The 71,877-nt window shown below is 47.6% G+C and overlaps 2 protein-coding genes across 2 annotated transcripts; both read right to left on the reverse strand.

The window, feature by feature from the left end:
• Positions 1 to 2,245: 2,245 nt before the first annotated feature.
• LOC144094810 (uncharacterized) lies at positions 2,246 to 4,444 on the reverse strand. The gene is made up of 2 exons (XM_077628702.1): positions 4,361 to 4,444; positions 2,246 to 3,445 (listed from the first exon to the last, which is right to left on the reverse strand). Exons 1-2 carry the CDS (start codon positions 4,431 to 4,433, stop codon positions 2,496 to 2,498), a joined length of 1,023 nt encoding a protein of 340 aa, XP_077484828.1. The 5' UTR covers positions 4,434 to 4,444; the 3' UTR covers positions 2,246 to 2,495.
• Positions 4,445 to 26,760: 22,316 nt separating this feature from the next.
• Positions 26,761 to 44,943, reverse strand: LOC144093800 (aldo-keto reductase family 1 member B1-like). The gene is made up of 10 exons (XM_077627504.1): positions 44,646 to 44,943; positions 41,007 to 41,174; positions 34,570 to 34,686; positions 34,412 to 34,489; positions 34,126 to 34,242; positions 29,183 to 29,289; positions 28,543 to 28,624; positions 28,350 to 28,433; positions 26,966 to 27,048; positions 26,761 to 26,875 (listed from the first exon to the last, which is right to left on the reverse strand). Exons 1-10 carry the CDS (start codon positions 44,715 to 44,717, stop codon positions 26,833 to 26,835), a joined length of 951 nt encoding a protein of 316 aa, XP_077483630.1. The 5' UTR covers positions 44,718 to 44,943; the 3' UTR covers positions 26,761 to 26,832.
• Positions 44,944 to 71,877: the final 26,934 nt, after the last annotated feature.

Raw genomic sequence — 71,877 nt, forward strand, 5'->3', positions numbered from 1 at the left:
TTCAAAAACGCAAGCACAGGAAAGGATGAAGGGTAAAACCGTACTTATGTCTGATTTGTTACAGAAACGAGAATGGGGATGAAGGGAAAAAATAAGGAAAAGAAAAAACAAAGTAGGGATCCAGCGTGCAGACAAACGTGCACATGCACCGAAAAACTATAAAAGAAAGTACGCGCAATTTTTGCTAGGAGAGCTAGCTACAACGGACAGTTGGGACGAATCTATTCTTTGTTTAATTAGAGTTCGCTTTGCGTACACCGTCACAAATCCGGCCTTATTTTTTAATAGTTCCCTCCCTCCCGATTCGCAGTCTGGGCAGAAAAAGAGAACAAAAAAGGGAACGACTATTTTGCCTATAGGTATCAAGGAAAGCAACGTCGACCAAGTTGAAAATATAGAAAAGAAAGAATCGATCAGGCCGGTAACGTGACACAATGAGGGCCAGCGCATACGCACGGCTAATTACATCAAAGCCAAGCGCACATCATTTCGCGGCGGGCTAGTATAGACACATCTATGCTTGCCCTGTGGCACGAAGGCCTTCCGCTGACCAGCTGTCGCCGGGGCCCTGCCAGTAGATCGTCGCCTATCGGGCCGGAAAAGGGTCCGAGCGGAGGAGATAAGGGAAAAAGGGCCAGCTGCAAGCCCGATTCGGCGAACGCCCTTCCGTTCATCGAATCGCCACTTTCTTTTTTTTTTTGTCTCTCTCGCTCTGCTTCGTGCTGATGACTGCGGTAACCAGGTGGCAACTCCCCGGAGGAAAGCCGCCGAAAGAACGGGGCGCAGAGGCCCGGGCCAGACAGGAATTGTGTCTTTGTGGCCGCGTGCATCGATCTTGAAGCTCACACGCATCTCCCTCCTCTCTGGTGATCGATAATTGCCGCTCTTCCCTTTTTTTCGGCTGTATGTACAGTGTGCCCCTATGAGACCTCAGTAGCGCTACTTACTTACTGTTGTTTTTTTTATCAGCGAGCATTCATTTTTATCTGCACTGTGCTTCCGATATATAAAGCCCAGCTACTGGAAACTAGGAAGTATGGTTGCTGTCCAGCTTGTCGCACTGATGCGTAGTTGGTGTTCCTGGCTGCAGCCATCTTGGCTTTGCAAGAGAAGCGGAGATTGGGTGTGGACACGCACAGCCTGAGCAAAAAATTGCGTTAGACAGTCAGCATTGACTATCGGCTGAAAATTTTGTAATGCGGAAATGCCATGAGGGGGAAAAAAGGGGAGGGGGGTACGAATCGCTCGTCTGCACTTTCTTGGACGGGACAACAGGACAGGACAAGCCCGAAACCCCATACGTATCATGAGGGTCCCTGATCACATGCATTTATTATACGCAGGCTCTCGTTTACATAAGCACATTTTAGCTTTGGGGAAGAGGTGGGAAGCTGTTAGTTGACTCTTGCTTCTTTCGCGCCTCGTCCGCCGAACAATACTTCCCACCTTGACTATATCGTCCCCTTCTGACGGTGGACTAAAGGACCACAGGACGAGCTTCCATAATCGGGGATGAGGGAGATAGGGACTTTTTTTCAAATACAAATAAACAGAGAAGTAACAGCGGCAGTCGTATTACACGTGCACCCTATTAGAGTACCCACCCCCATACATGCACGTGGTCAACGACGCACTTAGATGACATTGCTATGCGACGTACAATTTAGCGTCGACTCCGCAGCCAACTGAGATGATACTCTCATCAGACCGCAAATGAAGGCGGCTGTTTTTGACGTCTACGGCGCTTACTCTATAAAAATTCCTATATACGAACGTTTCTGCAAGAAAAAAGAACGAGGAACTAGAAGTCATCTATGAGGTGATTAGAAATCAAACCGCAGAATGATCTATGAAATTAAACAACGTTGGCTTTCGCCTGTTTTGTCCTGCTCGCATTATAGCGAACGTTGAGTTACCTTTTAGCTGCCTTTGAACTGGGTGCTACGCCGCAGTAGGTGTACTATGGGCGCTTCACTTCGGAACGACGCTGAATTGTAACATTTTAAACTTCGGTGCAAGGAGGGCCCTTAAATTCGTTACTTACTCCGCTTAACACAAAGTCATTCATAGTGTTCAACATCGAACTCAAGACTTAATTTATGCGGCTTAGGACCGAAAAAATCATATATAATTCAAGTGCCGGATCTCGCATTTATCGCCAGGTAACAAATGTGCACTACAGCCATTGTTACGGGATACAAACAAAAAGGAAGGGATGCAAATGTCTTTTACCATGCGAAACGAGGCAATGCGAACAATGGGCTTTTATTGAAACCTTGGTTTCCAAAAAGAGACAGGACATTCAGTGACATCTTCGCAACCCTGACTCTGACGTAAAGCCTCCCGGTTTACATGTAGCCGCGGCTGGACGTTCTTCATGCCTCGCAACAGCCCTTGCGACTCTTGCGGCTAGTTACTCGTTCCGCAACGGATAAACTAGGACCGCAGCGGCAGACGCCGATTCCCTGCCTTTCGAAGGTGAGGCGAATGACCGTCTACCAAATCCTCGGTGTGTCAGTGCAGCAGATGGTTTCTCGACTGCACGTGGTGGTCCTGAGGAGGAGGCGGGCAGGTCTCTTGCAAAGGCCCGTGAGTTGAGCGGGGAGACAAGCTCCGGGACAAGGCGGAACCTCGGGCTTCGGCGTGGTCGGGGCTGGTGCGCAGCAAGTGGTGCCCTCAGGGCACTTGTACTCCGACCGTAAATTGTAGCAAAACCAGGAAACGAAGCTCTGCACGCAGGTCCCTGGACACGGCAAGCCCGAACCCTCCGTAGAGCTGGCGGCTTCGTCTGTTGTCGGCGACGTTGAGGAGTTTTGGGCGGTCTCATTCGCCGAGCCCCTTGTCGGGCTTCGCGAAGAGGAGCTGTTTCTGGAAGACAGAGCTCCTTCAGCTGGCTTAGAAGGCGTGGAATTTATGCCATCGCTGGAATCTGGCACGTAAGGTTCGGTGCTAGCGTTACTGTCGATGTCGTAAGGAGTGAGCAACTCGGGGGCGCCGTTGTTTGAAACCGAACTTGCAGTGGAACTTTGGCTTGGACTTTCTGAAGACGAGCGTGAAGTCTCCGGAGAAGTCGTGACGCGGTCTGGAGTTGGATCGGTCTGCCTCGTGGCGTTGAACGACGCGGCTTTTTCGTTGATAGATTCATATTCCGACGCGATAGCCGCCCTGAGAGCTTCGGACACGACCACACCCAGGATGTCGAGGTATACGTTTCGGTACTGCCGCCCGCTCTCTTCGAGCTGACCGGAGCTGCCCCACGACGCTGCTTCAACTTTGGGGGATAGTGGACCGCCAGGTTCAGTACTCAGGTCGGGTACGCTGAATTTGAGGCAGCACAACTGACCTTCCTCCTGACATCGAGAGGTTGTGGAGATGACTTCACAGAGCTCTGTTGGCTGAGAAGTCGCGAGGCAGAGCCCATTGCAAGGATTCTCCTGGGTCTGATCTGTAAGAATGAAGAGATTGTGAGAACTACATGCAAACGCCACTGAATTCGGAGCTCAGAACATCTGTTTACTGGCATACTTGCACACCCCGGATTGTATTTTCCAGCAAATCCTTTGACTTTTCTTTTGCCTCTCACCTTTGAGACCTGCTGTCTGCAACGTGCGCCGAAAGCTAGGAAACAATGACAGCACCCTCTAATAACGAATTTGGGGCTCATAGATGTCACGTGAAGAGGAAAATAACAGGAAATAATTAGTTGCAAGAGTGTCTCTGATTTCTATTCGAACTAACGGCGCACTATGTAGCGTTCTCAAAACGTCATCAGCTGTAGCAACGGCCTTGATGCGAGCCGTACACACCATCAACATTTGTTTATGAGCAGCTGCTGTCTTCTCGTGACAAATAGCTGGGAAATGCGCGTTTCCGAAGCCGATAGAATTATCCAGCTGGTACTGGTTGGCGCTGTAAAGCGTCGTCATAGCAACTCCTGTGTCCTGACAGTTTGGGATGTTCGTGTTCATTAACCCTCGCCGTATAGGCGCTATTTCGTACACATGGCATGCATTATTCTCTTTTCGCTCAAAGGAAATTTGTTTCACAGGGATCAGCATTACGACTGTTACAGCCGGACCGCGGTAAAGTGCCATCTCTCGAGCAGTACTTACACAAGACAAGTTGCCTCGTAGGCAATGGGCGCTAAAAAAAAACGCGGCGTGTGTGACAAAAAAAAAGTAATGGCGCACATAAAAATGTAACAGATGAAAAGTGGCACGACACATCCGACAGAAAGAATCCCATGACAACATCGCTATCCGTACCGGCTGCAGGGGAAAAAACACAAACAAAACACCATTTCTGTGGAACCTCTGCATTTATGCGAAGGGCATATTAGATGTCGCCCAAATGTACTCACTTCCTAATGCACTCCCCGTCCAGCAAACAGCGACCAGCGAACAGAACAAGAAGCAGCTCCGCCGGAGAAGCATGTTTACGATTCGTCGTCCGCGCTTGCACTGCGCTGCAGCCTGACGAGCAAGAAATCTAGACTGCCTCCCTCTTTTTTCGAGGCGCCCTATAAGCGCCGCGAAAGGAACGAGCGGCGGCGACGACCCCCTTTTTCCTCGCTTATCTTTTGTTGTTAATGAAAAGATATCGCTATCTCTAATGGAAGACGGCTCGTGTCCGGGGGAAAAAATGGGAGGCAGCGTTGCCCCTTTCTATGTGTTGCTTCCGGAGAGAGCAATGGCGCGGTACAGCGGGCAGCCAGCAAAAGGCCCTGTCTGTCCTTGCTGCGTATGTACTCTGTACAGAGAAGCGACTGAGGCGGTCCCGGATGGCGTATCCGATTGCCCGCACCCGCTGCCGGCGGCGGTATAGGTCTGCATCCATCTCGCTCGCTGTATTTTCCCTGGCGCCGCCTGTGTTGTTCCTCGGGCGCTGGCCAAGACTGCCGCGTTGGCGCGGATGATTCGGTGAACCTCGCCGAAGGCTTCCTGTCTCGCTTTGCTGTACGTTTGCCCTTCGACGCGTGTATGTGCGGCCTAGGGACGCGTATCCCAATTCACCTCTCTGGTATGAAGATGGCGGCTAGGCTTATTTTCCCAGCGCCTCCAGTGATGACCTTGATGTCAGCGCACGCCAAACGTTGTTTCGGGCGACCTCGCCTGCATATGGCGCGTTGCCCCTCGAAAAGCAATGGCGCCTCCACACGGAATGACTGCGAGCCGTTGTTTATGCATGACTGTACCGTTGCTGATACTGCTTGCGTACGCAGTGCTGAAGGCAGGGCGGATATAGGGTCGAAAGGGAAAGGAGGCAACAACAGCAATTGCAGTCAAGTTGAAGGCAACACTCGACGGAATAAGACAGGAAGCCTTAAAGCTGACTGCTCGCGATGTTTGCAGATGCATGTCTCTCAAGATAGATTACTTATCCACGGCCCGTGCGCCCTTTTTGGTATGTTATATTGCTCCGATAACTGTCGCTCGGACATGACGCGGGCGGGTCCTAATCAAAAGTTCCGCGATATCGCGGAGCGTCAGTGTAGTGTACGAGAGTACTGTAGTTTTCTTTCATTTGCGACCATTCCATCGGCTGCGAGTAAAAAAAAATGTAGTCGTATCAATTGGTTCGAATCTAATCCCGGGATCTTGTCATGTTCGTCCGGTCCAGATGTGACAAGTTCTTCTCGGAGCTTCATTGAGACTCCAGCGAGGAAGTGTGTTCATCGTGTTAACGCAACTCCCCGAGTGGCCCCAACACAATTAGGACCATCCGTTGTCGCCCCTAACTGAGTAAGAGAGACGGGAGGAAGTAACAAAAGCTCCCAAGAGGGTCTTATACGTAGTACGCAAAGCGACTTCTTCCGAGCGCGGAGAGATTTAGGCTACCCGTTCCAGTTCATTTGCAGTGAAGGGGTGATTGGCTAAGCGCCTGCAGCTTGTAGTCCGGACTTTCTTCGTTTACGAGCGAGTCTTACTTCACCCAGCATCCGCAGCAGGCAAAGAATAAAGAATGAACTATGACATGCCGTTTCCTCGATTTCCCTAAAGAGGGGAAGGAAAGTTAATGGTAGGAAAGCTTCATCTTGAGTTTCCGGTTATGTAACGTGTCGATTCCAGCCAGGCTGCGCAAGAGTTAGGGAACAGGCGCTTGTAAGGAGAAACGGCTGTGCATGTAGTACATTAAGCACGGGCAATGGGGCTGATTATTGCGACACACTTATTCGACTATACATTCACGACGCCACGAAAAGAAATAAAAAGGGATGATTTGAGCACAGTCACAGCAAAGAACAGCAAAAGATGCGGGTGAAGGGAAAAAAGAAGGTCGCCAAGTGCAGATGCAAGCGTGGAATGTTTGCACCCTAAAGCTTCTCTTCAGAGTCTATTGTATGATGTAACGATATGGCCTAGAGAGAAAAGAGGCAATACTCTCTGCGCGGGTTTCTTTAATGACGTTTCAGCCATTATAAGAATATTGGGAATTGTGATCTCTTAATGGAACTGTAGACTAGTTAGCGGAAAACGCGGGCTCCATGGGCGGCGTACTTAGAGTGGGGCTGCGATGAAGGTTTATTACATGTCCCGAGCAATATTAATTAAAATTAAAAGAAAAAGGTACTGCTATAGTCGCAGAGCATCTAAACTATTCTGCTGGTTTCAGAATTTCAAGGAGGCGAGTCTGTGTTTCTCCCGTAGGCGAATTAAGTTTGTTTAACGCGCACATTTGTCAGTTCCTAATTATATAGCATGCATGCACTAAGCGTTTGGTACCAGGCGTCTTTCGGGGAAAAAATGAATAAAACTGCGCTTTTTGAAAGTTTGCCACAAGGAAAAACCTCATTTCTGCAGACGAATCCGTGCTGGTGATGGGTGGGGGATGAAAGATCGCAGCACGAGTTTCCTCTTAAACGACTGTCTAAAACTGGCTACTTTGTATGTCATGAAAATGATTGCCCCCTGGATCTTAAGTCACAGCTCTGGGACAGTGTGCCGCTGCTGAAAGCAATGCTGATCCTGTTTCAGCCATCGTGCGTATTTTTTTGCAAGCCGCCGTTTTGACGCCACCATTGGGTGTTATCTTTCTTATAGCGAAACTTCAAGGAGCCTGGAAGATGGAGAGCTTTAAGTTACAAATGTCGCGGTGAATTTCCATCAATTTAACTCCTAGAAGCCCGCGAGCCACCGATTCTAAGCATACGCGTGCATGATTCATGACATGCAGTGAAGAACACAGATGGCACATACCCACACTGAGGGATCGGCCAAGAATCGGGAGACATAAATGTCTATTCAGCTGTACACTGACGTGGCCAAAAAAAAAAAAGAAGAAAGGTGGGGATAAGTGCGGTACTCGCACATTTTAGAAACAAAATACCGAAAGCTGAGTTGCGTTCACTGGTTGTGTTGGCGGCTAGAATTTGCAACAAGAAAGAAATTAAAGCAGCCTCGTTTTTATTATCCATTTTCACCCAATATACGCATGTTAGAAGCCTTCCATGACCTTTTCCGGGAGTTGAGTCAATTATCTTTCTTGGAAAAAGTACGCGTCGGCATGAAAAACTTTGCAAGGCCGCGTAATCACGCACTCTAGTATGGGCAGAAGTTGTGACAATCACTCCTGAATCGGTCTTGTCCTCGATTTGTGCGTATTTTAGAAGGCGTTTGCCCAGTTTTGTTTTTCAGTCTAAGCGACGTGTTAGGCCACTTTGGCCCCATTCGCGTTCGGCACCAAAGACCTGCTGTTGCCGATCATCAGAGCGCTTCTCTGCTCTGGCATCAAACGTAGCCGCTATGCGATCTCCCTAGGTTGCGCCATCTATGATCAGTGCATCCTGTTAGTCTCTCGAGGGTGGCATGGCCATTTCCAGAACCCTTGCCGTAAACACTTGAGCGTATCACTGTAGAGAATTACCAGCCTGATTAGTGATTAGGCTAGTCGACTGCTGTCTGCGTGCAGGCGTTGTTTCAAATTTAGTTGAAATCAAAAGTTGCGTACAAATACATTTCTAACGCAAATTTCGGTGCTTTGTCCGCCGTCAGATACATAGGGAAAAAAAGCACGTTACTCTTTTACCTGCGGTTCCAGAGAGATCAGTCTGCTCAGTAAGAGCACCAAGATCTGACAACACAGAGCAGGACTAGGGCAGCAGTTTGCAACGTTATGTGAAACTGTACCTTTAAGACGCGCTGGAAACGCAGAATGAAAGGCCTGTAGCGTATTTACTGCGATGCATTAAGTGGCAGTACAGCATCATGGCAGTTACATATCTGAAATTACGAGAAAAAAAAAAGCAAAGACGGCCTTGCAGCGGGGAACGCAAGTTCCGTTGCTCCAAGCGAATAAGGCCGGGAACGGAAGCGCCCGAGACGCAGCAATTACAAAATTAGCGAGCGCAAACTATACAGCCCTCGCAAACGGAAGCGAGTGTGCAGAACAAGAAAGAAGTAGCTGTCAGGACTTGGAACGCTGTCCAGATTCTTCTGAGCGCAATTTCCTGCAGTGAACCAGACACATAGCGAGGCAACGCTTTCGCCAGTTCTCGTGTTATAAATTACTTGCGATGAAAGAACGTGAATCGCACTCAAATTAAGCAGAAAAAAAACTCTGAGTGCCTCGCGTCGGCACGTAAACTCAACTAGTGTTCTGTCGGAACAAAAAGCTTGACATTAGAGTCGCCTTTTTCTTTTGTTTTTGTTGACATCATTCCGCTGTTTCAGGAAAGAGACAAATGAAGAAAACCGGCTCAAGGCCGACGAGATGAGTTCGCTTTCAAGATTTTGAATTTTATCTTTCATTTGTTTAGCGCCGTTGCGTTATCGTTTGGGCGTTAACGGTCCCCGTCGGCCCTGTAAAAGAAAAATAAAACAAAGCACAGAGAAGAGAATATAACGCAGAGAAGACAGTGAGCGCCGACGCTGGTAATGCGCTTTGCTTAACGGAGAAAATCTTAAAAGAAGAAGCATCGGCCTTTGTGTACGCGCCTAATGTTTGCTCATTTCAGAATTAGCCGTTACCCATTACACGCCGAGAGTCTGATTGAAAGAAACGACGAAGTCGGAACGGCTGTTTAACGAATTACAACAGTGCGTGACAACCTTTGCGAAAGTCGAGCTGCGGAACAGAGAACACTTAGCAGTATTCGACATTGCTTAGGAAGGGCTCGGTAACGACCTTCATGCCATACGGCTGCAGAAAGAGAAGGAAAAAAAGAGAGGAACAAACGAGTTATTGTCACTTTTGAAGTGAAAGCAAGAGAGAGATAGAGAGAGAAAGAAGGAAAGAAAGATAAAGAGCTGACAGAGAGAAGCCCTTTAATGAAAAAAAACAGAGAGTTTAGCCAGCGTTTGAAAATCGCTGGCATGCTACTCTGCGTGGAGAGGGGAATTTGGGAAATAAAGGAGGAAAGAGAGCGGTGCGGAAAAGGTAAAATAAAACAAATAAAAAGGGGAGAAAATAAAATGCGGCCATTAAATGCGTACAAAGGTGCATCGGCGAGTAATGATGTTACATAGGAGTTGATGAAGTGCATAGTCCGAGAAATGGGCTTACAAAGTTCACTGCGCGAAGAATGTATGAGGATAACATGCAAGGTTAAATTAGAGCTTGTCAAGATGTCCAATGTACCTTTTTAAATATGCAAATAATCTCATTGCATGTCTCTGTTGCCTAAGGCGGGCTAAGACACCTAAGACACTGTCCATTGTTAGAGGCACTAGGGAGAGCTTCTTCATGCAATGTGCATTGTACGCATGCTCGTCAGCATACGCAGGGCACTCAAGCAGGATATGATCCACTGTTTCTATCGAGCCACAGTTGTCACAAAGCGGACTGTTCATTTGACCGAAACGATATCGCGAGCGAGGCGAAGTCGGTGATAAAGTGTTTCCAGATAAGGAGGAATTCTGGGTAGGAGTCTTGATCTGAGATATGGGTCGAATGAGTACAGAAATTGGTAGTGATATGTCTGCAAGCTCCAGAGCCGATACGTTTCTTCAGAAGCAAATCTTTTAGCCATTTGGGGCGCATCAGATTTCGTGACGAAAGTCCGAATGTATATCCGATGTTGGTAGCCTTTACGGTTCATTTCGTCTGCTTTTTCATTGGCCATAATGTCACAGTGTGCTGGTATCTAATGAAATGTTATGCAGCGGCCTGCGACAATAGCCAAATGATGTAGCTGCCCGGTGTCGAGAAAAATGGGCTGATTATTGGTGTTCTTCAGCGGGTTGGAAAGGATCTGCAGAGATGCTTTGGAGTTGGTAAAGGTAACCCGTCGGCCGGGAGTTCAGCGCAGGATATAGGAAACAGTTCTTTAAAACTTTGGGTGTCGTAGAGGATGTCTTCCGCGCTGCAGCTGGTAAGAAAGGACATGGCTTGTTGAGGGCACATAAAGGCCACAAAAAGAGATTTCTTGAGTAGTTGAACCGTTGGTGAAGATGTGGGCATGCTGCGTATATTTTTCGGTAAGTAGGCTAGAGTAGTTTGCAGAAGTGTTGCCTGTGGTATGCGGCTTTTTGGAATATACTTGGAATACACCTGGAATATACTTCTTCACCTTTAGGTGCGAGCGTTGAGTGGGGAAATGACAGAGGTAGTGGTTTATGTGGCTGACTAATAGTGGAGAGGACCAGGAGCTTCACAGCTTTCCAAAGACAGAGTTGCAGAGAGCTAGGTGGACACAGTGTAGGAAGTGCTTCTTCCGTTGGAGGACTTGGCGGAGATGGGTACGCATAGTTTCCCAGGCGGCAATCACATCTATCAGGAAACAGCCTGCTTCCGCTACTGTTCTTGATGCAGAGGAACCCTTTGGGAGGCCAAGGCATATCCGCCAGCAGTTGTTCCGCGCGGCCTAGAGAATAGTCTTGCTTGTTGGAGATAATTTTCGAAGCACCGGTAAACAATAGCACAAGGTTCCTTGAACGTAGGCTTTTTCAAGCAGAACCATTGAACGGCAGTTGCTGCGCCACCGTGTTCCCGCCATAAATATGAAAATTTGTGATGCTGCACTTATCCTCTCGCGACGTTTTTTTTTTATCTGAGGTGACCACGAGAGATTATTGTCTATCACAACACCAAGGAATCGCTGTGATCGTTCATCAGTTAGTGACCGTCCATCTAGGAGGAGCGGATATCGAGTCATCGTTTTTCTTGTAAAAGCCATGACAAGGCTCTTTTCTGGCGAGAGACGAAGACCTCGGGGGGCCAGGTACATCGAGATGTGCAGCAACGCTCTCCCAAGACGTTACAGCAGGTGGAGCTTAAGTTGGATCTTATTGGCTCCTGATAACCACAGTTAATAAAAGTTTTCGCGGAAATATAACGCTATTAACAAGCGGTAAATATTGCTTACGTGCACTCCGTCACCTTGCCTGCGGCCGAGAAAAACTGGTCCTTCATCCAATCGTTGATGGACATTTGCTATGTCATCAATAGAATATTGATAGATTAGTCGATCGTGTTACTTTCCCTTGCCACAAAGGAGCTTTAGCTTAGCTTACTACAAAGCGTCAAGGCCTTGTGCAAGGCAGCCCGCGGTTTTTGTCAAAAGACAAAAGTGCTCGGCTTTTGTCTTTGTAGATGTGCTTCTCACAATGGTCACCGCTTCAATCTTGTCCAGCTTAGGCTGCATGCAAAATTTAGAACCACTCTCCAAAGTCATGTGACATTGCCTGGCCATCGACGAGGCTCCTAAACGGTAAAAATTGTGAAATAAAAACCGTGTCTGATGTTTTTTAGGTAGCGAAGTGAGCATAGTGCACCAGAAAGACTCGGCCCTTTGAGGTGTTGCACGCCAAACGATATATTCCGTGCTGCTTGGCACTCAGCTCCCTTGAAAAAAAAATTTTTTTGATAGTCTATAGACTGTTCATAGACGTTTGTCTATGAAGTCTGTAGGTTTTCTGTAGGCAATTTATAGATTTATGACCATGCAATTTAGCAGAATTTTATCTATAGACATTTTGCTGTAGATATTCTATAGATTATGAATAGACAAAAGGAAATACCTGGAAGGAAACGGAGTCTATGAAAAGTCTATAGAAAGTATATAGGCCATTTTTATAAGGAAGGAGAGTCCTTGGCGCGATTCAATTCCAAAGAGGAATGAAGAAACCGAACTTGGTTCAATGCCTCCGTCGTCAGGATGAGACATCTTGTTGCAGCGGCCTGGTGAAGGCGAGATAAAACCGGTGAGGGCTACTACTTTGGAGGAGAAATTAAGAAGTTGTATATAGCTTAGGCGAAGACGTGTGACAGATGCCTTATGCCGGCACTCGATGCGCAAGTATTCATTCCGGCGTCCGGACCGGAATAAGCGCTCATGGGGACGTTGTGCTATAGTTTTGACCAACTCAATAACGAAGCGGCAGATATCTCTCAAAGGAGGCCCTTGAGCCAATGGCGTTCACCGATTTTCATAACGCTGCGGTTAATCCGATTAAGCCCTGGTTACTCCCCTTGCCACCCCCTGCGAAGTCAGGCTATAGCAGGTCCAAGGGGCTTAGCCACGGCATCCGGAATCGGTCGACGCCATAGGCTGGAGGGCCTCCGCTGAAGGAGATCTGCCTCTTAGTTCTTTAGTTGATCCGACTATATATACACAGTCTAGCTAATTAGCAGAACTCTGCTGCCATGTACAGGAGTACGGAGTGTTCAAAGTCACGTTCTACGAAAGACGAGCAAGTGACGCAAACATTCATTTCCGTTTCTTTAATCCGCTTTGTGTCTAGACAGCGCAGTATAATCTGCTCACAAAGTACGTTGTCCCCTTTGTCTGATAGCTAACGTCTCCGACTATCCAACACTGGCAGGTTTATCACGCATGCTCGACAGCTAAAGATCTGCTTCAAGCATCTAATCTGGCATTTTTTCGACATCCATGCTGTGGTGTGTGAAAGCCGCTGCCAAGAATTTAAATCATCAGCCACTGCCACTTGTCAAAGAAAATGTGCGCTAGTTGGCATGAGCTATATTGATTTCGGTGTAGTTGAAAAGGTAAAAGTGCATGCGTTCAGCTTTAGCCACAGTGTTCACTGGCGCAATTTCAATGCGCTCGATAAAGCCCTATAGCGTAGAAGCACTCTCGCCTAAGCATCCCTTTACCACAGCGTCCACGGGCTCATTACACGAACGTTTCGAGCTATAGGCTGGAGCGTGAGGAAAAATCGAACACAAGCACGGGAAGTATGTCAACTTGAAGGCCTCCCCAGTGAAAGTGGGCGGTCTGCATGGCTCTGCGCCTATAGATAAACAGGCTCCGCTTTTATCTCCACTCTGCGGGAGCACGCGCACACCTCCTTGACCTTTGCGGTCGCGCACCGTGCTCCCTCCTCTTCCGGGCTGTTTCAGCCGTTCGCTTTTGAGGAAAGCGCAGCTAATTAAATCTGCAACCTCGCGCTATCGCGGGGCGTCTCTCGAACTTCGTTGCGACGTGGGGGCAAGCGCAGCACAAAGCTCCCCGTGTGCGCGCGCTTAATTAATGAACTGATATCCATCGCGGCGCACCGAGCGTAGGCGCGCGTTCCCTCTCCTATCACCGCCTCTTTTCCTCCCCCTTCAAACTCCAGCCTCCTCCCCTTGAGCCTCTTCTCAACCAACTATTCCCGCCATGCCTTGCTTCCTAGTTTCGCTGAGCGCCAGGGCCCAGGCTCTGTAGCCTCGGCGTCGCGAAGCCGCGAGCGTCGCACACTGAAGAACCGCTTATGCAGCACGCGCGCGGAGGAAAGGAAAAGAGCGGAGTAGAAAGGAAGCGTGCGCAAGTGCGCTGCGCTAGCCGCACCCGATTCAATTCAACGGACGCTAACTAAGCTTTCCGGCCAGCTGGCGACAGCCTGGTAACCTTGCTCTAGCTGGCACCGGAGACAAAGAGCGGGAGTTAGGGAGATAGGGAAGGAAAGAGCTAGAACGACGGGATAGCGAGGCAGGCCGTTAGGGACGTAGGGAAGAGTGTGGGGAAATGGGGAGGGGGTAGCGCTCGAGGCGGCGCGATGGCTGCTGTGTTGATAAAGGAGAAAGAAGGGGGAAAAAAGCCAGGCCAGCAGCATCGGCCGGGCAGACGGGCCATCGCCACGCGTTGCAGGCAAGCACGCCCGCTGCAGACGCGGGCTCTGTAGAGAGGCGCTTTTAATGGCCTGTTCTCGGCTGCTGCACGGGGCTCCCGAGACGGAAAGTATGCGAGCCCCGGGTCCGGGCACAAAAGGCGCGCCTTTCGTCGTCTCGTCGCCCTCTCAACTCCTCATTTCTCCTCCTCTCGTTGACTCTTCCCCATTGCTTTCCCTTCGCCCTCTTTTTTTCAGAGCGGAAACTTGTTTAATTTCGGAGACCGCTCTACGGAGAATTTACGGCTGGCGAGGCAATAAAGGGAGCCGCGCACGGCGGCGGTGGTTTCGGTCGCGGGCGGCGAACATGGCTTTGCCAAGTGAGCGCGAGCGCGTTCGCGGGTTCTCTCGCGCCATCGCTCGCCATGCCTGCTGGTGCTGCTGGTCTGCGGTCGTCCGAAGAATCGGGTCTTGATTTATGCGATAATACGAGGCCAGCGAATTCCGCGGTGTCCTCCGCTATATAGGAAGCAGCAGCAGCGGCGGAACCTTCTCTCTCTTTCTCTCTCTCTCACTCGCTCATTCTCAGGCGTTTTGTCGGCACTGGCCAGACCTGCCGCTGTGTCTGGCCGGCGGGGCTATTATTTACTATTTTTTTAAACGATCCCGTCCTTTGCGCTTGCGCCCGTTTGCGTTTGCAAAGAAAGCGCGCCCCGCACCGCCTTTATGTGCGATCAAAACTCTCACGCCTTAATTTCGACGGGGCTCGTCGTTTTCAGAGTTCGCGGTTCTGCCTGGTCGTTGGGCTTTCACCGCTTCCGGATCTTTTTGTGTAGAAATGAAGACGCGGTTAGTATACAAAAGTTGGCTGTAGTTCATAGGTATGAAAAGTGCTTCAAGAAAAATGGGAATACAAATGATTTTTTTAGTAGATGCAAACAGTACGTGGGAATATATTAAGAATTCTCGGATGGAAGCAAAGGTCCCTTTTTGTCGAAGAAGTGCAAGGAATTATGCGAACACGCGTAACTCTCCTGCTTGAGAGGAACTTGTTGGTGACCTAGTTTGTATTTACTTTTAGACATATATTGCATACCTTGCCTGTCCCTCATCTACACTGCTTAGTATTGATGTCACCGCCGGTGTTACGATGTTCTTTTCTATGCGTTGGTGCTTATCGTAAAATATGCCTATAATGTGAGATTCTCTCCGGATTATGACACTTACGCTTCTTATGTCTGCAGTTTACTTTTTCTGGAAAGCCATGCAGGACAGATCAGAGTATACGCTTACTAAGGAAGTGCTCTACCCGAATTGTGCTGCCAGAATCGTGCATGTCGACGACTTTAAATCGAACTATTTGCGTTTAGCAGATCCGAGAAGACTGCGAATAGTTACCTTAGTTCATAAAAAAAATTTCAAATGACTTGTCGCAGAATATTCAAATGTCTTCCCAGCTTTGCGATCTTTTGGTTATTAGTGCTTTTGAGAAAATATCGTTCATGTCAGAAAAACCAAACAAACAGGTAATCTAAATATTATAGCCAGATGAAATAGACAGTCTGCGTCAGGACTGCTACGGACGCGGAATACGTTTTTGGAGTATCTTAAACAAGTTTGGCTCTGAAACAAAACGGCCTTGTTAAAAAAAAACTGCCCATATCTGTTAAATCAACGTAATGGTAGACAGAACAGAATAAGGTATACAGGCATAATTAGGTGCATGTTCCTCAACAGGATTTACTAACCTGGCTATCGTGTCAGTGCATAGAGAGAGTAGTGTGGAAATTGGACGAGAGCCGAGTAACTCTTGCTTGGGCTGGTTGGTTCATGCTTGAAGATGTCATGAAAACGACGCAACGAACGAGGATAAAAGTAGGACACACAGGACACGACTAGCGCTACCGAAGTTGGTCGACACGCGACTCTCTGCAACGCTCAACATTCGCCAAAAGTTTGGTTATGGAACGGATTGGTTTAGTTGTGGCAAATTGCATTTGATTGACACGCACACGTAGAACTACTTGTATATAATTTTATAAGTTCGATGCGTTGAATAGCACTGCGCAGTGAACTCGATCAAGACTGTTGCATAACTAGAAGCTTTCTAAGCTGTTTACTCGACTGTTACAAGCTCGGTGCTTTCACATTCTCCGTAGCCCTGCACTCACAAAACAAGCCTCTCGTTGGATACTACTTTAAGTATACGACTCTTAACATGCCCGACAAGTAAGTAGTTCAGAAATCTGCCTTCCTCGTAAAGAGCGCGTCTTTATTGGATGTAACGTGGGCCGCAAAAGACACGACAAACCGTGTTACGCAACTCAAAACGCCAGCCTGCTGTTGGGAAATAAAAGAAAATGACTTATGAACGGCGCAGAAAAAGCTTGCATGCCGTTCAGCATAGTCCCCTCCAAATTGCGAAAACAAGATCGCTCCTTTTTCCCTACCGACCTGTCCATTAAAGGGAACGCAACCGTTCTGTTCCGGACTCTTTCCCCGCTTAGCGCTAACCGGATACATACATACGCCCCTCTTGCCACAATCGACGCTCGCTTCGGCGCGCTTTGGCTCGCAAACGCTCTTTTACGGGCTAAGCACCAATGGAGCTGCAGCATGCAGCGCCGGTACGTGCTGTCAGAGTAAAGCCGAAGAAATAAGTCTTGCATGCTGCACGGGCCGCCGCGAGCTGCTGCTGCAAGCATCTGCCCGTCACTTGTGCAGTGGATATCGCAAATGTTTCGCAACGACGTGACCCTTTTTCAGGGAATGTATCGCATAATATGTTTGTATGGCGAAACCTGAAAGAAATGAGAGGTTTCATACAGCAGGCTAACTTGATACAGGGAAATTACGAAACAGCGTGTGCCGTTGCGACAGTAACGTTCAAAATTACTGCTGTATATATGGGGAAATTCCGAATACCCGCCAGGGCTCTGAGCTGGCGGATTAAGCAGAGTGACGAGAATATCGTAGTCGTTGCAGAGGCCCTTCTGGAACGTGAGGCTTCGGCAACGAAGCAAGCGGCTTTCAGTGCGATTTATTACTATGAAACAAAACGAAAAGCAAAGAAGTAAAGAAAGTATGATATACCTGCCATTTAGCTGGTAAAAAACTAAACTGTGCGAAATAAGGCTTTGTGAGAATGTAGTATGTTAAAGCCACCGAGAAGCAAAGTGTTTAAGCAGATCTGACAATTTTTTTAGGTTTGTTTATAAATTTTGCTCCTATTCAAGTGTTGCTTCGTGTGCGTTGCCCCATACGCTACTGTTAAGGTACTACCAAGCAGGGACCGCGTTTTGGGCAGGAAAAAACAAAACAAAGCTGGGTGGAGAAGGCGCAATAGCATTTATAACTGAGCACGTGCGTCAGTATTAAACATGAAGTAAACATTGGCAATAAATGATTATATACTCAGTCGGAAGGCTAAAAACATTAGACAGTGTTTAAGCTATGGTGCGTACAGCGAACTCAGTGGGACCTGTGTAGTAGCAGCAGCCTGTTTCTGACGCTTTCGCTTGCGACGTCATCGTTGTTGTGCCGCCAGCCGCACATAATCTACCTCTGCAGCCAGGAGCATTGGATAAATGCGAGCCCTGCGCATGGCCTCCCTGATCTGAGCGCGCTGGGGCCGCCGCGACCGTGAGACCCACCTGAATTCGTGCATGCCGCTAGGCGAAGGACTGAGGCTGCAAACTGCCTTCTTCTCGCAGCTTCCACATCTCCATACCCTCTCTCGAACAGAGGCTGTCCCGGGCACCCCCCCCCGCGAGAGTTGTGCGTGGAGGAACCCGTGCACGTTACCCCGACTAGTGGAAATTATTCCGGAGCTCTCTACTACGGGGCCTTCACTCCCTGTTTCATTCCTTCATCTTGCGGCGCGGTTGAGGGGTCCACGGGTAAGTGCGACAGTTATTGCGTCTTTATTTTCACAAAAACAATTTTCATTTTTGTTACGCAGCGCGTGTGCCGACTCCGCTCCGCCGTGGTAGTGTTCCTCTATATGCTCACGCAGGGAGCAGAGTTGCGTGAAGGTCCGCCATTTTGTTCCAAGCTGTGCGGGAAAGCAGCTCCTCGAGCGCACAGGCGCTGGGATCATGACGGGGCTGGCGTTGTAGAGCAGTTCGCTTTTTTTTTTTGAAAAGCTTACAAACGGCGCTGGATTGCGTGCATCCTTTTTTCCTTTTACTGTCTCAGTGCTCACGGGTCGATGCTAAGCCCATCATACTTCGTCGAAAAAAAACGCCGAAAAATAATCTGATTTTCCGAAAATATCATACAGCATGACAGAAAGATCGCGGAATGGCAGCGATAGCTCGCAGTACGGACATTAATGGCGCAGAAATTCTTGGAAATGAAAAACCTGCGTGAGTTTTGCGATGAAGAGTAGTGCGGTAATGCATCTCTCTGCAGAACCACACTGAAATTCATTATTCTATAGTGTTGCGACCGCCGATGTTTCACGAAGGTTGTGAAACCACGCTGCATACGATGTGAATGCGGGCAGTCTAAAGGAATGCATTTTGAACGCCAGTAAATCTAACCAACCAAAGGCACAGATATCGCAAACTCGCGCGCTTATCTTTCACAAAATATACATATCATTTGTTGCTCTGACTTCTAGCCGTCCATTGCATTTTTCCTATGCCATGGTCATCTTTTCAAGCCAAACGCACCACGTGCCGTACTTCTTTAATAGTTTCCAAGGATCTCGAAAAGTGATGCGTATCTCTTTCTGGTGCTCTTATTTGCTCGTTTTTCCCTAAGCACTATTGCGTTTTCTCTTGACCTACTTGAAATATATGTACCTTCACTGCGTTCTGGAATATCTTTGTTTTGGACTGCTCCATGCTTTTACTCAAGGAAAAATAATTATCTGAATATCCAGTTTTGCTTTCAAGTATTTCATGCTATTTTTGTTCCCCTCTCCTCCAATGTTAACATCCTTGTCAGTGAAACCTTAAAGGGTATTCTTAACAAATAAAATAGTTAAATAGCCTAGGCAAAGCTTGTTCTCATGCAGATAGACTGGCCTCCCACTTCTGTGTAGTAGACTGGGACTAGAACAAAGTTTCACATACAGTTTGCTTGTCAAACATTCTTTATTTCACAAAACAAACCACTTCTGCAAAATGCTGGAGGTGGCAGCAGAATAAGCAGACAGGCTGGCAGCGGCTGCACATGAGAAATGCTCTGTCACGTACAGTTTGGTTAGGAACAAAACCTTTGTTCACATTTTCATTTGGAACTTGTACCATTGCAGGAAAAATGAAGATAATTTGTTGATGGCAAACATGAGTCGCCGCATGGATTTTGAGCGTGGCTGCTGAACAATTTATAATTTATATTGAACTGTAATTTTTATCAGACTAGGCTGCCGTCACTGCACACTATCAAAATATATACAACTGGAGCGCACGGAAAAGGCGGGAACACACCGCAGCCGACTGCACCGGACGCGTCCGATCACGATGGCAGCCGAGAGGGTACTGGGGCTGGCGAGGAACCGGCGTTGCGCCTGGAAAGTCGGCTCCTCCACTTCATAATGTAACAAACGTCGTCAGCGGAATCACGTGACGGCCGCTCGGCGAATGGCTTCAAGAGCGGCGCGAGGAAAACAGTCGCGCAACTACGCCGCGGGAGCAACCAGCGCCATCCATCGGGCGCGCCACGAAGCTGCACTTCTCGCCCACCAGGGGCACCGCGAGTTTATTGGGGCTTCGCGTGTATACCTGGAGGATGCCCTGCTAGAAACAGCTTCTGCTGTAACAAGCAGCAAACCATTTGTGAAGCCAGAACTTGACATCATGGTGCCGGCGACGCCACCCTGGTGTAACACCTGGCCGGGTATAGTATTAATAATAATAATAATTGTTTTTTGGGGGGAAAGGAAATGGCGCAGTATCTGTCTCATATATCGTTGGACACGTGAACCGCGCCGTAAGGGAAATGATAAAGGAGGGAGTGAAAGAAGAAAGGAAGAAGAGGTGCCGTAGTGGAGGGCTCCGGAATAATTTCGACCACCTGGGGAACTTTAACGTGCACTGACATCGCACAGCACACGGGCGCCTTAGCGTTTTTCCTCCATAAAAACGCAGCCGCCGCGGTCGGGTTCGAACCCGGGGCATAGTATTAAGATTCCATTTTTCAGGCCAACCTCTCTGCCTTTTCCTATCAATAAACCCTCTCTCTCTCTCCATTTCGACCCTATTCCACCCTTTTACTTCTTGCTCTCTGTGACTGGCTCAAACGATGTCATTCCTTGCGTTCAGTCCTAGTAATAAGCTGAAGCTCACTGGTGCTACGCCGCGACGAGTAGGATGGCAGCAGCGGTGGGCGTTGAAGGTGTCGGGCGCGAGCCCGCCTGGAGCCGCCGCTGGTGCAGATCTTGGCGGTAGTAGCAAATGTATGCACAAGTGAGAACCGTGAGGACTGAAGTAGAGAAGGGTTCCATGTGAACAGCAGTTGAACGTGGGTCAGTCGGTCCAACGTCCTAATACCCATGCCACGTGCGCACAAAAAATAGCAGTACATGCTTAATGCCTTAAGTTTTTTAATGACATTGTTTTCAGAGCAGGTGCTACTAGTTCACATTTAATTTCATTATACGAAAGTCACGATGAGGCTAACGCTTCCTAGGCAGTCAAAAAGCTTACCTCAATATAAACAGTGGTAATGAGCACAATATGTGGGAATGTTGTTCAAATGTAATATAAAAACTATTTTTCAGCACATATTACTGTTCTTGCTTGACAAGTCAAAAAGTAGTCAAACTCGCGTGTCAGCCCACAAGCGGAGAGCATTTGTCAAAAGTGCTGATAAAAATGGCGCTGTTCGCATCCAAAATGCAATAGAGGTGCATCATCAGACAGAGAGTTACGGTGAACCATTTGCAAATGGTTAGAAGACTGTTACTAACAAAGTTGCATGCTTTTCTTCGTGTTGAATGGGGACGAGTACGCATTGCTCCGGGCGAATGAGTTGTGACGAACTCCGTAGGTCGCGAATGGCAGTGAGGCTAATGCTATTAAATTTATGCGTGTGGCGCACCACGCAAATGGCATTAAACTTGAGGCAGTAAGGACTTAATGGCATTAAATTTTCCCACGTGGCACGGCATAGCCCTGAGCTTGAACAGTCGCAGTTCTGGGTCGCAGTTCTGGGGCCAAGAACTGCGCAAGTTTCGAACTGAAGTTGTCCGTGTGTTCCTGCTAATTTAATCGAAGTGTCCGCAGTCGGTACGAGCGCTGCATAATCCATTTTCAGTGAGGCCCTCTGCCGTCAGATCCGCAAGGAGACCACGCTGCTTTCTGATTTTTCGCTCCGCACTGACTCATCACAGCACATTCGTACCTTAGACGCGTGTACGGCCCGTGTCCTCATCCAATACGTTATGTACAGCATCATGTTTTAATGCGAAATCATTACTAGTCCCGTTACAAGAAAAGCCGTCGGACTGTGTGTGTGCACTTGCAGATGGCAGAGAAAACCCAGCGATAGCAAGAAAAAATAGGGTGACGTCATCAAGCGGCCGTATGACGCACACAACAAACCCAGCACCGACACTTCATGCCATCCTATACATGTCGTACGTGTATACATATATATAAATACATGTCGGCGTCCCTCATAGCGAAGTCGGTTTGGGACACATATACACAAAAATAACAGCGCGACAGACGGGACAATAAGGATGAGACGCAAACACGAGCGCAACTGAAAGAAATTTTAATACAGCGAAGCAATTTATACCCCAGGGTCAAGCCCACAGCATAAAAACATAAAAACTTAAAAACATTTAAAAAACAAACAGCAAGAATTCCCGCGTTCTTAGCAATCGAGGAAACTAATCTCTTTTCTTCTCAAAGTGACAGAAGGTGTGCTCACGCACTTCACTCCTCTTTTATGACGTTAAACCTTATGTCGTTTAGGACGTTAAACCCCATAAAAACCAAATAAATGACGTTGATGTGTGCATGTACGAACATTACACGTAAACAATGCACCAACGGACAGTAACGCTTTCGCATTCCCATACGTAAGCAAACATGTGTCTCTGTCGAATTTATTGTTCTGACTCACTGCTACACATCGTCATCCTGGAATGAGGCCTTTTCTACTTATCGCACCGTGATTACTATGCCCGCGAGGAAATTGTCATGCCATCCCTGTGTGACGCCTCCTTGTGTGGCGTGCCTGCCCAGTCTGCCAAATTTCTTTTCACGACTGATACCGACAATCCTCAGTTTCCTGGTGCCCTCGTACTATTGCCACGTGACAGCGTCACTGATTCTGCTGTTTTTTTCTCACCTTCCGAAGCCGCTTCCCGTCATTGTTGCCTCTTGTCGCCTTTTACTGTGCAGTTTACGTCTGGAACCCATTTGACTGTCTATCGGCTTTGCACCGCTTTGAATGCCGCTGTCGTATTCAGGAACTTTATTATTTTCGTACGTACCCTGTCCTTCGATGGTGCCTCTTCCTTTCAAGTCCATGCCATCAGGTCGTGCGCTGTTGCGGACACCCCTCGACGTTTCCCATCGTGCCACTGACGCCAGTCTCCCGCCCGCTCATCGTGGTCAACATGTCGCCCTACTTCAGAGCTTCAGTTCTTCCTTCGACCTTCTTCGGGCTGTCTTGGGCCGCGCATCCATCGTCGCGCACACCATCGTCTGCGGTACGCACTCCCCTTTGCGCCTGCACCCGTATCGCGTGTCGGCCTCTGAGCATGTCGTCATTAATGATCACGTAGACGACATGCTTTGTCGCGGCGTCGTACAGCCCTCCCACAACCCATGGGCGTCTCCGGTTGCTTTGGTGAAAAAGGACAGTTTCATCCGGTTCTGTGTCGATTAGCGCCGACTCAACAAGGTCACGGGCAAGGACATCCATCCCTGCCACGCATCTACGGCGCCCTGGCGTGCTTGCAGGGAGTACAGTTTGTTTCCTCGTTGGATTTGCTCTCCGACTATTGGTAGGCGACGATGGATGGCGCTGATCGCTCAACTACTGCCTTCCTAACTCTCGACAGCTTATATGCTTTGAAAATCATGCCGTACGGCCTCTGCAGCGCCCTGGTAACATTCCAACGAACGATGGACACGAGTGGCACGAGTGACACGAGTGGACGAACGAGTGGCAGGACTACCTTTCCGTTATTTAAATTGTATCTTTTCAACGGACTTTCGTTCTCATTTGCTCCGCATGAAGCACACCCTCACTCTACTGAAGTTGGCCTCGAACTTTAAAAAGAAGACCACTTTGTGCCTGAAAGCGCACATTAGGCCGTGGCGTTTTTAAGGATGGCATTCTTCCCGGCTCCTCGAAACTCCATCATCATCATCATCATCATCAGCCTGACTACACCCACTTCAGGGCAAAGGCCTCTCCCATGTCTCTCCAATTAACCCTGTCCTTTGTCAGCCGCGCCTACCCTATGCCTGCAAACTTCCTAATCTCATCCGCCCACCTAACCTTCTGCCGCCCCCCGCTCTTCTGGTCTTTTAACGTTACACCTATCATTTTCCTTTCCATGGCTCGCTCTGTTGTCCTTAACTTAAGCTGAACCCTTTTCGTTAGCCTCCACGTTTCTGCCCCGTAGGTGAGTACCGTTGTACAGCTGTTGTACAGCTGTTGTACACTTTTCTCATGAGGGATACTGGTAACCTGCTATTCATGATCTCAGAGAACCTGCCGTATGCGCTCCACCCCATTCTTATCCTTCTAATTATTTCCCTCTCATGATCCGGATCAGCTGTCACTCCCTGCCCTAAGTAAACGAATTCCTTTTACCACTTCCAGCACCTCACTGCCAATTGTGAACTGCTGTTTCCTTGCTAGACTGTTGAACATTACATTGGTTTTCTGCGTGTTAATATTTAGACCCACCGTACTGCTCTGTCCGACTAACTCATTGATCATGATTTGCAGTTCATCTCCTGAGTGACTTAGCAAGACAATGCCATCAGCGAATCGCAGATTATTTAGGTATTTTGCATTAACTCTTATCCCCAAATGTTCCCAATTCAGGCCTCGGAATACCTCCTGTAAACAGGCAGTGAAAAGCATTGGCAAGATCGCGTCCCCTTGCCTGACGCCTACGCCTTTACTTATTGGAATTTTATTGCTGACTTTATGGAGGACTACGGTAGCTGTACAGTTCCTATATATATATTCCAGTATTTTGACATAAGGCTCATCTGCACCCTGATCCCGCAATGCCTGTATGACTGCTGAGGTTTTCACTGAGTGAAATGCTTTCTCATTATCAATGAAGGCTATATATAGGGGTTGGTTATATTCTGCGCATTCCTCTATCATCTGATTGATAGTGTGATTATGATCCATTGTGGAATATGCTTTACGAAAGCCTGCCTGATAATTTGGTTGATTAAAATCTAAGGTTTCCCTGACTCTATTAGCGATTACCTTACTAAATACCTTGTAGGCAACAGACAGTAAGCTGATCGGTCTAATTTTTCAAGTCTTTGGCGTCTCCTTTCTTATGAATTAAGATTATATTTGCGTTCTTCCAAGCTTCTTGTACGGTCGAGGTCACAAGGCATTGCGTATACAGGGTGGCAAGTTTTTCTAGCACAATCTCCCCACTGTTTTTGAACAGACCTGCTGTTACCTGATGCTCACCAGCTGCCTTTTCTGTTTTCGTTGCTCCTAAGGCTTTATTTCCTCTTTCGTTAAAGGCGGGATGACGCATTGCTGTGCGCTACACTCTATATCATTAACGTTCTGACTGCATTGGTTACTATATAGATTTGTGTAGAACACTTCGGCTGCTTTACCTATCTTATCCATATTGCTAATGACATTGCTTTCCTTGTCTCTTAACGCATACATCTGGTTTTTACCTATGCCTAGTTTCTCTTCACCGCTTTTAGGCTACCTCTATTCTTTAGAGCATGCTCGATTCTCTCCATATTATACTTCCTTATGTCGGCTATCCTGCGCTTTATTAACTTTGATAGCTCTGTTAGTTCTATTCTTTCTGTAGGGTTAGACGCTTTCATGCTTTTGACATTTCTTAATCAGATCTTTCATCTCCTGAGATAGCTTGCCGGTATCCTGTCGAACCGTCCTACTGCCTACTTCTACTGCGCACTCCGTAATGATAGCTGTCAGATTATCGTTCATTGTATCAACATTAAGATCCCCTTCCTCAGTTAAAGCTGAATATCTGTTCTGCAGTGATATCCTGAACTCCTCTATTTTCCCTCTTACCGCTAGCTCGTTAATGGACTTCCTCTTCACCAGCTTCTTCCTTCCCCTCTTAAGTCTAAGCTAATTCGACGCCTTACCATTCTGTGGTCGCTACAACGCACCTTTCAGAGGACCTCCACATCCTGCACGATACCAGGGTGAGCGCATAGATTGAAGTCAATTTCATTTTTAGCCTCACCATTAGGGCTCTTCCAGGTCCATTTCCTGTTCTTTCGTTTGCGGCAGAAGGTATTCATGATGCGTAAATTATTTCTATCTCCGAACTCTATGAATAGCTTTCCCTTGCTATTCCTAGAACCTATCCCATAGTCGCCTACCACCTGGTCGCCAGCCTGCTTCTTGCCCACTTTCGCATTGATGCTGCCCATCAGTACAGTGTTCATAGAAGCTTTCAACAGTATGTTCCTCATAACTAGATGTAGGCGCATAGGCATGCACCACATTCAGCCTGTACCTCTTATCTAGCCTCATTACGCAAGCTGCTACCCTTTCGTTAATACTATAGAACTCCTCTACGTTGCCAGCTATATCCTGATTAATGAGGAATCCCACACCTACAGATCTTGTCTATCCGCTAATCCACGATAGCACAGTATGTGTCCGTCCTTTAGTACTGTATACGCATCACCTGTCCTCCTAACTTTACTAAGCCCTATGACATCCCATTTAATGCCCGCTAGTTCCCCGAACAGCACTGCTAGGCTAGCCTCACTAGCCCATGCAATTGCCTATATACCGAGGGCAAACAAACTCCGCGGCTATATCGGCCTCTGCTCCTTCCTCCTCCAGCAGCTCTGAATCCTCCGCTTGGGCGCTCACTTGAGATGACACCTTCCGCACATCACGCCGCCTCTTGGTCTCGCCTCCCATCCTGTGCCACTGACTACACAGCGCCTACTGACATTCGAATACACTGAAGCCAGCTGTATTGGACTAGGTGCAGTTCTTGCCCAACGAAAACCTGGTTCCGAGCATTGATCTTCAGAATATTCAGGTGCCTGCCAAATGCACTCCTTTATCGCTACTTTCAGAAATTAGGTTAGGTTTACTTCTTTTCTTGCAGCGTTCTGCACTGCAGTCATTCGCTCATTATTCCTGAGCAGCTATTGCACCGAAATGGTAGTGAATTGGCCAGCAGGAATCCTATCTAAGTGGAGCAGAGTTCTTCCTATAGCATTGATAGCTATGACAAGCTAGCGTGCACTTACAAGAGAGGTTCACTGACACTTGGTCGTCTTACACTGCTCTTACGTTCTTACGCTGAGAGCTTCCACTCCTAGCTTCCTTCCATGGCTTCTAGGGCCACACTTGGTGATGCACACTGTTATCCTGGGAAGCCAAGCCACCACAGGCATCACCAGCAATATCCATGACCCAAGCGTTTACCGTCCCGTACTAGGATTGGGTTTCGGATAAAAATGATCTCTCAACGTCGGTTATCACGATCGATGCTGCCGATTGTCCACATTCTCGCCCCATACGGACAACCTCGGTGTGAAGGTCGGCGAGGCGATTTTGAAAGGAAGCAGAGACAGTTCAATAAGTTCTGAAAAAGGAAACCTTTGAAAGCTTTAATGCAACCCAACAAACGGACAGACCTTTCGCCACATCCTTAGTAGGCAATCTTGAAGGGGTAATACTTGCTCCCTACATCTCTGTGAAAAAGAGGCACGAAAAAAAAAAGCGAACAACACGGTTTGTTACGTAAAGATCAGTTGAAAATTCTGTAACAATACGATACTTACGCCTCCAGCACGCAAACCCTGAAGTTCCTGTCAAGACCGTTCAAGGCATCCACGTCCTCGGGATCAAGCGAAAAGCTCAAAACCTGGAAACGGAAAAGGTGGAAAAAGTAATGCTGCGGGCTCTGCTCTCCCGAAAAACGATTTCGCTTCGTTTTCGTTACATGACGCAACTGGGCACGTCACGGAAAATTCGTAATAGCGAGGCAAAGACGCGACTATAAATAGAACGAGCGCTACAAAAACGAGACCGCGAAAGAACCTGACGCTTAAAAACGGGAAGCTACGTGTTTCGCAACACGACGTATCTGGGAGTTTCTTGAAATCTCCCCTTTTCGATTTTCCCCGAAAGGACATTTTTCATTTCGTGCGCAAACACGTAGGCTGGTGCACTTTTACCTGCGAAGCATGAATGACTGTTATTGCTCAGGCGCAAAGATTGCAGCACTTCCATATGACGTTAGCAGGCCCCGACCAAACTTTAAAAAGGGCTAACCAAAAGCCATTTTCTAACTTGCCGCTAACAGATCACCTTACGCGCATTGATGTCGTGAATAAGGCAGTTGGGCGAGCGCGGTTGAGCTGGTTTCTTTTGTAGCTTTTCATTCTTGTCTAGAAAGCCAGAATTTAGACGTCCCTAAAAGCTTACCAGGCTAATATTTCATTATTCCTGCCAGAAATTTGCTTGTAAGGAAGCTTATACATAAAATACAACGTAGAGCCGACGACAGTCTAACCATGTTGTCATCGGCTCTCGTTCTTTTATGAATAAAGCTAAACAAAAATACCTTTATAAAAAAGAGGCTTTCATATTGACTGATGCAACGCTAAACACGCACTATGCTAAAGCTGCTCTTTATGGGTAGCCAATATACTTCAGACGACGCAGATTTAAAATTAATTCTGATCAAACCAGGACAGTACATCATTCAAACTCGAAAGTAAAAAGGCAAGACTCTCGTATGCTATCTCTGCGTTAAATTCCAGCGCGAAGAAGCGCGCGGTTTAATCAAGAGAATCATTTTACTGCGCGCATTTAGCCTTGTAACAATCTATGTAACATAGTATATAATACCTTTATATGCGCAGGCCACTCCAGATGAATTTCAACTACCTTTAGCGCCGAGAGAAAAAGAAAAGTATTTGAGCATTTTTACTGGACTTTCGGCACGACACAATCGCCGTGGCTCGAATCGAACCCGCGACTTGACGCTCACTATCAGAATGACACAGCCTCTAAGCCACTGCGGCGGGTTCCGGGAATTAATGCGCTTCCAGCGAGCATGTCACTAATACAAATTAAACCAAGAGAGAGTACACTATGATTAAACCATACCCCATGAGAAAAGCTGCGCGTTCTTCTATAGTATAAGTCCTCAAGACAAACCTTGAAGTTCTCTTCAATTCGAGTCCTGTTCGTGCTTTTGGGGATGGTGATGAGTCCGCGGTCCAACGGATAACGGATAAGAACCTGGAAGATGATGCACAGAGACATTATCCATAATCCTGCGTAGCCTGAGTGTCCAACATGAAAGAATAATCTTTCTCCGCCCGGAAAAAAATACTAGGCGTCGACAGACCTGAGCGGCAGTCACTCCATGCTTTTTGGCAATCGCATTCACGGTCTCGTCTTCCATCAGCGTCTTCTCGCCTTTAGGAGCCCTGGAAGAATCAGCCCATATGTTGCCACTCTACTCGTATTAGGGACTACATTAACTAATAATGAAACCGCAAGCATAGTGGGAAAACCCACGGGAATACAGCGGAAAGTATAAGATCGCCCGAGTTTGTCAGGCAGCACACAATGAAAGCGATTAAATAAAAGGTCAAATTCTTAGTTAAATCACAATTTTTGTAAGTGTTGCGAACCTCTACGACGAGCATCTATGCATGGCCTTAATCCACACCAGTGGCCTTAGTTACACGCGGACCAGACGAGCTCCGCGAACACATTACGCCACGCATTGATTGCATGACTGTCACTGCCTAGATGCGCAGTGAAAGCAGTAAATGTTTACAAAGGATATATTTGGAAACTAAATAAACTGTCAAGACTAACAGCCGAAGCCAACACAACCTGGTCACGAAAAGAAAAAAAAAGCAGCAATAACGAAGCAAATCGAGGCTATGGACTGAGAGCAAATGCACTAAGCCATGCAACCGCTTAGCATGGATGAGTAATCCCGCGCGTTAAAATGCGATCCCAGGAGACGCACTCACCACGGACGGTCAGGAGAACCGAGAGGACTGTACGCCGTAGTCTTTATCTGGAAGTCGTTGCACAGGCTAATCAGCTTCTTCTGCGGGAGGTACGGATGACACTCGATCTGCGCAGAAGCACGGGACACTCGAGAAACAATGCTGCAACAGTCGCAAATACCACAAAGCGTTGTAGCATAGCGCTATACCGTGTACCGATTTCGCATATATGGCTATGACATACTGCACCTGCGCCTGACCCATGTGCGGATCAGCCGCAAGCACATCCGGCTCCTCAGTGCCACTGCGCATGCGCTGGTGCCGCATGGCACTAGCGGCACATGCTGGCGCTACGGTATTTTTTAGAAACATTATTCGCACGCAGCAACGTATGGCGCCAAAAGTGAATCTACACACGGTGGCTCTGCACAGTACTGCGTGAAAGGCGTATAAGCCGCAATTCATCGGTTTATCACGCGGGAATCTGTTACGGCACGGAATGCTTTGCATAAAATAAGTATATGTCGCGAGCCAGCTCTAATGTTACATAAATGGTGTTATGTGGGCCCATTTAGCCTTTCAACGCTCTTGGTTGTCTATAGCCTAGCTCCTGTGAATCATTTTCCATTGTACGAGACGCACAGTGTCAAGGTGGCCTAGCTCGTGCCGTCGCACAGATCACCGTGACACTGCACGTATGTGCGAATACAATGCTTCCATCGACCGGTTTCCTCTTGCGAAAGTAGACGACTGTACATTCCCGCGCACAAGGAAAAGAGTAAGGGAGAAAAGATCCAGAACGGCTAGACGTGGATGGCCGAGCATCGCACGACACGGGATCGGATGACTGCAGATCCATGCCTTCTAGCCACGGATAGCGTGACGCAGATTCCAACGCGCTGCCGGCGAAATCTAAGACAAAGGAGCTGCGACGTGAACAAAGACTATTGTTGCAAATGGGTCGCAAGCCCCAAGGGTAGCGTTGGCCTGGCGGCCTGGGGCACAGCTGGAAACATCCGAAGGTCCTGGCAAAGGATGAGTCGACTGCCAACAGAACAACTTGTTTATTCTGGCATCGCAAAAGAGCAGCCGGTCAGGGCGACCACGTCACTCGAAGGAAGAAATCGAAGTCTCTCTTTGGCGTCCGGGGCAGCTGCTTTTATACCCTCGGAGTCGAGGGCAAGAAGGAACGGCTCGGGAGGAGGCGCACGAGACGGCGACGCACGGACATGTTGAAACGTGACGTGCCGCGTCCGCCGGGCCGGCGCCGGTCAGACCTCCTCGCCTCCCAGTTGGGGAGCTCCTCTCCCCGGCTGCTGCGCTTTGACAAGCGTGGGCACCAACATGCACACACACACACGCACACACGAAGACACGTGGCATTGAAACCTGCCTGGACGCGCTTGGCGGGAAGCGTTGCGGCAGCGATGAACGGGTCAAAATGACCGCCACTTTGAACGAAGCCCCGGCGTCCGTTGCATCCGCGCCGGTTATACCGCGCGTCGTAGGCGAAACGTAACACTATGACGCAAGGTACGTTTGAAGCACTGACGTGTGCTTGAACGCCTTGGTAATGCCTCGGTCCCTATGCGTGACAACTGAAAGACTGGTCCCTTCTTGCAGGGCTTGCGCTAGAATGCTCTGTATCAGCAGCTTTGTTAAAATATAGAAATAAAGGCCGCCGAAGGTGACTCAGTGGTTACCTATATGGCGCTCGGCTGCTGACCCGAAAGACGCGTGTTCGATCCCGGCCGCGGCGGTCGAATTTCGATGCAGGCGAAATTATAGAAATCGATCTATTGTGTTATGCCAATGCAAGTTAAATAAATCCAGGTGGTCGAAATTTCCGGAGCCCTCCACTACGGTGTTCCTCATAGCTAGAGTCGCAAAAACTAGAGCTGGAACAAAAAAAGAAATAAAAACAGTATTGGCCACTTTGCGCGCGCGCATAGCATTGCGTGTCGCCTTGAGCGAGAAGTAATTTGAAGCGCATGCTAGTTACGAGACTCAGTAGACTAGAGAACTGAGCGAGTTGGCAATACAGTCTGCGTCACCCTTGTGTGTAGAGCGCTCGAGCAGTGCGCACCTGATAACAAAAACTGAAATTACAAAGTAGTCCCTGATTTCTGGGCAAAGTGCTCGGGTTAACTTTGTTTGCAGGTCTATCTGGCACTACTTCAGCGCAAGTGTTGCCTCTGGAACTTAGCGGCTGCAACGAGATCTACATTTGTTTGCACGTAAGTGCCCCGCCCGAGCACTCTACACAAGGGTGGAGCAGACTGTAAATATTTGGAATAAAAAAAAAACAGCGGAAAGGATGCAGACAGTTACAGACACGCAGGACGACAGTCAGGGTCGCCCTGCGTTTCTCTAGCGTGTCTGCGTCTTCCTTTCCGCTGGGTTTACTCTTCCTGGTTACGAGAATTTTGCAAGCGGTTTAGACTTCCACAACCCGAAATTGTGCCCTGAAGTCTGCAAATAAAATATCATTTGCAACGGCGCCAATTAGTAACATCTTCTCGATATCATCTTTTCCTTTCTTTGAGAGATACTAAGCCGGGCGAGTGCTAAGAGACCAGGGAAAATGCGCAGCTCTGTGCCCCAGAAAACGGTGCTTCTTTAGAGGTACAGCCTTTGTTAAGAGTAAAGAGCACAAGATGCTTGCTCTTAAACCTTGAAGTGGGGCTCTGGTAGTATCCGTGGAAGTCCAGAAATTCGGAGTGGTAAGGAAAAACCCTAGTCTTACATTCATAATATTCGGAACGCCAGCGATGCAGAACAAACCACGCAGCGCGGCCCAGGAGCGAGCCCATGCACTTGTGCCCTCTACTTTCGACAATGCTCGTACGTCCCGTGAGGTGTTACGCAATAGGCGTTCAATCGCGTTGAAAGTGTACGTGAGCATTTCTTTCCGGCTGCTCCTATACAGACAAACTCGGCGTGGTGTTATGAATGACGCCGTGGCGCATCAGGCAGCCTAATCCAAAGAGACGTACTCAGTGCAGAGGAATATGACAATGCTGGCACCCGCTTTTATGCCTGGCGTGCCTTCCAGTCCAAATGAATAAAGACGCGGACTCCCCGACCAGGATTACCAGAAAACCATCGTGAAGGCTATCGAGACTTCTGAAGAGACGTGTCTGCAAAGACCGGCGCTCGCGGAACGCATGGCGGAAGCAGCGACGACAATGGCGTCTCACGTGGTGGAGCATGCCATCGGGTCGGCGAACGGAGCGTTGTTCTCATCCGTCTAGCAGGGGCTGACAAATGGTGGAGAGCTGCGCGTTCGACAGAGGTTCCGCGTTCCGGACAACTAGGCGAGAGGTGCAAGGTCTTTCAACCCCTTCTGGGAAACGGCTTGACATTCCTGTGCAACGTGGGGCCACATTCCTGTGCAACGTGGGCGCATTCCTGTGTCACGTGGGCGCATTCCTGTGCCACGTGGGCGCATTCCGGACCCACGTACGCGCCCACGTGGAACCTGTGTTGACAACAACGTGACCGCGTCTTGTACCCTTTCCATCGACGAGCTGAGAAAGCATCAGCACCACCCTGCCGTGGGCGGTACCATCAGTGTCTTCTTCACGTTTGATTGAACATCATTCTTCGAACCGTATTCCCCAGTCAGGGATCTGGGGAATATGAAGGGTATTTAACGAGCTGCTGGTTTGGTACCAGAGAGACCCCTTTTAAGAGAGACCCTTTGGTGGGAGGGACACTCGTCTCCTAAGAGGCTCCCTTTTACTGGGAGGCATTCTCAGTTGCTCATACTTGTACATTATGTACATAGTCTGTATAAAGTTTTTCTTTGCCTTTCCCTTTGTAACCACGTATCCGATCCTTCTCGTCCCTTCTCCGGCCCGTGTACGCTACCTGAGACCCAACAACTGGTGGCAGCGGTGGGATGCTGCTACCCCATTTCCAACACCGCACACTTAAAAGGAACACGCTCGTTACGTCTGCCCACAGGTCTATGCTGTATGCTGATCAGTACTTATTATTGCTAGTCATCGTTCGGTGTTCTGTGTTGTTAGATGGGATAAGTAGGTCGGGTTTATGAAGGACGGGTATCACATTCACACACTGGCTTGTAACGTGTGTTGAGAAATAGAATTAGGGGTAATAGAAGACATCCAGTTTTGAAGTCTTCGATTAGTTGTCTCGTTTCCTCTAGTGCGCGCCTGGACATTACAAACCAAAAGAAACAGACTACTGTTATGGGTCCCTAAGGCGGATTTAGAGCTAACCAGTCCGACGCAGTAATACATTTTGCGGGGCTTTTTCTTTCTCCTGAACCTGTAGTGACATCTTAGCCCATCAATGCAGTAAGCATAGATGTCGGTATTACCATACAGATGTTACAATTGGTACTCAATATTTCGTCCCTAATGCTATGTCGTGGTCACCGGCAGAAAGGATTGTTGGGGACGTCCTCTAGATGTCAAAAGCGATGCAAAGTGTGGTAGAGTGAACCGATTTCAGATCATTTCAATGTGTATCACGCACATGCTGCAACGCAGTACACATTGTAATGCATAATAAAAAGGACAAACAATGGTTCCACGCAGTGAAAGGATTATAAAAATAGTGAAACTATTAAGTTCTCCGGTCCGAACGCGTGATCAACACTGGCAGCTCTAAAAACTTCACTGGACAATCTCGTATGCGTACAGTCTATGAGACATGCAATAATGAGCAAATAAGCAGGAAGCACGAAACATATCGTCACCACGATGTAAAGGTGAAGTTTAACGTCTAATTTCGACGCTAATTGAAGTGAGTAGAAGGCAACGTTCAATTTTACGACGCAGGAAACGGCTCGCTTCACATGTGCTGGACACAACTTCATGCTGCAGTTATTCGAAATGGCGAACTTTGCATTTCTGCACGAGAGTAGGGGCTACGCTCCGTATGCAGGCAGGGTGCAAGTCACTGACAGAAATAGTTACGTTAAACAAACTTGCCTGGTTCATCACGGGCTTTATCTTGCATGACTTGACGAGGCGGTTGATCTGTTCTGAGTTGAAGTTGGACACGCCAATGGAGCGCACCAGGCCTTTTCGCTTGCACTCCTCCATTCCCTACGGGACAAAACAAAGAGGTGGGATGTCCATTGACGCGAATGCTTTCAGACGTGCAGAACTCACGCCGCATGTAGCAACGTCAGCAACAGTGCTGTATACGCGATCCGTTCTGTAAAAGCGGTAGTATGGTCACGCGTAATCTAGACCAACAGCCCATCAAGCATACCTCCCATGTCTCCAGGTAATCGATGTCGGCAAGCTGGATGTCACCATTTTCATCTTTCGGGAACAAGTCACCACCTTCCTGCGAATTGTTGAACAGGCAGTTACACAAAGGCAGCCCCTGTTTCCAATTACTTGCTTACTTCATGTTCCGTCTTTTACCTTGTACGCTTGAGGCCAGTGAACCAGGTACAGGTCGATGTATGCAATCCCCAGCGCACTTCTGCTCCGGTTGCAGCACTCCAGAACTGCCTGCTTGCTATGAAATGAGTTCCAGCACTGCGTAAAAAAAAGAACGAAATGAAAACTGCTGAATGTTTCATTTCCCTTGCAAACTGTTGGAACGAAAGTCGGAGGAACTAAAGATGCGCACCGCGGGAAGTCAGATAACCGCCGTTCAGAACGCAATGGCGGCAGTTAGCTGCTATTGGAAACCCCACTTTCAAGGCAGCTCTAACGCACTCTTTGCAAAAGGATGTTTCCAAGAGCGTGTCGCGAAGATTTTGAAGGGAACCGCCATATTTCATACTGGGCTGTGCAAGACAGCTGCCTACACCTGGTCTTTAGCAGGGTTGTTATGAAGCACCAGCATGCCCTCCTGATAGCGCAAAGGCCAGCTGGCCCAAGGATTGTGAAAGGGCATGTTGGACGGCATCCCTGCAGCCTGCCTGCCACAGACCAAAGATGAACGGCTTAGTCCCCCCCCCCCCCCCCCTCCTTCAGCAGCAAAGAACACAGAACCTCAAAGGGTAGTCTGAAGTTTGTTGTTCTGTCTCATGGTAAACGAAACGCAACTAGCTGCCATGTAATGTGTGCCAAGCGATAAACAGGTAAAAAATGCGCTGCTGCTACCAACGCCAAACGAAGCAAAAGGAGAATGCCTTCGGCTCTGCCATCAGGGTGCTTCTAGAAACCAGAAGCACAAGGGAACAAATAAAGTTAGCACCTCGCTATTGCGGAAATCGACGAGTCTGTCCGTCGCACGATCGCGGCGCGCGGAAGTTATGGCCCTCACCGCTGTCACGCTTGTTCTTTGCGATGAGCAGGATAATAAAATGTCATGAAGCACAGCTCCGCCGCGCTCTTAATACGGGAGCGCCATCCTTAATTTCACAGATCAACCGTCCTTTACCTAGGATATCAAAAATGATGAACTGGAAGATTAGTGATGGGTCATCCTGTAGACCTTTTAGGACGACCCATGCTTAACCTTTTAGTGCAACCATCCTTCATCTTTAGCGGACGTCGTTCATGCTTTTGATAAAGTTTGTTCGCGACGCCCCCTGGATACCCTCAGGAATCTACACTCCTTTATTAGCACTGGAGTGCTAACTGCAGCGAGTATCGCCATATGAGGACGAAATGCACAAAGCTATTTACCCGTTTCTGCAGTGCCTGATGGCCAGCTATATCGCTGGTTGGACTATCGCGACTGGAGGAGTCAGAGGCGCGAACCAATCACCAGGAAGCGTCTTGATAGACGTTTCAAAAGATGGTGCTCTAATTCGACGCCACCCAATTGGGATTCTTCCTCAATGCGAACTGTCTTTTTAGACAGAGTAGACAGCGCGCCACGCAGCGCCCAGCATGCGAATTCGCCTTGGTGCTTTCCCTTATAAGGCGTGATTGAAATGTGCACCTTCAGTAATAAGTATTCGTGCCATATGGCTGGCTTTTCAGCCGCCTGGTGGTGCACTAGGGAACCCTCTCAGACTTTCAATCCATGTGATGTGATCACAACCATTGTCCTGCAGCTTTCAAGAAGTGCAATAAGTGTTCCATTATACGGGCCAAAAGGTTACCGTATGGCCGGAATACTTTTCATCAAGGTTGCACATCCAGTGGGAGACAGTGACCGCTCCTTTCCTTTCTTTGTAACCTACTCCTCTTACCCTCCGCCCTATCCACCCCCCGAACGCGCAAACGCCATCAGCACGCACGGCTTGCAGCAGCTTACGAGAAAAAAAAAACACAAATGGGGAGGAATTAGGAGCATGACAAAAGACTACAGTCCACACTTCTGGATCTGAACTCGGACCACTGCTACTGGACCTACCGCTACACAATAGACCTTCCGGCATCGATTTGTACGCATACATGTATGTTTAGTTTTTTTCCATGGAGATCGACATTTTCTAAATTACGTTCACAGAAACAACACTTGAGTATACACTAGAAGTTCCTCCTGAGAAAGAGTAACTACGCCTGACGAACCCCGCTTCGGCAAAAACAAGGAACAAACAACATAGAATAACAAAGAAAGCGTTCCCGAAGTTCGGGATACTTTGTCACAGGAAGTGAAAAAAAAAAAGCGTCCGCTGCAGCGCAGGCTTTTCGTCGAAACACTGCCCGAACGAATCAAAGCCCTTCGGTCGTCAGTGCCTTCGTACAGCCGTCCGTTGTGGCCCCAATACACAGCATGCGCGCCAGTATTCCTACGGCGCGCCAGGGTCTCATTCAAACCCACGGCGCTGCGTGCCAGCAGCTGTTACCGTCGTCATGATCGAGCGATGAGAAGGAACGGGCTTTGAATTGCAGCTGGAACTGCGAATAAATGGCCGGAGAGAACGGCATGAAGAACAGCTGTGGGTAACACAAAACGAAAAGCGCGTGACATATTCAAGGCGCCGGCTATTGGTGACGAAAGTGGGTTCACTCTCAGTGCGTTCCCGATGGCACAGTGTTTCCGTACGGTTCAAGCGGCAGCGCGCAGCACGCAAGGAAACTGCAGCGAGAAACTGCACATGCTCTCGGAATAAAGGCCAACTGTGCGCATTCCGCATCTTTTCCGCACTTCCGGGAATTTTGAATGAAACACAAAAGACACGCGTAAGATAGCTCGCGTGAGTTACGCGGGGACGACCAGCCATCGAGGCGACAGAGCAAAACGCGGCTCACAATTGAAGATCTCTCGGCCCGCCTACGTCAGCTGGAGTGGTATCTTCATCGCAGCGCTTTAACGTAGCAGAACGCCAGCACCTGGCACTGAAGTCGGAATTGCGCGCCTACTAGTTTGAGTGTCGGCGAAAAAATGAACACTTATGATTAAGTATTAGTATAGAACAGCGATGTGGAGTAATAGTTGAAATTGTTTCATCTTAAACACGTTGAAAATGCACACGAAGATCCTCTCCTCCCCTCCAGCACCCCACCCTCTTTCCCAAGAAGAAAAAGAGGAATAGGGGAGTAAGACGTACAACGTATAATACGTGCCCGCAATCCATAATCAGGAATCCGGAAGTTTATTTCGGTCACTTCTGTGCACGTAAGTGAAGTGTTGTGCGTTCTATCCCTTACCTCTGCGCGTATCCTTGCTATCGTATCCTTGCAGTCAAAATAAGTTTGGCTTCGAAGGAAACGAGACAACACTGTTAATGACGGCCGACGAGAGCTGCATCTAATTGCGTCCTTTTGCTCAATGCGCCTGTCTCCAGGTCTCGCTGATGGCATGCGCAATTCCGGCAACGCAGAAAGCGTATGCGCTGCGAAAACCGCAACGTGTCCAACGTGTCACCTCCGCAGGCTAAAATTTGTGTTATGGCGCTGTGCTACCAGCGCGTTAAGTTTCGTCGCAGGTTCCCCATATTCCGTCTCTTGGCTTGTTCGCGGCGGAGTGGGTATAGACGCGTGGCGACGTCTCCCAAGCCTGTGAAAGGTTGTCTCAAGCGCGTAACAGCAGCGCACTTGTGGAAGCCGTCGCTTCGCGCGTATAGGTCCTACTCCACTGCGAACAAGTTGCGGAGGAAAGCAGCGTGTATAGACTCCGAAGCAGAAGCTTTTAGAGCATGTTGAACTCTTATCCCAGGAGACGCTCTTCGATAGCCGAAAGTTTAATGAATTTGGCCTTTTAGGACGACGGCTAAGCAAAAGCGCATGGCTGCAGTGGGACGTTTTGGGGACGTTATTGGGAGCTGTTCTGGGGACTGATTCGTACAGGCATTTTTTATTTTTGATCGTATTCGTTAGAACTCAACATGGTAATACTAAGGGTACTATAAACGCCGAGCCCCGCCTCCGACACAAGGCAGTGAAAAAGTAATTTTAGAACAAGCCTGCAGCTGGCATTGACGATGACATATGCCAGGCGCAATAAAACATGTGAGCAGAATGACTTGCGCCGCTGCTAAGCAGAGGCGCGCGAACGCTTTTGTCGTTTCTTCACCACGTGTCGTGTCGTTACATCTGCAGGAAACATAGGTGGCTCGTTAAAAAGCAGTTTAAATAAACGAGCTTCACGTGCAGCAGCTACGGAGTTATAGTATAAGCAGACTTCACTGGGCGCGTTGCCAAGCCGCCGCTGCCGCAGAGGATGCCGGTACTCGGAGCGTTTCTCGGACGCCCTATTGCACCTATGAGTGAGAGCACACATGGCAAAGGCGCAGCTGGTTCAGTGGCCAGAACAGCTCTACTTCGATGTACGAATGCATTTCCAATGAGGGTGAAAAACTGACTAACGGAAATTAACATAGCGGGCCTTTCATTTGAATGATAGCCAAAGTGAAATGTATAACAATATTTTCGTTCATTTTTTTCATGGCCAATGTACTGAAACACGTTGCACTTTGTGGTTCAGAAAGGACCACGCGTCCAGTAAAACTTGCCCGCAGAAACTACACTACAGCAAGATTTGGCAGCTCCAACCCCCCCCCCCCCCCCTTGTTTTCCAACATCATATGATATTCTTATCGTTGGTGGCTACTTTTCTATAGTATAGTCCCTCAACTTCTTTCTTAAAGATCTCTGTTGATAGTTCCGTTAGCATTAGCTCATTTGCGGTGCTCGAAATGTTCGTTCCGGTATCCCTTAGAAGAAAAGTTGCTACCCAGGAAGCCCCGCGAATGTTCCTACGCCTAGCTGGCCCACCTGCTCCCTCAATTGCGCACACGGGTTATTTTTAATGTTGGCGCTAGAGCTCTCTACGGTTGGGCTCGTAGTTCTCAAAGCTTTCCGGCACACTTTGCAAACCTAGGCTAATTCCAGAACTCCAAATACTGCATCTACACGCTTCACCTCCCAACGTCTACGGGTAGTTATCCTTGTAACAGATTCCTAGAGTCTACACTAAAGTTTTCAAATGCCCTGATCGTCTGCCAGCTTTAAACTTTAAGCCCCTAATTTCGCACTGACGACACACGCACGCCGAGAAACTGTGCTACCTTTTTACTGTCCTATAACCAACTCGACGTCTTCAAAAAAACTTGGGACCTTCTTAATCTGATCCTTAAAGAAGAAAATGCCATAGCATTTGGAGGTTGGCCCACCCCTAAATATATCAAAGGTCCTCCCAAATTTTGTTAGCAGGCCCATCCCAGAAAATGGATTAAGGTTGTTTAGTGTGGGGATTAATGCAGGTTAGTGAAAAAAAGTTGGAGGATTAGGTTGAGTTAGTGGAGATTAGTAGGTGGGTCAATTTGAACATGAGGATTAGTGGGTGAATTAAGGTGCAGAAGTGGGTCGGGTAAGTATAATCCCATATTATAGTACAATGGAAGGTACTTAACCATTCTAGTCCTCAGATTTTCAAATTTGGAGGTGCTTGTAACATCACAACCCTTTCGACCAATGGTGGAATTTTCTTACGGAGAAACCGGTTCGTTTTTGCAAGACGAGAACCTGAATGCTACCGCATTGAAAAGAAAATCCATAATTTCGTTACCGTGGCGACGTTAGCGCCTTGATGTGCCCTACCTTCAATTAGAACCCACAGTTAATATTCATTTCGGCGACTGGCGACCTTTTGTTGCCGCTAAAGAATCCACGGACTTCATGGTACCTCCTCCCAGGTTGACCTCATAGCAGAGCTCATGCTCGTTTTACTACGTCCGATTCAACGCCTGAGAGATATTCGGGAGGCGCAAGTCTCATTACAACTTCCGAACCCAGAGGTTATTGGCAGCCTGTGCTGCGCCACAAGCCTGACGGCCGCGCTGGTGAGGGGTCAGCAGCTGCTGGGGAATGAGGCCCTGGGGTTAACTGTGCAATAAATATGGCAGGTGGCAGCGTGGCTCTACACCGCAGTTACCAAGTACTGTTCTGGCGGGTAGCAACAGCGGCATTATCAAACTGCACACAACTTCAACTGTAGCCTTACGGCTGCACTTGGGTAGATGCTAATGAGTAATTACTTCCTTATTACAAATATTCTCCCCTTGGGGGATTCCCCTAAACCATTCCAACTTCGAGTTGTTGACCAATTTGCTCTTGCCCTAACATGCTAGCCGTCCCGATTAGCTCACTTGGTTGAGCCACTGCTTCGTTGAGGCGATGGTCCCGGGTTCGAACTCCAAACGAGGACAATTTTTGCTTCAACTGCGAAGTTTCTGTGAAAGCTGTACAGGTTCCCTTTGGTAGCCGTATGGCTGCGCTTGGGTTGATTTTAAGGAGCAATTACTCCATTATTACACATTATTACCTTATTACCCACAAGTCTTGTACACCTTGGGGGATTCTCCTTAACATTGGAACAACTGCGGGCGACTAAGACAGGCAATGCGTAACTCAACGTTACAATTATGTTATACAGAAGCACCCAGTCAATTATTTTGTACAAAATAAGAGAAAAAAAACAGCAGGCGAAATGGTAGGCTGTTGCACTGCACCTTGCTGGTGATGAAAAGCTCCTCCCTGGTGACGAGCCCCTCCTTGATGGCGTGCGCAATGGCCCGTCCCACTTCGACCTCGTTGAGGTAGACGAGTGCGCAGTCGATGTGCCGGTAGCCGACGCGGATTGCCTCCTTCACCGCCTCGTAGACTTGGGAAGGCGCCGACTGCGGTGGAGACAAAGCCATTGGCGCTTGCAGAACATCCAGGAGTGTCTGCATACAACCTCTAGCATCTTCAAGCACAAGCACCTCGGTGATGCTACCATGCCGCGAAACAAATTTGTATGTCATTTAAGGAGCCTCCGGAAGCAATTAGTAGTTTGCTTTTAATAATTTTCACCATCCCATGCTTTTGCGTGTTGAATGTATATGATGGCTGCTTGGGGTTTTTGAGAACATTCTTAGCAAAATGGAATATCTTTCTATTCGAATACCTTAACGATCCAAATAGTGTACGTTCAAAATTACTCGAGACGAATCGAACGTGCTCTTAAGGTCCCGATTATGTTTTGGATAATTGGCACAGAGTTCGAAGAAGGTACGCCTTTTCTTTGACGACTCTTAAAAATAGAGCCCGCTCAGACGCCGCACAGCATGCTACTACGATCGGTGTAAGAGGGATGGAGGGTTCAAGTTCAGCTTAATAATAATTATCATCAACAGCCTAAGTCCTGTCATGGTCAAATGCCCCTCCCCTATCCCTCCAATTTATCCTGTTTTGTGCCAGCTACGGCCGGCTTATCCCCTCAAACTTCCTAATCTCATGCGCCCACTAAATTCTCTGCCGACTCCTGCTACGCTTTCCTTCTCTTAGAATCCAAGCCATTACCTTAAGGGATTACCGGTAATCCTGCCTTCGCATCACATGCCCTGCCCATACTCATTTCTTCATCTTTATTTTAACTATGATATCATTACATCGCATTTGTTCCCTGCCCCACTCTGCTGTCTTCCCGATCTCTTAACGATACGCCTCTCATTTCTGTTTCTATAGTTCGCTGCTCAGTCCTCAATGTATGTTCAACCCTAATTGTTAGCCTCCACGTTTCTGCCACATAGGTGAGTGTCGGTAAGATACAGCTGTTATATACATCTGTATAGAGGTATACCGGTAATCTGCTATTGATGATCTGAGAGCACGTGTTAAATGCATTCCACCCCCATCCTAATGCTTCTAGTTATTCCATTCTCGTGGTCCGGATATGCGGTCACTACCTGCCCTAAACAGATGCATTCCCTTACCCGCATATCGTAAACTGTTGCTCCCTTCCTAGGCCGTTGAACATTAGCTTTCTGCAAATTAATCTTTAGACCAACCAGTCTGCTTTGCCTGTACAGGTCCTCGAGCATGCTTTGCGAAAGGCTCGTCCCTAAAGCTACTTATCAAAGAAATGCCATCAGCAAATCGGATATTATTATCTACGTATTAACCTTTACCCCCACCTCTCCCGATGAAGTTCTCTATATACTACCAGTAACGAACAGTGGACACATCGTGTCTGCCTGCCTGATGTCCTTTTTTGGTGGGTGTTTTATCACTTTCTTTGTGGGGGCTACGGTTAATGTGCAAGCGCATAGATATTTCCACTACCTTTACATACCCTTTACATACGCTGATTATGCTCGGTAATGCATGGCCTCCAGGATTGTGCGACGCGGTAGAGCTCGGGCAGGTTCAACAGACCCGCCGCGGTGGCTCAGTGGTTAGGGCGCTCGACTACTGATCCGGAGTTCCCGGGTTCGAACCCGACCGCGGCTGCTGCGTTTTTATGAAGGAAAAACGCTAAGGCGCCCGTGTGCTGTGCGATGTCAGTGCACGTTAAAGATCCCCAGGTGGTCGAAATTATTCCGGAGCCCTCCACTACGGCACCTCCTTCTTCCTTTCTTCTTTCACTCCCTCCCTTATCCCTTCCCTAACGGCGCGGTTCAGGTGTCCAACGATATATGAAACAGATACTGCGCCATTTCCTTTCCCCAAAAACCAATTATTAAACCGTGCCTTCATGCCCGATTCCGGAGACCACGGCTCATACTTAACTCTCGACTACCTCATTTACTGAGACGCGGCACTAGTGTATTCGCTGTCATCAGCACAAAATCATAGTTTTTCTTTCAAGTATGACAAGGCGGCCATAGACTAATCATACTGACTTAGTGCTGCGTAACCCCCAGTGGAGATCAGTTATGCTCCTATCGACAGTTTTAAATAGCCCTAATAAATTTATTCTCTATCTCTTTCTCCAGGTTATAGTACCTACCGCAGCGCGGCAGCTAGCGCTTTGCTGTTTCGCATGATAATTTGTTTTGTACGAATAGTCGTACATGTAGCGAATATTCTAAAAAATATCGATTCGTATTCGATTCGTTTGTATTTCCATTCGACTCGTATTCGATCCGATCTTTAGCTGAACTAGTCGCATTTCATTCGGTTTTGAAAAAAAAACAAGTACTATTCGAACTCCCTTAGATATACTGTCCAATCTGCTGCCCCGCATTTTCAGCTGCATGCAAGTTTTGAATTAAGTGCTCTTTTTGCGTTCACAAAAGTATTGCAGGTGTCGTTGGCGACACGGTTGCTGCGTGAACTGCAAATATAACATGGATGTCTTAGTCTCACAGAAAAATGATCGACGTAGAACTTCAAAATTGGCGCTGGGTGATTTGAAGTAAACCTGCTGCGTCAACTCACAGCAGCTTTTGCTTCCGTATTTTTTTTTACATACGGGCGTTTCTTTGCCGTTACATAATTCAGTGAGTCTTGAAATTTGGTGCATTCTGGAAAATATATGGACTCTCAAACTGTTTATGGAGTTCGCATCGGACTGACGTCACTGACATCTTGACTATGCACTCGTCATTTGTAAGGATGTGACAATTCACAAAATAAACCGTCTGCTAGAAGGCTTTTGCAACGTTTTATCATCTCACTGACGTAAAAAAATACTGCTCGTTGTTATAACTTCAAACGCAACGCAGTGCCCAGCGCAAAATCGGGAATTGCTGAATCCTTCCATTTCCTTTTCGAGTAAAACCATGAAAGAAATCTCGATCGAAACGTGCTTTGAAATTTGTATCCAAAATTCCCTCAAAACAAGTAATTTCACGCCAAGCTGCATTCAAGTCAACGTAAGAGCAACTCACTAGCACTCCCCGCGTTGCAATGCACACAACTAACAAGGTTGTTAACGCCCGGCTTTTACCCATGCGCCGGTACACGAATACGCTAGCTGAAGCTCAACAGCGGTGGCTGCAGCAGACGCATGTTGTCACTAGTCTTCACTTCGCTAGACCATCAGCGCTTTTTATGCAGCAACTGTGGCGTCTGCAGCGACGTTCTTCTAAATGCCTTAGGTTATTAAAAGTAGTTTCGCGGTGAACACAACCAACGTTCGTAATAAAGCCAGTTATTGGTGAAGAAAACGGACCGACAAAGCTTTGCCCACGAAGGAAAACGGAAGTCTCGGCGCTTTTTACACATCCCCTGCGCGCGGTGCCTTTCATAACTCGGCGCCTCTAGCAAAGAGCGAGACTGTACTGTTAAGAAGCTTCGAGAGCGAGCGTGCCCACCCGCCGGCAATCTGGCAGCCGTTCAGCGCTTCCTGGAGGGCAGAGCACAAAAAGGGACGCCGCTCTCACCTTCCATGTTCCAAGGCCGAGCGCCGGAATCTTGTTCCCGTCAGACAGCGTCACGATGGGGCACTTCGCCATGGTCAGTCAAGGCTTGTTCCACTTTCAGCGGCTTCCGCCTCGCGTTCTACGCACGGGAAAATCGAACGAACCGGTCCCTAGAAAACGACGAAGACGCGAGCCACAGCTCACCGTCTGCCGGAGCTAGCTGAAGGCACGCGGAGACGAAAATAAAGACACGAACAAAGCGCCTTTTATATGACAGTCGTGTCGAGGTGATCCCCGGCTCCGAGGGAGAACGCCAGACGCGTGGCGCCGATTCGCGCATGCGCCGTGGGGCTCTCCGACCGCGGCGCTCGAGATGACGCAGCGCACAATGACGTCACGATCGAATACGGTCGGCGCGCGCCTTTCTTTTGCTGTTCTTTTTTTCTTCTTTGTTCTAGGCGGCCCATTTGAATGCGGTTGCCGGAGCCTGACTTTCTGCTCTGCCGGAAGCTGTGGTCGTCGCCATGGTTCAGCTATTAGGTCACTTCTTAGCCATCGAGGAAGACAGAAAGCTGCGTTAGGACGCTTCGTTTATTCCATCTTTCTCAAAGTTGAGGTTTCGGAAATGCGGTTTGAAGGCGAAAGAAATTACGAGGTCCTAATTTTGCGGAGAAGCGGATATATGCACCAAACTTTCAGTTAAGCCTAGCTAAAACTTCGAATAAATTCTTTTTATAGGTTGTTGAATGTGTTCTACTATGTGCGATACTGAAAAAAAGAGTTCGTACTCGCAGTAGCGTATATTTACGAAGGAGATGACCGGTTAATTTTTCGTTTCGGATAAACTCTTTGGTACTATTCACAATGTTTTGCGTAATGTGCTGTTCTCAGGTAAAACAAGTGGACGAGCGTTTGCGTGTGATCGACTATTGAGTCGCACGATCACGAAGCCGCGAGTGACAGGAAATCGAATGTGATAAAATTTGAGGCCATTAGAAAATAAGCAAGACATTATGATCCCGAAGTAATTTCTGGCGTCGTTTTACATCTACAGTGTTAATGTGGGGACCCCTTACTGATCCACTGCAACCTAGAGAAAAATGACGACTGCCCTCTTCAATCTGTTGCCTTTGTGTAAGCCTACAGTGGCAGTACTACTGGCCACATAGCCATCTGGCGCGCTTTAGAAACTCAGCCAACTTCCAGGAGGGATCATTTTATCACAAAAGATAAGTATGCGTATACAGTAGCTGTACCACATCTCTTCAAACAGTATTTGCACCACATGCAGATTGCACCGAGTGCAAATAGAATTCGCTCGGTGCAGGTAGTATTTGCACCGAGGGTTCATTGTGACGCTTTCGCGAAGATGATACGTATAAATTACTTACATTTCCCAGAAAAAGTTGGACAAAGCCCTGCTGTTTATAACGAGTGTAAATGAACTTCTTTTAAGAGCTGTTCCAAGGTAAATCCATGTCACCAGCGTTTACGAAATAAAACTTTATGAGGAGGGGGCAGTATACGGCCAAGCGCAGACTGTCGCGAATTGCGTTCACATCGTGAGTATCATCGGAAGCAAGAAGGCCATACTTTTTGTTACTTATTTTTATGTTCTTGTTTATACAGGGCCTTGTCCGGTCGGAGTATTCGTGCGTCACACCATCTATCCTGCAGTGCACTATTGGGCCCAACTGAACAGCGAACAAGTGTGTGCCGTACTTTTCTATTTTGCTCCGGAAAAAGGCCACCGTATAACGTTATAGTATATCCCTGGACGCTGCGGTCTCGGTGGAAATGAGACCGCCGACGCTGAAGCAAGGAGCGCCTTCAGCAGTGACCTGCGCACAGCTGTGCAGTTCTGTAGACCGTACACCACTTGTCTCCTTTCGGGATCTGTGAGGAATGCGACGGCTAGGTACTGGGCCCTACCAGACACTGGACACATCCGCCTTAAACGGCTAGATCCGGCGATGACCTTTTCTGTTCCTCGCGGAATACCACGCCCTATTGCATGCATAATAGATAGGTTGCGTTTAAACGTCGCCTTCACGCGCAAGTACTTGCACTTTATTGGGCAAGCTGACTCCCCGGACTGTACCGCATGTGGCGTGCTAGAGACTGTCGAACATGTTTTAGTGGCGTGCCCAGCATATGCACGGGAAAGACTCATGCTAGCATCTGCTTTGAAGTCATTTGACACCAGGGCCCTCTCGGAGGATTTGATCCTAGGCGCTTGGCCAGTTCGAAAACTGTACAGGCAACGTGAGCGCTCTCACGCTTTTTAAGCGACACAGGCCTTGTCTCGCGTTTGTGATGTTTGAAAGAGTGCCTTGTCTTTTTTCTCTTTTTTTCATCTGTCTCCTCCCATCATCATCACCCCTCATCGTGACCCTCTCTTTTCTCCCCTTCCCGTTCTCCAGTGCAGAGCAGCAGGCCAGATATTCCGGCCAACCTCTCTGCCTTTCCAGCCAAAAAACCCTCCTTCTTTTAAGAGCGTTAGCCCTCTTTCTTTTAAGAGCGTTAGCTCTTACTCATCACGTTTCGAGATTTTTGTGGGGTCTGCTACCACCCTTCATCACAGCGCCATCTGTGGCAGCAACTACTCATCACGTTTCCAGATTTCGTGAGGTCTCCTACCACCCTGAGATAAAAGCGCCATCTGTGGCTAGAACTAAAAAACAGCGCATCTCGCATTGAGACTTCTAGCGCCATCTACAATAGCATTGTAGAAACAACCACCTGCCGCGTGTCAATGATGACATCACGGTCCAATATGATGAATAGAAGTGGAACTATGTGAGTATGACGTCAGGAGACGAAATGGCGGCAGTGTTTCGGTTTCTCGAATCCAGGATGGCGGCGTTTAAAATTTGTTGCGCCTTCTCATTCCTGCCGCAATATTTGAGATAATGGTGACCAGTATAATAGTCTTCTATCTTTCCAGGTGTCGTCTAATTTTCGCTGCACTGACTGCCACTATAGCAGAGAAGCTTTACTGTTTTATAAATACACAGTGTTTTTATTTCCGTTTCTTTTTATGATTCGTTATCATGGACGACTCGCTTTATGAACCGGTGTGCTTGGGAGCCAAAGTGTCCATATTCATGAGGCACGGCTGTATTAGCGGTTATCACGAAAGCGACGCCACACTGCGGTGGCGCTGCGAAGTAGATTAAGATGGATCGGCGCGCACGGAACCATGTAGTTCGCTCTGTTGCTAGTGCTTCGCCGGCACATTCAGGCGTTCTCGACATAATTTTACAATAAAAAATATACGTTAGGAGAGCGGTTACGTAGATATTTACGCGCTAGCGAAAAACGATAGCCGCCACGTGCAACGGCGTGATTTATATGGTGCCCACAGTACAGAAAGGGAGCATAGGAACAGGAAGCTTCCCGCTGGAGTGGCGATATAGGACCATGATAGCGCAGTTCTTATCAGGCGCTGAGCGTATATTTCTAAAAAAAAAAAAGATTTGCTTGGCTTTTGAACAGTCTCGGCAAAGAAGAGGCGCTATTTGTCAACACTGAGCACACATGACTAACGTTGCACATTTCAATTGCACAAAAGTTTGTGCCTGGCTGTCTGCAAAATGCAAGCGTTATTTCAGCATTGGCGTGCGTTGATATGATGATAAGTGCTTTGTTATCCACGGAGAGTTCTAATCCTTTTTCTTTTTGCCTTCGTTATTGCCCCATGCCGTTCCTGTGGCTTGAGTTAGTAGGTTAGATGGGCAGATGAAAGGAATCGAATGGAATCTAACGAAAATATTTGTGCCAAAAAGGCCTTACATTCACTGCACGCCTTCTATTCGCTGCACACAAACACGGTTAACTTCTCCGAAAAAGCTGAGTGCGGCGAAATCCAGCCTGATTGTTCTCGCTTTCTGACTTGTATATATGATTACAGATATATATTCATATTGAAAAATGCAGGTGGTTATTTTCAGAACGCAAGAGGCCGGACATTTAATAGTTAAATCTCAAGCGACGGTCACTGGAAATCTTCCCTAGCTGTTTGTGTGCAAGCAGCAGGCCAAGCACAGGTTCTTCCTTACGTGCAGTATCATGATAAGGGCAAAAAACTGTGTTCATATACTTTTGTCGTTCACCTGTCCAATAAGAATCTTCATTGTTGATGTGACTGTTCTTAAATTCGTTTCAAAGTAGGCGTCGCCAGTCAACAGCTTAACATTAACGCTGGCCGTTTTCAAACCCCGGGACAGCAATTTCTTCTTTGAGTCTTGTTTATTACTTGACACCCTCGAGAAACGTAATACTGGCTCACCCGAGGTTGCCAGCATCGACAAACAAGAGCGAATCCGCCGTACAACGTCGCCGTATCGGATTACTTCAGGCACTTCCTCTATAGATCGTGACAATTAAACGCCAGTATGCTTCGCCGTAACCCCCCAAAATACCCAGAAATACTGTGGCTGAAAGCATAGGGGGGTAAAATATTGTTTTTTTTATAGGCGTTGTTCGAGTTTGAATCCGGACTTATAGCACAGTATTCGTCCGCTGCAGAGCAAACTCCATAAACCAATCATCTCTACTTGTCCGGCCTTGAGCCGGCCTCAGTCACAACAGATTTCATACATTGCTTGTCGGATACAACTCAAGGAGGTATTGGAGTTAACCTTGTGGGAGGATTTCCAGCCAATGGCGTCGTGACAATAAGTCTACGGCATTGCCTGGAGGGCCACTTTTGAGTAGAATTTTCCGCTTTTTCCTTGAGTTGTATCGGACTATAAGGAATAGCTCGTGACGTGAAAGCGGTGAAGACCAATTATAAATGAAAAAGAAGAGACGGGGTGAAAAATTCTTACGAAATACGACCTTCAATACTCCACCGCTTTCGGATATATCTCCTTTCCTTCAGAATTCACTTTATATCTATCGCTGGCCGTAGTATATATCTGGCCAGCTTTCTACTCACACTGCTCATTAAATGACGTCTTTGCTCACTTGCCGTATATCAAACTGCCAACTTGCGTTGGTCTCTAATCCATACTAAGTGCTAGGAAGAAGTAGCGTGGGTCAGAGCAGTGTTATGATCGGGAACAGGACCGAGAGCTTCGCCGCAGGGCAGTGAAGTAGGCAGACGACGAAGGGCAGCCACTAGAAGATGTAGGAAACTTTAATGTTTTTTTACATTATTAAAAGCTACAGGGAGTTTGTGCGAGCACGTAAGAGACCAAGGATATCAAAAGTCTGAATGTGAAGAAGCCCCCAAACCCGTCAGTTCGCGGTATAAATACAGCTGATTGTCCCCAGGCACTTAGCTAGGGAATCCAACTGCTTGACGAGCGTTCAGTGATGCGTTAGCAACTTCATAGGGTCCACCGCAGCGCACGTAACCACACACGCACGTGAACACACACACACGCATACGCACACACGCACACGCGCGCGCGTGCGCGCAAGGAAGAATCTTTGCACCTTGGAGTCGCGAGTTGTTCTGTTTTCAGCAGCGAGGACGACCAGACCCAAACTGATGTCTACCTTCATGCGGCGAGCCCGACCGTGAGAAACAGTGGATCTGACGAGTCTCACCGGTGAATTCCTCCGCTCGGAAGGTGTCCATTACCACTGGCGTTTTACCCGCCGCTCCAGAGCACGCGGTCAGTGTCTTGCTTGCCGCCGCTGCTAGGGTTACTCATCCGCTGACTCTCTGTAGAGCACAGTCCGTGCAAAGCGCCGCATTCCACATCGCCGTAGAGCTCAGGCTTGGAGAACTCCCATGCGCGGGTCGCCGGCGGGAAGGAAGGATAGGGTAGTTTCTGCGCAGCGATCCTCCGTGCCTTGCCCGGCGTCGGCCAACTGACTCCTCCGAGCCCCAAGGGGCCCTTGTTTAAAGAGTAGGATCACAACACCAACTTATGGCACAAACGACGGTCCGTGACGCGGAGGCGAGGTCGGGCACTGTGCCGGCCAGACCATCTGCGCTGCGCAGCTGTCGTCTCCACAAACTCAATTAGTGCTGAATGAATGCAAGCAAGGGTACTGCATTTCCGGTGTCTGGCTCGGACTTGAAAACAGGGCCTATAAGGTTCGAAGCGCAAAAAATGAAAATATTTATTGTTACTTTCGCTGGGATCGTAATACAAGTAGGACAACATAATGCATTGTTGATTTACACTTACGATGGCATCATCCTTAGCCATTCTTGCATTAATATTCGGTGGTCAGCAAAAATGCACCGGATGCGCGAGAGGGGAAACGAACTTGCTGTAGTGCTTTATCACGATCGAGTCGTCTGATATTGACACAAAACGGGTGGAGAAAACAGGGATTTTGGAGGACTGAATTGCATCACTAGGCCGAAATCATTTTTTTTCCCACATCCACATCAACTAACTTTTTGCTGCCGACTGCACCACTACATCAGCTGTAATGTTGTATTGCGCCATAGGAACCATCGAAGCAATCTTCCCACCCGTCGTTATTACCCAGCAAGGAGAGGTGTCGCCAGCAACCGTGCCTTATTAAGGAACATCCTTGTACAGAAGCAAAACCTCCTTCTTTCTGACTGGACGCTGATACTACATCAGGCGACGAACAAGGTCCGCCTTCCCAAAGCGAGCACAGGGCGTACGAAGTCTGGGCTAGTTAGTTCGCATTCCAGATTTTGAAACAGCGCTGACGAAAAATAGATCAGGAAAAGGGGACAAAATCAACATCTCGTCTTCTTCTCTGGCGCACTGCGATTGCGCTGCTTCATTCCGAATTCATAGAATATATTAATTTTAATAACTGGAAATCGGCTATGCAGACGGTGTACCACAAAATCGAATTTGGGTTAGGAAAACGCGGTCAATTGCTATGCGTCTGAAAAGAACCTTAACTGTTGGTTTTCGGATGTAATTTCTGGCTAGAGGCGAGAAGGCGGCGAAATTGTATTGCACAGCGAAAACTGGACAAAGGAGATAGCGAAGGCTGGCATATTATTCTTCTCACGCATACTTTGGGCGGGCGGACGGGCGGACCGACCGACCGACCGACCGACCGACCGACCGACCGACCGACAGGCATCATCATCATCATCATCATCATCATCATCATCATCATTATTATTATTATTATTATTATTATTATTATTATTATTATTATTATTATTATTATTATTATTATTATTATTATTATTATTATTGTTGTTGTTGTTGTTGCTGCTGCTGCTGCTGCTGCTGCTGCTGCTGCTGCTGCTGCTGTTGTTGTTGTTGTTGTTGTTGTTCGAATCGGTAAACAAGCAGACCTTGAAAACATTGTTTAACCACTATGCCGAGTTGGTTCTAGAAACTACCCGATTTTACTTCATTTAAAACAGAATTTGAATACAACTTGGATCGCTAATTCACGGTTGTGAGCGTAAACATTCGAAGATTGCGTAAATATTGGGAAGAGTTTAAGTTTATAGCTGAATCTGCATCTAGCTACGTTGACGTGTTTGTAGTAACTGAAATCAATGTTTCTCAGGCGTGCATTGATACATTCACTTTGCAGGGCTTTTCTGCCCATTCTATTGCACGAAACGGACGTCTTGGCAGCGGTATTGCTGTTTTTGGGAATGACAACTGTGCTGTTTCTCCTGTTGATGCGTCTTTTGAACATGCCGAGTCCGTGATGCTCAAAATCTGCAAAGAGTCATTATCGGTGCATCTGTTATCTCTTTATCGACCGCCCTCCTCCAGCCTTCCACGATTTCTTATTGAGCTTGAAGAAACTTTGCTGCGTTGGAGTGCCGTGGATCAATTCTGTTTGACTGGTGACCTTAATATTACCATTTTATGCCCTACGAAACTATCCGTTTGTGATTACCTATCGAGGTTGTCTGCTTATGGTCTAGAATGCACAATTGGAGCTCCTACTAGAGTGAAATTAGTTAATAACCAACTAGTGCAGTCAAGCCTAGATCACATAGCGGTCAGAGCTCCTGATTGCTCATTTCGGTCGAGTACGATTTTACACAGGTTGGCGGACCACTAATTCATAGCATGCCGTCTTGCTTTACGTTTTACCCCTACACAAGTCAGGACATAAAGATAAGATTGAAAACTACCAGCAAATTTCTGTCCTACTTGTAATTGCCCAGGTCTTGGAGAAATTTCTTTTTTGCACTATGTCTTCTTTCCTTAACAAATTTTCTGTCCTGAATGATCGCCAGTTTGGCTTTGTCTCTGGGCGTGGTACTGTTTCCTTTCTTGAGGAATTTTCGGATGAACTTGTATCAGCGTTTGATCCGAATCTTTTCACGTGTGCTCTCTTATTAGATATAGCGAGAGCATTTGACTCCCTTAACCATGAAATCTTGTTAGGCAAGCTGTATTTGTCAGGATTCCGTGGGCCTTTTTACCACATTCTTGAAGACTACCTCAGCAATCATTATCAAATGGTCGCTACCGGTGATAAGGGCGTTTTCAGTTGTAAATTGCCGCTGAATGCGTGTGTACCTCGAGGGTCAATTTTATCTTTATTGTTGTTTAATATTTTTGTGCATGACTTCCCTTTGGCTATTTCCAAATGTTTAGTGTTCCAATATGCTGATGACACAGCGTTACTGGCAAAGCATCTATCCTACAAAATGGCCTCTGGTTTGTTGAAAAATGACATTTACAATGCAATGCGGTGGTTTGCTGACAATGGAATTATGTCAACGTCCGAAAAACACAGCTCGTCTGCTTTCGTTCTCTACTAAAGACAACTGCTACTTACATTCCTATTTTACTTACATATTTCGAACTGTGTTTCTTGTAAATGTTCACCTATTGAATATGTCGAATGTGTTCAGTATCTAGGAGCGTCTTTCGACAGCAGCTTAACCTGGCATCACCATTTATGTAAAGTTTGCTCTAACTTGAGGTCAGTGGCATGGTTGTCGTTTAATATCAAAAGTTTTGTGCCTTTATCTGTAAAAAAAGCTATTGTACATGTTTAGGCGTACAGTGTGTTAAGATGTGTTAAGATACGGTATTACCGTATTTGCCTTTTGTTCGGATCGTTGCGGATGCAGGATCGACAGCATTTTAAAGAATATCCTTAAAAACGTTGCTAACACACCCATTTTGTCAGCTGAAAATATCTTCCGTGAACTAGGGCTCCCAAACTTTAAATCCTTATTCATTGATGCTGTTGTCCTTAAGCACTATTGGTACAGTGAATTTAAACAGGAAACTACCCCGACTAGACAACTTAGAAAACATAACCGTTACTTTGTTCCTCGGGCAAACACGACGTATGGTGCGGCCAGGCGTTGCGCTTATGTTCCGGTTACTCTCAACAAACTGCCGGATGAAATCTTTACGGCTAGCTCTAGAGGGAAGCTGAGAGAATTATTGAAGAATGAATGATAAGGCTAGTTTTAGGATTAGTGTAGTCTGTTTCGCCTTGTTAGATTTTGCGCCTTTATGCTCTTTTCAGTTTTGTTTTGAATCGACTTACTTATTTTTAGTGTGCTCTTTTTCATCTTTATTGTTATTTGTTTTCTTTGTCTATATGCGCATGATTCATGCCTTTCAGTCACTACGTATTTTTTTTAGCACGGTCCTACAAGCCATCTAAAGGCTTAGACCGGCTTGTCACGCCTGTATTGCTATTGACGGTGACGAAATAAAATTATTATTATTATTATTATTTTCTCTAAGGCCTTAGCGAGACATGATGTATGAGAAATGAAAGGGGGGGGGGGGGGGCGTTGTCTAGGGTGATGTACTCACGTGGTTTTGGAATGAAGGTTTTTTCATGCTTCCTGGAGGCAGGGAGGGTTCCTGCTTCCCAGCATTCGTAGGCCACTAGGTGGAATATGGAGTAGTAGTCTGTGTCCCGACAAAAATAACGTCTCTCCTTTCAATACTACACTACGTCAGTTTGGCTACGTACGTAAGTTTGGCTACGAGACCGGTGAGGAGGAGGGATAGAGTGAGCAAAGCCTAGAGAGCTGAGAGTACCATGTACAGGCTCAAAGTTTTCGCCGGAATCACTACAAAACAAATATAGAACAAGAAACAAGGAGAGAAACGGCAAGATTAAATGAAGCTATCAAGCCTGTTGTCTCAAATCTCGGCGATTTTCTGGGTGTCCGTCAAATATAAAGCAACAATCTTATTGTGATAGCTTCAATAAAGCCCAGTGAGACACTCGTTTGATGCTGAAGCGACATCTTTTAAGGAGATGCTAGTATTATTGTTTCGTTGAGAACTATGAAAGCAGTAAGGTCCCATACTTTTCATGTAAGTAAAGATGACCTGCGTGGGATTAAAGCATGAAAACAGTATTGTTTGCAATTAAACCAGGCGATTCATGAAAATGAGAACGGAGTGCTAAAAGGACTGCAGAATTACACTGTACAGTTGGAGAATAAGGGATCCAAACTTAGGAGCACCTTATAGATATACTTTATATGGACTGCGCATGAAGGGCAGCCTAGCAGTTTTGTAAGTTTGAGAGCTTTAGCATAGGGGCCGAATGCATCTAGATTGCACTAGCCACTCGCAGCGCCCTTCTAGCCTAGAAGGGAAATGCTTATTTCAAGTTTGATGTTATTTACGGCTTTGCTTACTTCAGCACAAAACCAAATAGAAATAATCAATAATATGAGCAACGCATTACTGAAATTTCAACAATTTGTACCTTTTCATGCTTCAAAATCCCGCTCTCTATGGCATCCTATCTCCACGACGAACAAACACGTACTTGATAAGCCTAAGAGATGTCCAAATTCAAAAGCAATCTTAAGACCAACTACGTTTTTTCAATGGTGTTTGGTAGTGCGGACAACATGAGACAAAATGAAAGATGTCTGCACCCTTTCCTTGCACTGAACACAAGACACAGTGCAGCGCCTACGACGAACCTATGGTGAAGCGAACGGGCACCGCTTCCACGGACGTCACCCTTTTTCCTGACCCTATTCAGCGCTGGTGTGCCGCGCAGTTTCGCTTGTTTTTGGGATATCGACGGTCATAGAGCTGAGCTCTCTCTCACTCACTCACTCACTCACTCACTCACTCACTCACTCACTCACTCACTCACTCACTCACTCACTCACTCACTCACTCAATCAATCAATCAGTCACACACACACTCGCACGCTCACTCACTCACTCATTAAATCAATCAATCAATCAATTAATTAATTAATTAATCACACACACAGTCAATCACACAACACACACTGTCAATGAATCACAATCTCACTCACTCAATCAATCGATCAATCAATCACACACACAATCACACGCCCGCTTACTCACTCACTCACTCAATCAATCAATCAATCAATCAATCGAAAAATCAATTGATCGATCGATCAAACACTCACGCACGCACGCACATGCTAACTCATTCAACCAACCAATTAATCAATCACACACAGGCTCACTCAATCACTAAATCAATATATCAATCAATCAATCAATCAGTCACACACGTTCACTCCCTCACTGACTCACTGATGGTCGTTCACAGGGTGCCAATTGGTCCTATGTTCCAAAGAAAAGTCAGCGGTGCCCTTATTGCCCATAAAGCAACTTTCGTGATGACGCAGAGCGATTGCCGATCTATATGTGGCGCTAGATCTCTGTGCTCACACTGTGTGCCCAGCACAGAGGTGTCCTGGGTTTGTCTATTTTAGAAGAAAAATGGTTAGTCCAAACTACAATAAGCTGAATGCCGAAAGGAATTTTTAAACTTAGCGTATGTCTTCATGTTCCTGTAAACTTCCTTGCTCATTTAAACTTATGGCGCATGTTCGATGGGGCTGCGACTCTCTCTCACTCACAGCCTGTTGGCAGTAATGAGAGCTAACCTACAGTCTTCGGCCTTTGTGGCTGTCTTGCGAGCACGTGAAAGCGCCACTTGCAGATGCAATAAATGAATAATTTTCGAACCTCCTGCGGCTCACACGATGCCGTCTTGCTTCAAGTAAAGTTGCTTGCCAAGCAAGCTGTAAATAACAAGGTGCGTTAGCCGATGTACATGCCAGATCCGCTCTTAGTTCGCAGAGGCAATTAGAAGAAACGGAATGAGGAATTTTACAGAGGGCAGGGAAGGCCCTGTAAGAATGTACAACTTTGATGCCGGCTCAACATAAATATTACTTGTCCCTTACCAGTACGACCCTTTACGACAAGTCGATTGCGATGACTACACCCTGTCCCGCAAACACCCCCGTCACACAATCATTTCGAAGGCCATTGAATCGGTGTTCTATCGAGTGGTGTAACGGCGCATACTACAAATTTATCTAACAATAGCTGGAGTATTGCGTAAGTAAAAAAAAAAAGAGCATGTGCATTTCCATTTACTTGTGCACATTCTGCGACGGTTCATTCCCACACGTATTTGCGAGGCCAGCTACCGGTTCAGCCGCCATAAGCTCGGGTCTCGCAGTCGTCATGCTGTGACCATGTGGTGCTTCTAAGTTGAACCTCGTTATAACTGAACGGCTTATAACGGGATAATGAATATAACAAAGCAATGACGATTCCCTTTAGAAGCTCGGTGAATTCACGGGCTAAAACGAAGTAATCGCCGAACCCCTTGAACTTCGCTGTAACGAGGTTCCACTGTATTACGATTCTTCCTTTATGGAAGCTTAGTGCGTCGTATTTACTATACTACACCATTCCAGTCAACCGCGTGTCCCAGAATATGAAGTACAACTTAAGACAACTTAGTTTTTTTTTTCCTTCAAAAGTTTCTATTATATTACCGAATGTTTACTATTCTTGTTTATATTCAGTCTTCCTCTCATGACCGTTATTGTTCAGACTGTTTGGTGCACAGGCGAAATGCTTATATGCGTGTACTTAGTTGATGCTTTTGGGCCTGCAAGGAGAAAATAAATGAAGCGTAATGCAGTACGCTTCAGAGAAATTTCAAAAGTGCTCAGTAGTCCAAAGAATGCACAATCCGAAAGACGACCCAGTACTGTACGCTGCGCGACCCGTAAACACTCAGTCTGGGCTTCAGACTTTGCGAACGCTAGAACACAACGAAGGAAACCTTTTTGTGCATGCTCTGCTCAGCGGGCCGGTAATTATTTATGCGCGGTTCTTATATATGCTCCAACAGTTTCCTCCAAAGTGGCTCCAACGAACAAAACAGAGCAAAAAAAAAAAAAACAACGCGGAGGCACATCGAACGGCCATTGCTCTTTCGTTGGTTTCTCTCTCCATATTCTCTTTGTAATTGTTTTTATTCGCGGAACGCTCCCTTCAGTTGGCGTTCGTGCCGCGCGGACATTTCCGCCTACCTGCACTAGTCTGTTTCTCAGAGCAACGCGGGCGTATTATCGTTGCAATTCAGTGGCTCGGCGCAGCCAATAAAACATTCAAGACGGTTGCTTCCACTGCGTGCACGGCAGGAACGCTTTGTCTTCGGCTGCAGTTTTTTTTTCGTCTTATTTTATTATTTTTCTCCTCTCCAGGCCGTGTGTCTTCCTTTGTGTTCGACGCACGAGCTGCGCACGGCGAGCTCAGGAGCAGCAGCACCGACAGCGTCCAGATTTCGTTCTCGAAATTCAATAATGCAGATGCCGCTCGATTGACTTATCCCGGTTTCGTAGAGCGACGCCCGCTTTCGTGGCGGGACTAAGAAGGACGTGAGGCGCTTTTGAGTCACGTACGTCCGACTAGATTGCTGGCGAAAACGTCGTCCTGAGAAAAAATGAAGCCAAGAAAAATGTGAGCAACCGAGAAACTTTAGGAAAACTTTCTTGATTCATTATGAGCTCCTCTCTTTTTCGATTACATCGATATAGGCAAAGATTATTCTTGCACTGTTAGTCCTAGTCACGTGGCCGCAACGTAATATCTAAAGGCGTAGTTTCTACCAGCAAGCTGGAGTGTTGGTTAGCTTCTCATAGAACTGTCGTCTTTGTGCAACAACAATACTTCCTGAAACGTAACACGTTCCACATTTCAGTTACCTTTTCGAGCGAAAGCTTTACTGTTCCCATGCCAAACCTGCAGATCAAATGATTCTGAGATTTCACCTCTGAACTGGGGACTCGTCGCGGGTGTGGCTCTGGCGCCATATCACGTGACTCGCCACAGCTGCGCCGCTCGCTTCGCCCCGCCGCACCGACCACCTCGACGCTGCGCCGACCGCTCGCCTAGCCAGCTGCACCACGTGACAAACCAGGTGACTCACCCGTCACCTCGCAGCTGCACCGCTACTTTCGCTCAGCATCACTGAACCTCAGTGAATTTTCTCTTTGTTTCAGACATCTAACCACTAATCAGTTTAGCCTTAAATTAGCCTGAAGTATCGGTGGCACCTGACAAATTATGTGATGGCATTCGTATCGTAAGCACGTAAGTGCGTACGAAAATATTCGTTGATTAAGAGTGTAATCGCCTCAGAAGTGCATACCTTAAGGTCACAAAGCTTGCATGAGCCAAAGAGGGAAGTTGAATGCATAACTGTCCCTTTAATTCGCAAGTGTATTAAGATATGCAATAAGCGAAACAGAATCAACAAATTTGGGAAAGAGGGCCCACGTCATTTAATCTACACCTCGCCGACACTGAACGGGATCAATAATCTTTGCTTGCAGTGCACGGGCTAGTTTATGGACCGTGCGCAGAACAGTCTTGATTAGGACCATTCAACGTGATCGGTGCTATTGTTAGCGCAGCATTGCACTCAAATGCGACATAACAATAAAATAAAGAAAAAAGTTTCTTCATAGTAATTAAAGCACATCCGGCCATCGCCTCTAGTAACTCAGCCCCATCATTTCTGCTACCGGAAGTGAAGGGCAGTAAAGTCGCCGGTACAGTTAAAGCTTTAAAAAAGAGCTCGTCGCCCCTTTCCGCCTCCCGTCATAAAAATATCAGTTTGCTTTCGAAAAGTAACAAGACACGGGGACGCGATAAGAATGACAGGGCACAATAAATTGATTTTTCACGCGATGCTTTCTTCCTTGCCACTTTCATTCCCCTCTCAGAGAGCAACAATTTCTTGTCACACGCTTTCTGCGCTCAAAGCCAGCTAAAAGGCTGGACACAGCAACAACATATCAAAGAATCCGCACTAGACGAATCATAAACGGAGTTTCATGATGAGCGATGTAACTATAAGAATACGAGAAACGAGAGAAAAAAAGGGGGGGGGGGTGGAGAAGGGAAGCGGGATGCGGACGGGATAAAGGACGCGCTCCGCGATCCCTTCTCGGGATCGTCCCGGCAGACGTGAGCTACAAGCTAAGAGGCCTGGATCCTCGCTGATTGCTGTCCCTGTCGCCTTGTTTTTACTTATCGATTTCAAAGTGTAAATAACGAACATACCCAGCGCTGTGACGCGAAAAACACGAACGGCCCCGTAGAAAAAAACAATGACATCCCTTGGAAACAGTCATCAGCGCTTTGGCCCCCTTCTTTTCCCGGGCTTCTTCCCCACCTTCGCCGCCACCGCCTTATTCTTCCCTGTCTTTTCCCTACCTCCCTCTCTCCATCCCATTGTGCTCTCCCGTGTTTCCCCTCGCTTCTCGCGCACCTCCTGCTGAGCGAAAACTGCCGGTCAGCTATTTTTGACGCGACGTGAGCGCAATAAGACGCTCCGAGGGAAAAGGCGTGCTTCCTGTTTGCCGCTCGGCTGGCGGCGCCTTCGTCTTTGCCCGAGACCGCGCTTTCCGAGCGATGCTCCGCCGAGCCCCAGAACCCCCTTCTTTTCCCCTACTCCCACTACTTTGGGTTATATGGGACGGATACGGTTATTACGTTGCAACCTTGAGCTTTCTCTGGCGGCTGCTCGGTTGACAGCGTTGATGCCTTTGCTCCCCTCGCGACCTCTCCCTATACGCTCCTTTTTCTTCCCTTATATTTCATCTAAGCGTAGCCTTTTTTGGGGGGCACTCCTCCTGCGGCTGTCTCATAAAGAAAAAAATATTAGGACCGAGAGGGCGTACAAAGCAACGAAGCCGCTGGTTGGTGGCGCGCGTGCAAGCCGCCCCGAGACTTAACCGGGTTTGGCCGCCACTAACACTAGGCGCAGTGGCACCGTCGCGTCTTGCAGAGCCGCGGGCTGGAAAAAGGGTGGCGGAGAAGGTTAAACGAGGGAGAGTAGGATCATTTGATTTAAGGGCGACTGCTGCTGCTTCGCTATACTGCTGCTGGTACCCGGAGCTCGGGAGCTAGAACCGAAACGAGCTTCAAAGCTGGCACGTAGATTGGTCACGTCGTCTTATAGTCTGGGACTAACCCCGGCGGAGTTTAGCTGAGCTGAGAACGAGCGGCGGCTTTCAGGGCTGGCTCGGGACATGCCTTAGCGAGCGGCGGCGGGGCGTCTCGATCGAAGCTTCCACGGCCAGTTTATTGCTGTCCGGTTGCAACAGACACTTGCTCCTGGCGGATAAACGCGCAGCTCGCCGCTGCATTGGCAGTAACAGTGAAAGCTCATAGTAGGCCGGAATTCTCTCAGCCAGGTGCCAGTGGATGTAGAAGTAGTCAGTTCGAAAAAAGTAAGTAAAAGGACATTAGAGGGCTGGCGGACGACATCGAGAATAGCCAATAAGGGAAAAAGAAGTTGTATAATTGTTTAAGAATGTGGTAGGATTTTTGCCTAGGCGAACGCTCTACCACCCTCCCTCTCCCCGATTGCCCTCCACCCAAAGTCAAAGCTTCAAGTCACCTCTGTGCCTACTCAAGAAAAAAGTGACTATATTTCCGCGCAGTGATGTCCCTTGTCGACTATTGTACACGCTGTTTAGCGAGAGTTAACCGGAATTTCTGAACACAGGCTTTTCGATACATAGAGATGGCTTCCCGGCGTCGGAATATATATTGTGGTCTGACGGTTAGCATTCTGGCTTCTGCGGCGTGTGTAATACCAATGATGGAGGGCATCAGAGCACGGGAAAAAATCTTTACCAGTCAGCTGGTGAGCTTATTTTTAATAATTAACTTGTCGAATCTTACTGATAAGCGCCTGATTGCAACTGGAGATTTGTTGCCGGCCGTTAGTAATATCCATATCACTAAGAAACTTTCTTCGCCCTAGCCCTGGTGTCGCATGACCTATGGCACGACAACTATTCACCATTTGCACTAGAAGGTAAGACGCATTTGGGCCACTGTAACCACAGTTCATTCGTACTTACTTCGCGCAGCGTCTCAGCGGCATTGTCTTTAGGCTGCTGGGCGTGAAGTCGTGGGTCGAACAACGATCACGGCAGCCACATTTCGAGGGAGGCGAAACGCGAAAATGCCCGCGTGCTGTGAGATGTGAACGCACGGTAAAGGACCTTATAAATGACTGAAACTAACCCGTAGGCCATTTGCAGTTTCGAGGCTTTGAATTTCACAAATCACGCTAAACTAAACCAAGCCAGCTCAATCGAGCAGGGTAGACTCGAGCAGCAGCAGGAAAATTTCATAAGATATGAGATATGTCTGGTGCGAGATCGGCGTACTACATGGAATGGTCAGTTCGTGATCTTTTCATTCTTTTTATTTTCTTCTATATCTTTTCTCGTATTCTGGGTTTTGAAGAGTTAAGGCTGAGGGCCTTACCAGCTGAAACTGTCCACCCCCACGTACATCGATAGAGGATGACCCTTTTTTACGTGGTCCCTTGATACTGCTCGATTAACTTTTACATTAGAAAGCACAACAAGAGACAAACCGAGGAATAGTTAGCGTTGACGTCGATCTAAACGTTGCCATATGGGTATCAATGAAAATTTCAGAGCTTTCTATATATTCGCTATTGAAAGGAATGGTTGCCATTAATATCCACGGGGCTGTGCTCAGCCATGTGCCATTGTTAAATCCTTAAGGAAAGCTCTTTTTTTCCCCACAAAATTTCAGAAATTTTGGAGGGTGCGTTCATTACGCAGAGTAAAATATTCAGAAGAAAATGAAGCCGTGAAAACGGAACAAAAAGTGGGCTCGTGGATTAAATATTTCATTCCTCGCGACTCATCTTCAAAATGAAACAGACCTCAGTCTTCAGTCTGGTTTCCGCGCTTGAGAGCATAGACAACTTTTCTGAAGTCTGGGTGTATAGTTCGCGGAGTGGCCCATAATGTTGTTTAAAATGACAGAAACTGAAGTTCATTCCAGCGCAGATCTCAGCATTCAAAGCGAAGCCACACTACAACAAGTTTTATTTTGCACGGCCTAAGAGGCCTTGCTGTGAAAAAAAAAGCAGCAAAAAGAGGCTCCGACCAATACAACCGCCACTCATTAAACAGTACCCATTCGCATCTGCCCGCCATTGATGAACTGGGCACCACCCCTTGAGAGGCGCTTACAGGCAACACTTATACACTGAGACAACCACATAGAGGGCGCAGAAACATTCACAGAAACCACCCTTTCAGGTGGCGGTGGATTGTTCGAAACAGGGTACGTCCTCGAAGGGTATGGCAGGATCTACGAAGCCTCCCCCAAGCGTGCACCCCCTGAACAAACCGGTCTCCAGGTCGGCGGCCGCCTGTACCCATCCGGTGGGTATCCGACGGTGGGCTTCGGACCTGCCACCTCCCGCAGCCAAGGCAGACGACCAAACCACTAGGCCACGGCTGCGGAGATAGCACGCCCATGTTAGGCGGTATTTAACTGCACTTACGCGATATCTTATTGCTTGCTTATCTTGTGACGAATTTCAGTGCAATGTTTCTTTCCATCGCGATAGTACATTCCTGGACGATTTTCTTCTTTGTGTGCATATGTGTCTGTTTAGAACCTTCTATGTTTCTTGTTATACTTGTGCATGCTTACGCGCTAATAATTTGATCTTTTCTGGTTATCACTAGGCTATAATACTTTTCTTCACTATCTCTTTGTGTCTTCTGCTGCCACAGTATTGTTGGGGCCAGGGGATCCTCAAGTCGTCGTATAGAACGGCTTTTGTAGCGAGAGCTACACGGGGCTACCAGTCGAGCATTTCGCGGTGGCTGGGAGAGACCAGTTGTGCGCATGCGCCTTTGCCATGGCAACCGAAGAGGAGCAGCAAGTATGGCGTGCGCTTCGCCGTCGCCGCGGCCGCACGCTCGTTCCATCGTCGGAGCCAAGCTCTTCGTCGCCGCCTCGCCGCACGCCGCTCTACCACTCGAACCGCACGTCACATGCGCAGCATTGCCTATAAAAGGCGCAGATGTAATGGGCGGCTGTATCACAACCTTTGACGCGGATGCAGAGAAGGAGGGTCCAGCCGATGCTAAACGGTGGTATAGACGAGAGAAGAATAACTCTCCCGATCCGGAGGTTCTCGTCTGGTACTTGGCTGCTAAACACAGAGAGAAGAATGAGCGTAAGAAGGCGAAGAGAGCAGCGGAGACGCCCGAACAGAGAGAGGAACGGCTTGCCACACGGAGATGCCAGACTGCCGAGCGTAATAGCCGGCGCGTAGCCGCCGATATGGAGCCCAATGTCTCTCATTGCTAAACATACAGTGACCACTGCAAGCTCAACCAGGGAAACGTACCTCTCGCTACGTATATCCTGGCATAGCCGAGCTAAGCCACTGCCATTCTTTTTCCCCTTGGCCTCCTGTGCACCCTGTTGCATGAATAGAAAACGTGAATGAATCAATGAATGATCTTTTCGGCCGGACTGAAAAGGCACTCATTCCTGATTGTTTCTCTTGTGACCGTGAGGCGATTAAAGTAGCCCGCAGGGGAAACATTCTTGCAAACTCAGGTATCTCGACAGGAGTACTCGCTGTGTATTTCATTGTCTGTTGCAGAGCTTATGACCCTGGCGACCTCAGTGAGGACAAAGACACTTTTTTTTTTCAAGCCTTATTATTGCGAATGTCACCGAGCGTAAAACCAAAGTTTCTAAAACAGGGTGTTTTCTCCCGATATCAGGCTACTTTTCCACAATTTTGTTCTTTCTCTTGTGTTTGAAAACGTCAGCAAATCGCCTCTGCGGCCAATACCAGTGCCTAATAGTGTTCTTCTTAGTGACGTTGCAGCAGCTACGACAGAGCATATAACACAAACCTGAGATGGATAGAACCTTTTGGAGAGTTTCTTTTATTTCCACACTGCTTGCTGTCGTATCTTGAGAATCTGTTTCTCTGGAAAGGTGTCAGTGCTTGATGGTCACAAAAGTAAATCTAGAAAGAGCTATTTAATACCAGCGTAAAGTATTTTTATGAGCTTTGAGTAAAAACTTTAGCACATTAAACACAATATTAAAACATTTAAGATTGGTGACAAGAAGGTCGCAACTTGGCCCAAAAGTTATTAGCACATGTAAATATATTGAGCAAATCAACTTCACTTCAGATAAAATTCCGGTAATTAGTCTGGAATCGAGCCCCTGACTCTCGGGATGCAGTCCGACTCGCTCGCTATCCTTTGGTCTCGTTGAAGGATGGGTGGCTTCGTGGCCCTACGGGGATGGGTTCTAGGAGCTCTCACCAGTGTGTGCGAGGGCTTTTTGTCACCGGGTGTATCTGTTGCTAAACTGTCGTCGTCGTCGTTTTGGAAGAGGCGGTTGTTGGGGCGCGGGTCTTGTCTTTCAATCTTTCCTCTCACATCTCTTTCAACTCTCCTACTGTCTGCACATGGCAGCGATTGTGGTTCAGCTTGAGCCAGTGGGCAGGCCCGTGCACTTTCCTTTTCATTATACCTGCAGTCGCAACAACAACCTCTTGGTCTCGCAGGCATATTCGTACGGCTTGGTTAGCATGGAAGACCGAACAGATAAGCCCTCTGCGACCAGGCTTAATCTCTTTAAGTACCATATTCCTCACGGAACATTTTTATTAGCTGTTCTTCTGTAGGGTGCTATACAGCAGTCTGGACACTTGGCTAATTGCGCTTTATATTACTGCGTAGTTGTCCCGGCGCTCCAGAAAAGGTGCCTCCTAGCATTCACTGTCATCAGCACCAGGCTGCGCGCCAATAGATTGGGTGCATACATTACGCGAGCATAAAGGAAATTGCCCTTTTTGACAGCCAAGTTCAGGGGTGGGCTCATTATGGAAGGTCATTCATTACTCGAGTAAATACAGTAGACGTCGCTTGAATTTCAGTGTAATTTCCCATAAAAATTCAACTGGCACGAAGAGGCCTTGCGGCGGAAACGGCCGCGGTCTAAGATGACTCCTCAAGCAATGCGTTTTTCCCCGAAGAGTCAAGCCTATACTTCGTGAGAAGCTATGAAAAAAAAAAAAACGCAGTCCTTGACACCAGTCCCCTTCTTCCCCCTTTTATCTCACGTGACAGCGTGGCGCCAACGGTGCGTACAAACGACCTGCTCAACATTTTTGCCAGCATCAGCAGCCGGTTCGCAAGTGCTTCGACGTTCACCGGAGCGCTCGCGTTTCCGCCTCCGCACGGGGACAAAAATACCGGGGGAAGTGGTGGAGGAGGTCCTTCCTTCCCACGACCTGGGGAGCGATAGGATCACGCTCCCCAGCAGGTCGAGGAGAAGGCGCATTCCCGACACGCGCACGCGCCAGCGCACGAGCCATGACATCCTCCGCGCATATAAGAAGCGCGCGGCGCAGCGTTGCGCGCCGCACAACGGCACAAACGTGCGAAACGTTGAGGACGCAGTAAAGCGGTGCCGACGTGCCTCTGGCGCGCGCAACCTTTCTCTCTTTCCCTTGTGCTCATCGGCTTCTTTGTTCGGACGAAATGCGCCTTGCCTCGATTTCTTTTTTCTTTTCCCCTTGCCACCCTGTTGGACGCAAACAGAACCGAGGCAAGAAGCTCTGGGAATAAATACGGGCGCGCTTGTTTTTGCTGCTGCTGCGCGAGACCCTTCTTCTATCGCGAAGATTGCAACGGAACGATGGCGCGGGCTGTCGAGGGTAAAGCAGACGACGACGACGCTGTCCTTTGTAAGTAAAGAGCAGAGCGGGAGAGAAGGCGGGCAGTGGGGAGCAGGGGAGGGAGTCGAGAACTGTCGGCACGTGTCGGTGAACCATGAATGTGTAATTCGGTGATGCTAAGCGCGCTTACGTGAGACATTTAAACGAGGACGTGAGGCGCGTAGTGGCGGGGGTTGAGGATGAGGAACGGGGGGAAGAGAAGCGCGGGAAATGGTTTGTACGGTAATCGGCGAAGTGCCTCGTTCTTTCTTTTTCCCCTCTCTCTTTCTCTCTTCGCGCCGACTGAGTTGCTGCCTGTGTTTCATGCTTTTTCTTTTCTCGCTTCTTCCGCTCCCTTTTCACAGCCTGTTTTTCTCAGAGAGGCCGAGACAGTTTCCTTTATAGTTTCATTCGCCCTTGTTTCAGTGGCGAAACTCGCGTCTTCTTCTTACGACCGGTCGTTCGACGCCTCATGCGTGTTTCCTAAGGTGTGAAACGTTTAGAAAACTCAATAAAGCCAGGGGAAAAAAATTGGAAAGAAAGTTTTCGCAACCGGTGGCCCGTCTGTCACTGCGGAACGAAGTATAACGCGTTAAAACAACAGCCTGTTCGGTTTGGAAAGAGCAAATACTCACGAGTTTATTGTACTTGTCATTCGACAAACAGGCGACGTCCGTTGAATCTTCGCGGTGGTGTCTTGGTTTGGAACTTCGGCCCTCACAACTGTTGGAAAACGAATGTAACGGGGGAAAAAAAGCTTATAACGGCCACTCTTTTTGAGGACATACTGAAACGAATAATTTGCCGGTCTCTCGGCAACGACACAAAAGCAACCGTTTTAGTCTTTCGTCACACGCTTGGCAAACATGAAATCGCATGAATCTGGTTTCTTCCCATTCGCTGCTGAATGGGGAGGGGCATAAAGGGGCGTGGTTAGTGGGGCCGCTTCGAAGCAGCAGCAAGGACTTAGGCTCATCTCAAGTGATGGCATCCTTCCCTCCCGAAAGAAGTAAAGAAGAAAGATAGAAGGAAGTAATAATATAAAAAGAATAACGGAGGGAAGATAGAAAGAAAGAATATGTATTAAGAACAGGCGAGGGAGGCTGGACAAAAGTGGAGGCTGCAACGTCGGGGCCCGTCCCGCTTGGTGAGTGAAGCGCAGTTGGAGTGCACTGCTATACGCCTCGAAATACCGCTGGTCGAAATGGGAGCCCATTTCAACGGACCCAGACGTTGGATCGACCCTGCGGGGTATAGGCCAAATGAACCGTCGGTCTATTCTGTTTCATGGAGAGCTCTCGTTCCAAGAAGAAGTCCGCGCCGCTGGTGTTATAGCCGGAGGCTTGTCCTCGACTACGTGATGCAACCGGCGATAACCATCCGAGACATCTTTATCTTCTTATCGCTGTTTTTAACTTTTTTATACCTTTGCATCGAAACTGCTGGATACTGCCTTGTTTTCTTTTAAATTTAAAGCGTGGGGTGAAAAAGTACAGAATTGCGAATAAAGCCACCTTGCCGAATCACTTGCCCAACGGGACGCTTTTGGCCGATCTAATCAGCTTATTTTTGGCTTGTTTCAAAAACACTTATGCCGGCATCTAACTGTGACATCACAAAGCCCAGTGACACTGCGTCAAAAATATTAGCTGTTATTACATTACACAAAGTAAACTTAAGCTGATTCCTGTCGGTATAAGAAGCGTAAGAGACTTTGCCTTTTCTCTTCCCAAAATATACCTTCATACCCAAGTTTTTACTAGTAATGCACTCTGGGAGATAGTTTGGCCATGGTTTTGAAAAAAAGACGATGCCCAAGACAGACAACACGGTCTTCCTACTGTGTTGTCTGTTTTGCGCATCGTCGTTTTTAAAAACCCGGTTGTATGTTTAAAATAATGTTTCTGTGCCGACTAGGCGGGTCTTTTATTGGGTATAGTACAAGTTTTTGCATGCTAGCAAATATGCATGCAAGTTAATACAAAAGAGTGCCGAAAGAGAACTGCAAAGAGAGGCCAGCAGGAAAGGCGCCGACTTTCATATCCTCTATCCTAAGTGAGCGAGCGACACAGTCCGAATCGAAGTTTACCTAAGAACTTCTAGGCGCGCTCGCAAACAGGTATTGACTCACACGAGTGCCGCTGTGTCTGCTAAAGCGGATAAGGGCGCTGCGAGCCAGAGCGCCGCACTTCACTGAGCCGGGAGGACACGCTCCGTTATTAGCGAAGTCGATGCCGTGCTTGTTAGCGTCCAGTTGCGTAAGGGTGTCTCTGCCGTCGAAGGCGACTCTCGGGCAAAGGATATTGGCGCAGCAGCCGCTCACTGGACGTTCGGGTCACTTGGAACTGTCGCCTCTTGTAGTCGCACGAAAGCCGAGTGCTTGTCTCCGGTTCGTTCGATGATTGCAGAAGGTCCTCTGCGATATTTTAATTCCCTATTTTTTTTTTACGCAACAAAACCGCCTCTCGTTGCTCTTCGTCGACTTCGTGCAACCTGCTCAAGCGTTTCCTCACAAGTTTCCACAGTGCCAAATAGAACTTTCCACTCTCGCACACAGACAGAAACACTCGTAAACTCACATACATACCAAAATACATACATACATACATACATACATACATACATACATACATACATACATACATACATACATACATACATACATACATACATACATACATACATACATACATACATACATACATACATACATACATACATACGCGCGCACACACGCAAATACATACATACATACATACATACATACATACATACATACATAAATACATACATACATACATACATACATACATACATACATACGTACGTACGTACGTACGTACGTACGTACGTACATACATACATACATACATACATACATACATACATACATACATACATACATACATACATACATACATGAATGTATGTATGTACGTATGTATGTATGTATGTATGTATGTATGTATGTATGTATGTATGTATGTATGTATGTATGTATGTATGTATGTATGTATGTATGTATGTATGTATGTATGTATGTATGTATGCATGCATGTATGTATGTATGTATGTATGTATGTATGTATGTATGTATGTATGTATGTATGTATGTATGTATGTATGTATGTATGTATGTACGTACATACGTACGTCCGTACATACGTACGTACGTACAGTCTTGGCCAAAAATCTTTAGGCCAAAGGCTATTCATTTGAGTCACATTATGGAGCTATCACGGCACCCTTAGAGACTACAGGGCCTTGAAATTGTAAGAGATGATTGGAGATGGAGTGGAGCTTGCTGCTTGACGTGTGCTTTGAATGCTGCGCCACAGGAGAAACTAAAGGGACAGTCAATCCACTACAAGTGAACGCTGTGGCCTTAGGACTTTTGACCAGGGGTGTACATGCATGCATAGACGCGGGCGCACGCACAAACATACACATACACGCATTCACACGCACGCGCGCGCACAAACACACACACGCAAACACACATGCACACGCATGCACACGCACGCGCGCACACACACACCCAAACACACAGCCGCCGTGGTGGCTCAGTGGTTGCGGTGCTCGGCTGCTGACCCAAAATACACGGGTTCGATCCCGGCCGCGGCGGTCGAATTTCGGTGGAAGCGAAATTCTAGAGGCCCGTGTACTGTGCGATGTCAGTGCACGTTAAAGAACCCCAGGTGGTCGAAATTTCCGGAGCCCTTCACTACGACGTCCCTCATAACCTGAGTCCCTTTGGGATGTTAAACTCCCATAAATCATAAATCATAACTCACACACCCAAACACACATATACACACACATGCACACGCACGCGCGCGCACACCCACACAAACACACACACACATGCACTTGCACGCGCGCGCGGACGGGCGCGCACACACATATTGTACGTGCACGCAGACTCGCGCGCGCCTGCCAAACATACAAATAAATCTGCTCACAAGTTCTTAGGAATAATGTAATAAGAGAAATAAAAAAGAAAAGTAGTGTTGTCACGAATGGGACCGATCAGCGTGCTTTCCACCAGAAGCTGCATATTGTTAGATTCCTTTTGTCAATTCATTGTCTTTTGAACCTTGTGCCATTCGTTATTATGAGTTTGACGTCCGCGCTGCCAGCTAGCAAAGAGCGAAGCTATTTAAACTTGCTCCGCCGCCGAACATCGTTAAGTTAAAAGAAGGTCTGGGGAATACAATCGCTCTAAACTAATGCACCCGAATTTGAGTCGCGCTTCACGACAATATTGACGCCAGTGTATACAGCACCGCTTAGTTTGCACATGCACGGATTTTTTTCTCCATAGATTAACTGCATGTCTTTATTCTGAGAAGTGCTTTTGTGCAGATACATGAAGAAATTCAGCGAATAATTCTTGATGAATTTTTCGCAAAATTCTCAGGAATATTGTTTCACGATCCAAATCCCAAAATAATACGCGCGGTGAAATTCTTTGTTGTGATCATATTCTAGACATTCAAGGAGAGCGACTGTGCTTGCTTCAAAAGCTATAGTTCTGGGAAGCTTTTCTTAACGTTTTTGAACATGCAATGTCCTCTGTTGATGTATCTTTCCAAGATAACGCAGGCTGATGTGGTGCAAAAAGCAGTAAAAAAGCAATAAAAGCAATAAAGCACTTAAGCAATAATTTAATCTCTTCCTAAGCAAGTGTCATGCGTGAAACACTCGTGTTCTTGTCACTCAAATTGTAATTATGCCTGCTTAGGACGTCGTGCTATAGGAGGTATTCACATGTCGTCATCCGCAAGGGGCGCTAGCGGCCGGCGCGGCATTGGCCATGTTGGTGGTTGCGCGTCTCGTCCCAGATAATTTCTGTCCAGCCCGTAAAACAGTGTGGCTGAGTGGATACGCTGTGAACTGAGCGAAACAGAAAAGAACGGACACGCTGAAAAGGTTCCACTTTGTTGAAACGTCTACTCTTAGGAATGTGGAGGCGCCGACGTGGTGTGTGACGTACAGGACTGCTGCCGGACGTTGATGTCACCGATATGGAGGCCCGCCTTTTGCGCGGCTTAAATTTGCCGACAGGCCAAGAAGTTAAAGCGTACGAATCTGTGAGAGGGTGCAAGTGCTTGACAAGCGGGCGAGCCCGAGGGCCATGCTGAGGGTGCCGACGGCCGAAGTGCCGTTTTTGGAGAGGTGAGTAATCCGACGTGTCTGTTCACTTAGCTAGCTTAACTTGTAATCTCTATCTGCCAAGAGTGACGTGTTACTGCGGAATCTAGCAGACTCGCTGCACGTCGTGTTGCTACGAACCGGCCTAGATTCCAGGCCTTGTGCATTTGACGCAGCGCTGCGTCGCTGTAATCAGAACTGCCAAAAATCCTCGCTGGGTCTGCAATTTGTGCTCCGAGCGCATGACAGTATTTCCTCGACCGCTCTGTCACGTAAATAAGACAGCTATGACGCTTTGACCTTCTGCTGAAAAGCCGTCCGA

The sequence above is a fragment of the Amblyomma americanum genome, chromosome 6 (genome assembly GCF_052857255.1).
Source record: "Amblyomma americanum isolate KBUSLIRL-KWMA chromosome 6, ASM5285725v1, whole genome shotgun sequence".
Lineage (NCBI taxonomy): Eukaryota > Metazoa > Arthropoda > Arachnida > Ixodida > Ixodidae > Amblyomma > Amblyomma americanum.

Coding starts and splice junctions, on each gene's coding strand:
- LOC144094810 (XM_077628702.1), bottom strand. CDS start 4,433: ATGCTTCTCCGGCGGAGCTGCTTCTTGTTCTGTTCGCTGGTCGCTGTT. Junction 3,446..4,360: donor GACGGGGAGTGCATTAGGAA/GTGAGTACATTT, acceptor TCATTCTTACAG/ATCAGACCCAGGAGAATCCT.
- LOC144093800 (XM_077627504.1), bottom strand. CDS start 44,717: ATGGCGAAGTGCCCCATCGTGACGCTGTCTGACGGGAACAAGATTCCG. Junction 34,490..34,569: donor ACTGGCCTCAAGCGTACAAG/GTAAAAGACGGA, acceptor AACAATTCGCAG/GAAGGTGGTGACTTGTTCCC. Junction 28,434..28,542: donor ATGGAGTGACTGCCGCTCAG/GTCTGTCGACGC, acceptor ATCATCTTCCAG/GTTCTTATCCGTTATCCGTT.